The sequence below is a fragment of the Protomyctophum parallelum genome, assembly GCF_964188405.1.
Source record: "Protomyctophum parallelum genome assembly, chromosome: 21".
Lineage (NCBI taxonomy): Eukaryota > Metazoa > Chordata > Actinopteri > Myctophiformes > Myctophidae > Protomyctophum > Protomyctophum parallelum.
Window position 1 is genome coordinate 22,578,637 of NC_139713.1, and position 72,089 is coordinate 22,650,725.

Genomic DNA, 72,089 nt, shown 5'->3' on the forward strand with positions numbered 1-72,089 from the left:
ATTGTACCTTTTGCGTTTCATTCCCAAAAAAAGTCAATCGAATGAAATAAAATTGATTTTAACTAATGGGTAATGGTAGTGACGGGTAAAGAATATCTCTACTATTTATGGCTTGATATAATTTGTTACAATTTCAGTGTACCGGTGTACAATCTATTATAAATCTGACTTTAATCCTTGTCATCATAACATATTACTAGTCCATACCCGTCTGGTGGGGATATGAGCACCCAACGTATTTGGGTTATGCACTGTGCAGAGTATATGAGTGACTGAATGCAACTTTGTTCAGGGTTGTCCTGGTGCTTGCATGTAAGAATTGTCGGAGCACCAGAAGAAATGTAGGAGAACCCAGTAAAATGTAAGGAGCAGCAATATTTAATGTAATAAAAACAATATAACATGAGCAATGGGCTATATGCACACAGAATAACTCTTCCTACTTCCGGGCCGGACCCCTTCCCTACTTCCTTCACTGACATGTAACATAAACACATTCAGAACCAAATGGGCACCCTGACTCTGTTTGACCAGAATGGAACAGAGCCTTCATCAGTATCTGTAACACCTGTGAAGGAAGTAGGGAAGGGGCCCAAGTTCTTTCCAAAATGGCGTGTATGCATAGAGGCCATTGGTGGAAGTAGCCTTGCTGTCAGGGTGTGTTTGGGGAAAAGTCCATTGGACGTGCAATTGTAGATTAATTTGTTGAACCCACGGAGAGCCATGGGGTTGGTTGGTCCATGGGGGCAGTTCAAAAATGGTTGAGAACCACTGCTTTAAGCACTGAATACTTGCTCATGCGTCATGAAATATACAGTTAAATCACCGCTTCTGGTGGTGATTCTGTATTCATAGAACCGTTCATTCGTAGAAACATTCCCCAGTTCTGACGCAGCAGCAGCACAAATGGCAGCATTCACACCGTGGCCATTTTGTGCTTACATCATACTCAGGCAGGGGGGAGGGGGGCCGGGGCCACCCTGCCCCAGCACAAATTATCATATTCACATGCCGGCCATTTTCCTCTTACCTCATATTCGTCGTGGGGACCCCCGCACCCCATACCCATAGTAGAGCTAAGCTATAATATATCTAGAGAACGGATTGAGGAGCGACAGCCCCGCCCCCCACTCACTCAATGGAAGTTGCTCAGTGCTGTTTTGAAGCACCTGGAAGGACGACGAAGTCTTCCGGGAAGTACCCCTCGAGCGTTGATATGATTGGTTGGCTCCTATCATAGTACCCCTCGCGCTGTTCTTGTGGTACCTCTGTGTCACGTCCTACGTCACGATTCATTCATAAGTTTAACCTTGATTGACCGTAACATCTTTATGAATGTCCTGTGTGTTAATTGGGCTATAGAATTGTCTATGCTGAATTGGTTGATAATGTTTGTATTCATGTACAGCCTTTAATCTGATAATGGTATGTTTGGCAATTGTAGAATGCTCAACGGTTTATTTTATTTTAACTTTTTTATCCTTTATTTGTATGACTTGAACATATTCCATGTCTAAGATTTCTACATCTGTCTCATGCTGTCCCCTTTTGTTCTATCCTCTGTGTCTCCTGTAGGGGGAGCTGGTGACGGCCTCCAAGGCCATCATCGAGAAGGAATACCAACCCAGGGTGATCGTCAGCAAGAAAGGTCCCAACCCCTTCACTAAGGTCAATGACCAGGAAATGGAGGACTATTACAAAGAGGTGGAGCAGAAACAGAAAGGGAATGAAGGTAAACGAGACTATTAGTAAAGTCTCACTCGCAAAGTAGAATGCTGTTCTCCAACCGTTGCTTTTGATGTTTAGAATCAGAACAGGACACAGTGGCAGGTTGTCCGGATATGTTGGCTGTTTTACCTTAACCCATTTAGACCTGAGTTCAAAAATAGCTAAATTATAACTGGTTTAAAACACCAAAAGGGGTTCCCGCTCAAAATGGGTTAAACTAGGATTAGAATAGGACATACAATAGAGCTGAAATGGAACATTTATGTAACATTTTAAGAACATATCTACGGTGTATTACTTCCTGCAATACCAAATATGAATACTAACCCCACCCCATCACTGTGATTGGCTGAGACAGGCGCAGCTCCTGCCCACCGTTGTGTTCGGCTTGCTTATATTGTTTCACTCTGAAATAATTCACAGTACGGAAGTTAGACACAAAATAACCATTTCAGCTCGTCTGTCAAAGCCAATTTGGCTATGTATATCTGTAGGAATAAAATAATGTGGATAGTATACTAGTTATTATTATTATTAGTAGTAGTAGTAGTTAGTTACTAGGTCTAGTTAGTGGTAGTAGTTCTTGTTGGGTAATAGCTTAACATTAGTTGGTCATATAACCCTTTTAATAGAATTATACGGTAGGTCTGCCAAAGTGTGTTGCCCCTATGTAAACACAAAGTCCCCCCCTTAGTGCAGAGACAGGACGCTGATCAGAAGGTGGATTCAATCACTAGCGGCGACATGCCGCCTGCCGAGCCAGAGGAGCCCACCAGTAGAAAAGCATCCGTTTCCAATGCCACTGGAAACGCCTCCGTGTCCACCCACACACCTCAACCGCAGCAAGAAGCTTCCGATTCGGAGAAGCCTCCCTTGCCGGTTGCCCCTTCCAGTACCCCGGCCTCTGTGGAGGTCTCCTCTCCCGGGGCTGACGTAGCCCAAGAGAACGTAGTAGACACTCCCCAGAGTCCTGGAGACCAGGGTCAGAGAACGCCAGAGTCCCCCCACAAGGAGTTCCACTGCGCCGTACTGGAAGCTCTCACCAGAAAGCAGTCGGTGGGAGAGGAAGTTGAGGCCTGCCAGGCTTCAGGTACTCCATGTGAAGCGTTAGTCATGTTCAGCTTTGGTCCTCCGCTTCCCTTCCTCCCTGTCCCAGCCCTGGACCTGAACTACCTCCTGCTGCACTGGGATGTCTGGGGATCCCCTGCCTGTTGTATCCTCTCCTTTTTCTTGGGCTTTTGGAGTTTGCTGTCGTTTTGATTTACCACCCGCGGTGCAAACACCCTCCAACCAGCAGTTGAATCTCCAAAGTGTTTGCTTGATTTGCTTCCCCATCGACTCGCTTCGTGTCCTCCTCAAAAAGCATTAAGGGGGAGAGTATTTGAGGCGCATATCTACTCAAATATTCTTCTCCAGTTTGATTGGATGAGGAGAGAGGATAGGGAGAGGTAAAGCAAAAGCAACTACATTTTGAGATTGAAGTCACTCCCTGTTTCCCTTGGATACCCCCTTCACTTAAATATGAAACCTGTTTCTTTTAATAATGGAGCCTTAATTGTGTTTTATAGCAGTCAAAAGATTGCAGAATGTTATGGGTTGATTTGAACAAGTGGTGTCATATTTTTCCTGCTAATCTATCATGGACATGTATTCATTGTCATCCTCTTTGATGTGGTATAGGAGGGGTGGAAATGCTTGTTGGTGTAGTTTCAAATTAACTATTTTCTCTACATGTCCAAATCAAGCCTCGTCTTCTTGGATGCAAAATTACTGACACAAAAACGGATCTGAAAAGCTTGATTCTTGGGTTTCTTTGGGTGTGTTTTGAGATGTTTTGAAAGGTGGACTTAACTCCTGGGCTATACTTTTGTGTGTAAAAAGTTTGTCGCACCCAATTAAGGCTTGCTCCTCCATTTTGTGTTATCTCTCTCCATTTCCTTTTTTTTACCTTGTTGGGATCTAATGAGTGGCAATATGTTTAATACCAGAATTTGTTTGGTTTTAATCCCTCAAACATATTTAGCCTCTGTCAACCCACTTTTCAAATTCTTTTGAAAACATACAATCTACAAGCTCATGCGACGTTTTCGAATACCCAAGTATATAATTGGGCTTAAGAAAGTGTTTAAAAAGCCCATTTGTGTAGTGATTTCTTGTGTTTATTTTTATTTTTATTGTGGGTAGGCAGTTTCTTATCGTTTGTTCTTGTTGACCTCTCAGAACCAGAGCAGCAAGTGGAGCCTGAAGAGGAGGTCAAAGGTCAAAGCCCCACTCGCACACCTCCGAGTACGCCAGTGAGAGCGGAAGAAGAAGAAGAAGGTAGGTTGATCTGAGGACATCTATGGCCTGGTCTGGCTCTTCCTTGATTTCCCAGGTCCTCTGGCATGGTGGTCCATCTGCTTCTTGGTCTGGTTGTTTGTGGTGGTCTGGTCTTTAACAAAACTACTCCAGGTGCTGTGCTGTGTTTTAAGTAATAACAGGCCAAGAGGATTTATTTGTATAAGGAGAGATTGGGAAAAGCACAGGCTTATATATATTCCAATTCTTCACAAATACAGACAAAGCGGACAATAAAAGAAATAAAACAATCCGTCAATACCATCAAGTAAGTAGTTTAGTTTGTTCTGTATAATACATCATAACCAACCATACAAACCATGATGACACAATATTACATATAGCTCAAAGGGTTACAGATCGAACAATCACCTCAATATCGTTATAAGGTATAGTGACTCCAATGAATGCAACAGAATGACAAACCATATTTAAGTCCTCCAGGGTCTTTTTTTTTTTTTAGCTTCCCTTCTTGGTCTTTATTACTATTGGATTACACCTAATGCAATAAATGCATATTATTATATCATTCATGATGATACGACTGTCCCTGAAAGAGCTTGGAGAATAGCTTGATATGGCCTATACATAAATAATAATAATCGTTGATGTCGGGCAGAAACCTAATATCTCCATAAAACGTTTTCTTTTTTTTTGTTATATCCTACTTTATCATACAAGAGTGTGATAAAGTCTATGAGTGCCGCACAAAAGTAGTGAAAATAGCAGATGTACAAGCTCACAATGTGAGCTTGTACACAGTCTTTTCACTATTTAAAAACGTTTTTTTAAATATAAAGTCTTTGGACATACGAGATTTCCACCCCGACAGCAACGTAATGTATTATCTGTGCCACGGAAATGTTTTTGCACTTAACCCTGTATACGTCATCCAAGCTATTAGTCGGTATCAACCAGGTGTAATCTAATAACAGAAACGTTGTTAAAGTTTTGTGTCTGTGTACGGTTTCTTCTCTACCACTTCACTTCCATTCTCCATCTTTTTGGGGGGTGATTTCTTAAGAATGGTACTTTCTATACATTCTTTATTTCTCCTGATCTTTGGTGGTTTGGACTCTATTTCACGTTTTTATAATTTATTTTAATTAATTTTAACACGGTGGCTGTGGTGGTTTGACCTGCATAGACATTTGTTTCTACTTGTGCTTTTTTTCCTTCTTTGTGGCTGCGTTTACAAATCAGGAGATGGAATTACAAAAGAGTACCTGTTGCCATAGTAAGTACGTACTGTTCCACTCTCCTCCTCACCCTCTCACCTCCATGTTTTCTGTTGGACCATTAACCCTTCCCTTGCATGGCTGCTCAGTGCTCTTCACTAACCCCACGGGCTGGGTGGGGGTCCTCGATCCCCCCCCCCAGTCTCTGACTGACTTCTCAATCTGTTTCCTGGTGTTGATGGGGGTTGTTTCAGATCCCCTCCTTTCCCGGCGATCCCCGTATGATGACGTTGCACAATGAAATATCTGATGTACGAGGCCGAGTTCACAGCGTGCCTTAGAGCTGGTAGATCGGGCCATAGTCAGTCAGTGCTTTGCCTTCATTCACTATCACTGTGTGCTGTGAAAATGGCTTCCTCTGTGAATGCAAATTCATAATCAGAAAAGGGAGATGTATTTTCCAAATTACACGACTTGCTTTTACCGCCTATGAAAGTTATAAGTTGGGGATAACTTTTAACGTGAGGCCTAAATCACATCGATTAATGGTGTGCTATACAGTCCCAACCTGGGCAGGAGTGGAGTAATCTGAAACAAATCTCACAACCCAAGCTGTTGTGTAACCTCGCTTTTCTTCCTGGCGTCGACCTGACTGGTCAAATTAAACCCACGCGTATTGTGCATAACACACATCTTTACCGGTCTACATGAAAACCTACAACTCTGTCTCAAAATGTGAAAATGTGTTGATGTTTCCTTTTCAGATGAGGCCTTTAACAGGTACATCAATGCTTTTACTGGCGTGTGGCTTTAGAACCAAACTTGCTCTTTTGGCTTTGCTGAGAAAATGCTGTTGGTTTAGCTTTAATGGTTACGGCAGCGGAGCTTGGCTGTGTGATGTGTAGTTTGGATTTTGTCTGTGTGACATACCTTTTTTTTCTGAGGCACATGCGGCGTTGGGTAATTAAAACAAACTATGCTTTCGTAAGTATTTTAACCACTTATTTCCTTTATACTTAGTAAACTAACTAATACTTAGTTGACCAGGCTCTATAGTTGGTGCGCTTCCCCCCCACCCTACAAAATGTGTCTTTGGCAAAAATAGCTGATCTACAAGCTCTCAACGTGTTGCATTGCGACGCTTTGTGAGCTTGTAGAGCTGCTATTTTTAGAGAATTAACCCCAAATAGAGAGACAATGCTTCAAGTGGTTAACAAGGTGTTTGGCTACATGACGGAGCATGACAGGGAGTTTTGGGCAATCATTTGTCTGCAAGACAAACAATTAACTGAGCGAGTTGTTTTGCAAATGACTTTGCAGTGCGTGCCGTGATTGTATATGTGGTGGTTTGGATGCGTCTCACTAGGTCTTTTGGATGTGTCGAGTTGTATTTTGACAACTTGAAGATCTTTTGCATCTGCTGTGTTTTAATCTGTTGGCTGTGGTGCACTTTAAATATCACATAAAATCCAGATTCATATTAAGTCATTCATTCAGACAACTGTATTATATTATACATGACCACATTTGAAAATCAGAAATTCATTTTAAATACTCATCAATATATTAAAAAACATATTGTATGGAATCATTAATTCAGCTAAATTGATCATATAAATATAGAAAGAAATAGATTACTTTGCATTTATTCATATTATCCAGTGTTCTACCATGGCCACAAAGGATTCACATTTGTAATTGGTGGGAGGGTGTGCATTAATTCCGCTCCCATTTAAAATGTGTAATAACTGTATTAATGGTTATTTGAGCTACCATAGGTATAGTTGCAACACAAATCTAGTAAAGTAGAAGTTGTGTCTATTTATTGCCAAGTGATTTTAGCTAGTGCTATCCATGACTCAGACAGCTTGTACCAGGTTGCTTGTTTGATCTCTTGGCCAGGGCTCACTTGTAAAAGAAATGGCATTATCAGTGTGACTCACCTGGTAATATAATAATGGTAAAATAATAATAAATGGTACAAAGTATGTAAGGTTACTACGTAGGGAACATATTGCCTCAAATAAGAAAAAGAAACGACTTCATATTTTAACCTTTGCACATGGCCATGCTAGTATAAGACGAGGTCATACAAAGATTTTGGGTAACCAGTAACCATTATACTTCTTTTCCTTAAATAGTATACTTTTTATATTAAAGGCACCTTGGTAATCTATTCCAAAATCTATGTCTAGGCTTATGATGCACTCTTTGGCACCGTTTAATATCACCTCTGAAAATGTAAGTTTAGATGCTAGCACATCTAATTGCATTCATGGAATTAAAATTAACATTACTTCCAGATGAAGTGCATTATGTTCTTTGACCTGCATGATTCATGTAGTAATGAGTTTATCTACTCACAGAACATAGATTATCTGGCCTCTAAACTCAAACTTTACTTTAATAATTTGTTTTGTTTGTACACAGGGTGCAAATGAACACGAGAACAGTGCTCATTAAGTTTGCCCTGCATAAGTGAAGGTAAAATAAACCAATGCTGTGTGTGCACCAGCACGCATGATGAATCAGATATATCATGTTATAAAGTCATAAAGAGACATTAATGCAGACTATGGACAAAAGAAAGAAATGTAGCTTATTTTTCATAGGATATTTATTGGTGTGGAATGGCTATTTAAGAGTGTTTGTTTTGTTTATTCTATGTAGTTCTTGTTCTATGTTTTCTTGTTACTTTGGATGTTTGTGCTGAGAATGTGGAATGGCCACACTTGTTAGTTGTTGAAGATTGCATATTAAAGAATAGGTAATGTATGTATATGTGAACATGTTAAGTGCAGTGGGTCTCAAGCTGGGGTCAGGTACCCTCAGGGTTCCTTGTGGAGGGTTCCAAATTGACCCATGCAGGTCTGTCAGACTTATGAGGGTCCTTGAAATGAAGACTTTTGAAAACCGATATATTATGGCTAGTGGTGTTACTACGGAGTCTGCTGTCACAAGTGGAATACTAAAACCAAGACAGATGTTTTGATTTAAAAAGTGACATGAAGTTGTGGAGATAAGTAAGTAAGGGTAAGTGTTTAGTAGCTTCATTGGTAGACCGATAGACAGATAAGTAGTACTAGTCCACCCTCTCCTTTGGCTGCACCAGTGCCATATGCGAGTGCGACTCCAAAAGGATTTGAACTAACTAGCCCTCTGCCATGTCCCTCTACAGAATCCTTGCCGGAGCAGACCTTTAAGGACGAGAGCGACGCAGCCACCCTGAGGCAGACCCTCCCAGACCTGACCCCTGACGACCCCTCCGACGCCCCTGCACTTCCTGCCGAAGACTCCGCCCCCGACACCGTTGCCACGGAAACGGCCGAGGGGGAGGAGGCAGTCGACACCGGCGAACAGGAGGGCGACGAGTCCCCGAGCAAATCGCCCTCCAAGAAGAAGAAGAAATTCCGCACGCCTTCCTTCCTAAAGAAAAACAAAAAGAAAGAATCGTAGAGTGGTCCTCAAGGCCTGGCCTTTTCATCTCTTTAATTAGTTTTATTTCCGTCTGCTCACCATTGTACCCTTTGAGCAAACCACACTCACACATGTTGAAATGTATATGCTTTCTTCTTTTTTTTTTTTTTTTTTTTCTATGGCAGTGGTTCTCAAATGTTTTAATTTCATGGACCCCTGTAACTCTGAGGGTGTTGAGCCACATGGACCCGTAAAGGTCCATTTGTACACTCTGAGTTACAGACCTGCAAGGATCCGTTTTGATGCCCCTCAAGGAAACTTGAGGGTCCCTGGACCCCACTTTGAGAACCACTGGTCTATTATGGCATATTAACTTGTTTTGCGTTTGCCAATTTTATATGCAGTGTAAAAAGGGTCAGTTGCTTCAAGGTTCTAATGAGCAGTGGCTTTTAGTGGTGAGTGAGAGATGCATTCTGTCTTGTCCAGTTTCCACTGCTTTTTATGCATGCCAGCTACTAGGAGCCCATACACTTGATGTGAGATTTAGGTTTTTATTGCCCTCATATTTTTTTTTAATAATATTACTTAAACTGTTGGTAACCACTAGAATGTATCGGGATTGTAAACGCGTAAAAAAGTAAAGTGTCTTTAAAAGTCAAAAAGGAAATGCAAAAAGAAGCTTTTGTCCTGTCATTTAACTGGTGGCAATTTATGATGGTGATGACTACCAAATTACTTATTTTATATCTCATTGGATTAAGTTAATGTGAGCAGATCGATGAATGCTTGTACACATATTTGTTGTTTCATATTTTCCACACTGGTATCTCAGTGACTTGGGTGACCGTAACATCTTTCACCCACGATCAGTAGGTGAAGCCACCCGGGCCGTGGCATAGTTGGAGCTGCAATCTGTCCTAGCCAGGATTCTAAGCCGGGTCCCCCACGTGAGATCCACAATTGTTGTGACCGTCGAGCAATACAACCAGTAATGGTCCTACCCAGCCTACAGGGTCCAAGTGTCTCAATAGAAGAGCAGGTACACCTTGTGTAAATTATATTTATACTTTACCACACAGATTGGTTAAAATTAACAAACATAAAAAATTATTGCAGCTTTAAGTCACATTTATGCTGTGTACATTGCTCTAGTCTAGATGTCAACATCACATGGAAGGTGTTTTACAATTTCAGAGATTCCTTCAAATTGCAGTTATTCTGCCCAGCAGAATAACTGCAATTAGTATTTTCATGCCCAACATTGCAACGTGTGTGAAGTGTGATGATGATTCTAGGTGAAACGGCGTTTATGTTTAAAGTTTTCAGTGCAGTAGCACACAATGCTGTTCAATATGAAGGAATGTGTTCAAGATTCTCTTGAATTAAACATGTCCCCTATTCCTTTGAAGTCCTCTGAGCTTGGTTCAGCATCTCTTGGACCCCACATCCTTCCCCTTGACAACATGCATGTCTCATATTGGGCCTGTACTAACATTTCTTTTGTTTAATTTTGTTGTAGAATATGAAATCTAGCTATATAGCAAACAAGCCATTATGACTTGCTGTGAGAGAGCACTGCGAACCCGGTTTATTTTGAACCCTTTAAAATCCCAATGCTAACAGCTCTGTCAGTACAGTATATCAAAGTTACTAAACACATGTAACTGATTCAATCACTATTCCAATGGTGTATGACAGAACATATTACAACCACTCATTCATTATGGAGTTTCCTGTGAAAATCACTGCAGACAAAATGAACCTCAATAAATTGCACAAAAGACACTACTATGAACGATTTATTTTTCTGCCACGTGCAACCTCTGGCATAAGTGAAAGAGATGAGTGTGCAAAGTTGCTGGGCATTAAAATTGAACGCAGACGTCAACCCCGGATATGCATAAAACATTTTGGGCCCATATGATTTACTTGCCGTCCGTATTTGGGCATATTGTAGGCGAACATTATCAAGATGATGATCTACAAACTCACAACTTCAGTGGTTAAGCCAGCCTCTGCCGATCACGGTCAGTGAATTCCCCTGGGCCACAGTGAATGAAGTCGGTCATAAATCCGGTATTTAGAATCTATTAGGCCTTGTGGGAAGTACCACCTAATAATGGGATGATTGATCAAACCTGGACAATGTTAAGGTGCATGTATACAAACTACATGCAAGCCTGAGAGAGTCTGATTCATCAAGGACCGTATACAGTCCTTGTATATAACAATGCTTTGAGCTTGTATTGTTTATGTATCGATATAAGACGGTAACATACATCCTAATTTTAATTTTGTGCTAATAATACTAAGGTTCCTTATAGTCATGGTTTTCATTTGAGTCATCCAGATTCACAGTTATTGCGGATTATAGTATTCTCTGAAGTGAATCCCATTTAAATGTGTTACATCATTATACCATATATATAGTTAATACCACCACCTCTTCTTTCATGGTTCTGTTTCTTTTTCATTTGTGAATAAACATTACCTTGAAAAGTATGCTTAAACGGAGTGCAGGTACCTTATTTCTACTTATTAGTGGACATTAGTAGTTATCTGAAATGCAATCATTGCATCTTTTGGTTGGTTGATTGAATATATATACCGGTGTATATATATTGTGTGTGTGTGTGTGTGTGTGTGTGTGTGTGTGTTTGTGTGTGTGTGTACATTAAACACTCCAGCCCTATATACATTTTGGCCATTTGAAAATAACAGATCTACAAATTGTGAGCTCACAATGCATTGTGAGCTCACAATTTTTACACATTTGAAAACTTAAATGGGACATTCTGCATAGCGAGTACTTTCTACTCTTGGTACTTAAGGTAGGCCTACATTTTGATGCCAATACCTTTGTACTCTTTTACTCAAGTATACATTTAAAACTGGACATTTACTTCGCAGGAGTTCCCACCCCAAGCACTTTTAAAAGTTAAATATTGGCTAACTTCAGAGGGTAGCAGAGTAATGATGTAAGTAGCTCCTTTGTTTTTATTATTGGCTTTTGTTAGAACAATGTGGAGTATGTTAGTCAATGTCTGTCGATTTATGTATGGGAACCACAGTGGTAATAAGTGACTTCTTTTTTAACCTTCAATTGACTTTAACCTTCTTTGCATGTTGGTTGCAAACAATTACATAAATTAAATCAAATCAAATATAATGGATGAAACGTTAGAGAATATTTTGTAGCCAGCCACTGCTCAGTCAGGACCCTATGATATTATTAGGGACTGATTGCTGGTAAAGACAAAAAGCTCCATATTTGGGCATAGGTCTGGGGACACGTCTCCATAAAAAAAGATGTCTGTGTCCTTGGCCTCCTGTCACTCTACGTCTAAAAGGAAAATAGAGCCCCACCTAAAAAAAATCACACTCGTGTGAAGTGAGGGGCGCCTTTGTTTCATGATCATGTACTGTATGTTGAAGTCACCCATGTAGGTCCATTGACTTTGATCTACAGAAGGCTCTAAGAGATGGTACGTCAAAGTCCAACATCAATGCAAGTTATAGGGTCTGTCAGGGAATCCACCACAGATACTTTATAGATAGACAATCATATACTGTACAGTGTACATCAAAACAAACGGTGTCTGAATGCCTTGCCTTTGTCCCCAAAGAGGGAAATTGTTAGAGAATGTATTGTAGGTCTACTTGTAGAACTCGTGTTCCTGTTCATCCTTCTTGATAACCGCCTTGTAAGCTTTCTCAAAGTCTTTGGCCAGGATGATGTATCTGTTCTCACGCACTGCCAACATGCCGGCCTCCTGGCAGATGGAGTTGATGTCGGCCCCGGAGATCTTGTCTGGCCTGGCCACACTGTCCTCCAGGTCCACCTCTTCAGACAGGTTCATCTTGCTCGTCACGGTGGTGAAGATCAGGCGTTTCTGTCTGCGGTCTGGAAGGGGAAACTCAATCTTCCTGTCCAGACGTCCAGGACGCAGCAGCGCCGGATCCAGCGTGTCTGCCCTGTTGGTGGCCATGATCACCTTGACGTTGACGTTCTGGTCAAAGCCATCCATCTGATTGAGAAGCTCGAGCAGGATTCTCTGGACCTCCCTGTCGGCTCCGGTCTGTGCATCGAAACGCTTCGTGGCGATGGCGTCGATCTCGTCGATGAAGATGATGGCGGGGGCGTTCTCCTTTGCCAGCCTGAAGACGTCGCGCACCATGCGAGGTCCCTCGCCCAGGTACTTCTGGACGAACTCGGAGCCCACGACGCGAATGAAGGCAGCCGTGGTGTGGTGAGCCACGGCCTTGGCCAGCATGGTCTTGCCACAGCCCGGAGGCCCGTACATGAGGACGCCCCTGGGCGGGTCGATGCCGATCTGCTTGTAGAGCTCAAAGTGTGTGAGGGGCAGCTCCACGGCCTCCCTGACCTCCTGCTTCTGTATGTCCATCCCTCCGATGTCGGCGTACATGACGTCGGGCTTCTGGTCGGACGTCAGCATCATGATGCTGCTGTCGGCCTCCGGGGGCAGGACGTCCACCAGGGCGTTGCTGTGCTTGTGCAGGGCCACGGAGGCGTTGGGCTTCAACAGCTCCCGGTCGATGGTGCTCAGGATGCGCACGTAGTAGTTGGAGCCCGCCGTAGAGCTCACGATGGCCGTGTTCTGGTCTATGGCCTCCAGGAACTGGCCGATGACCAGCGGGATGCTCTGTATCCTCTTCACCTCCTCCTGGGCGTGGCGGTACTCCTTCTTCAGGTTCTTCTGTTCGTCCTTGATGTACTCCTCCTGCACCTTCAGGAACTCCAGCTCCTGCTGCAGCTTCTTGAATCTGCTGTAAACATCCTCTAGATCATCGGGATCCGGCGCTAGAATGGACAGATCCTTATGATATCTGATCACTGCGCTTGACATTTCTACAGCAACTAAAACCTACATGTCGGGTTCATGTGTGACCTGCGCCTTATATAAATGTAATTTGTGGTGTCATGTGACACACCAGCATTGCCCAAATATGGTGCCAACCCTGGCAAGGAATGTGATTTGTGCCGGAGATGTTTCTTCTTTATTTTCTGCCCTGTTGGCTCATTATTATCCCCATTGAAGTCAATGGCAAAGTAAATTACTATGACGTCATGTAGTTGATTTACTATGAAAACCTACAGTTCCCGTTCGTTGCGTCACCCTTGCCTCCATATGTTTCATATATATCACACCCCCATATATGGTCACAGCTCGTGACATCATGGAGACCCTTAGATCTCCATATATGGTTGTCAGTCCAACCACTGTGGTTGCCGCGACTCAGACTTGCAAATGAACCAAGTTGGTACAACATATGGATCTCCATATGTGGAGCTGACTATCATCACCTGGATCTCCATAATTATATGAAGATCACGGAACTGACCTGCATAAAATAGTACTACTGCTGGCTAGGGGAGTCATTCTTTTTAGCCACCATTAGAGGCGCTGCAAGATTTTCACTTCAAACTCTCACGACTCAAGTCGCTCTTTAATTTGAACTTTAACCCAGCCAGCAGCTCCATGTCCATGCACGCTGGATTCTTGAAACAGCGTGGAAAGGAGAATAAATGATGGATTTTAAAGGTTAATGTTGGGATATTGTTACTATTAGAACTTTTCTACAATAATCTGGATTGCAATTAGGAAACTTCTCAACAAAACCACAAGGTAGGCACCACAAGCACATTCTGTATTTGGGATTTGTTTTGCTGAGACAGTGCTAAGTTGTCAATGCTACATTTATTTACTAGTTTAACTGTAATCAGTCACGACAGTGATTATTAGTGGTCATTTGCAAATGTTAGCTAATGCTACAGAGACATACTGTAGTAGTAGATATTTGTGACTACTTTTCTGCTTTATTTCAATATTATTACTAGATGGGGAAGCCACAGAAAAAGCCACAGAAAAAGCCCCAGAAAAGCAACGCGAGTCTTGCTGACAAGGTTCGTAAGACCAAGACCTCCACTCAGATCAAGAACAACCCGTTTGAGGTGAAAATCAACAGGAAGAAATTTGACATCTTGGGCAGAAAAACAAAGCATGACGTCGGTTTGCCTGGTGTGTCTCGATCCAAAGCCATCAACAAGGTAAGAAAGTCACTTTAATGGGTGTAGCATTGGATTGATTGATAATTGTATTAATAGTTTGTAGAATGGGTACAGTTCAATGAAAGTACAGGTCAATACAAAATCTGCTAAAAGCATATAACCAGAAGCACAAAAGGGTCTTACATTAAGGGTCATCCATTTTCAATTAATCAGAACAGATGAATGCACTTGAAGTACTATTATACAGAACTTGAGTGGTTAACCAGATTAATTGATTCTGTTCATGTAATGTAGGTTAATAATTATTCGATTAACCTGTGTAAAACACATGCAATTGTTTGTCTATTTTATACTTTGTGTTGTGCGAAAAATAGCCAATGTACAAGTTCCACTGTGATGTAGCTATTTTCTCTTTTCAGTGTTTTTGCTAATAAATAATATTTTATATTTCAATCGCTAATAGGTTGATTAACTGTTAGTTCTCTTTCTTTGTGAGAGGATGAATGACTGTCCCAATGATTATACCAATCACTACCCATCTGACCCCATTCCATGTGTCTGGGGAAAGATTACAACTTGATCGCAATGAGGGTTCTGTCATTCACACTCAAATGTCGTTGCAACATGGGCTTAAGATTTAAAACGAGTAACATACATTTTTCCAGCTTTTTTTTGGTGAGAGATCACAGAATGTTTGTCATAATCCACAGAGAAAGGAGACGCTTCTGAAAGAATACAAATCCAAGAACAAGTCCAACAAATTCGTTGACAAAAGGTTTGGGGAGTATGATTCCAAGATGGAACCAGAGGAGAAGATCCTGCAGAGATTTGCCTTGGAGAGACAGGTGAGTCAAATCTACTGATGCTGAATCTGGATACAATATGTGGAATGTGTGCAATGTGCATTGGCCACTACGTTACACATACAGTAGGTAGGGTGTCTGGCTGGCACGGGGAGACATATGCTGCTCACTACCATGAAGACTAGGGGTTCGAATAAGTCTCGCATAGCCAGCCTTCATCTGCCTATGCCATGCATATCGCCCCAGGCAGATTAAAGGTCATTACACACTGGCGAATTAGCGACGTGATGCGAATAAGCGGGCAAATGCGAAATATTTGCCCGGCGAATTTAGTCGCGTCTGTACACATATAAATGTGACGCGTATTGTGCGACTATATTCGCCACCCCTCCACTCCTCTTCTCCTGCGTTATGTCAGAATTGGTATCCTTTCTTTCATACCCTGAAGAGAAGCGTTGGTCTTTAATAGAAGTTTTTTGTATCGTGATTCGTGACTACGAGCTGTGCAACCTCTCCTTCCTTTACAAGTTTGTCTCCCGTCCCGTGGTCAGCACCTCCTCACTATTGGTGTGCAGCGTGCGCTAATACCTCTTTTGTTTGTATTGGTATATCCTACTATCCTTTCCACCACTTCTTGTCTTCTTCACTACCGTGATGTGGTCCAGAGTCATTTGGGATCGAAAATAAAATTATAAATGGGGTGATGTCAGTCAATTTGGATTTGAATTAAACCCTACATACAGACCAAAGTTTGGCAGAGCCCGTTGCTCGCTGCTGTTAGCACACCCATGTGCCATGTCCACGCACGCACGTGCACACACACACACACACACACACACACTCAACAGAGTTGTAGGAGGGGATGTGTGCAACAGTGTGTGCTGCTGTGCTATCCCGACCTGCTTAGCCGGACCGGCTGCTGCTCTGTTGACAGCTACTGTACGGTACGCCGCTGTTTACACACAGCAACGCAGTTTGGGCTGCATTCTGATTGGTCAGAGGTGTTGCAGTTCGCCTGCGAATGTCTGCAAAGTTCGACACCAGAGCGAACAAATAAAGAGCGAAAACTGTCGCACATTCGCCACTGATGTGGAAGCTTGCATTGACTTCAATTGGTTTAAAAAAAAATGCCAATTATTCGCACGAATAAATGGCGTCGCTAATTCGCCAGTGTGTAATGACCTTAAGTCTGGCCCCTCTCAATTGTGGGAGGACTTCATGGCCACAGTGGTGACGAACCAACCAGATTCGCCTGACAACGGGACATTGCAGGGGGAAAAAAACTAATACTTAGTGGGACGAGACTAATAGCCAGTGCCACACAGTGATATTGGTATCTTTACGCAAGGCTAGGTTTGAATCATCAGTGTAGCCTCCAATGAACACAATTGGCCGTGTCCTTGGTTGAGAAATGGGAAGCCCACATTGTTTTCATGTCGTGTATCTTCCATCTTTCCCTGAGATTTTGAGTCTGTTGAATATATTTTAAGCCCTACCTGCCATTAACCACAGGAACCCTATTGGATTTTCTATGCTTAATTAATTGTCCAATGACTTTCAGCGCACTCATGAGAAGAAGGACATCTACAACCTGAATGAGGAGGAGGAGCTCACTCACTACGGCCAGTCGTTGGCAGAGATGGAGAAGTTCACTCATCTAGGAGACAGTGACGACGAACCAGAGGAGAGGGGCTCCTTGTCAGGTGAGTGAGATGAGCCTCTAGTCTTTCTGGGGTCCTGAATAAAGTAAATATAATACAGATGTACAACAGACCCGTCTGAAGTGATTGGTACTGTACAGTACAGTACTGTATTGTACACGCCCTCCTCCCTGGCCTGTGTGTGTCTGTGTTAGGCTGTGCAACAGTGACACTTGGTGGTGAACAAACGCTATAACGCTATTTTCGTGCCCGGATAGACACAGGGACACGCATAGCTGTCTATAAATAAATTGAACACGTAATGCTTAACTCTTGCATTCCTGATCTAATTATTGACAGGCAGTTACTATTTTGAGAATACCTTACTTTCATGACTGACTATGTTTTAATTTTTACAGTGACTAACCTGCCTCTTTGTGTCCACTAGCTGAGCTGACTGCGTCCCACTTCGGCGGTGGGGGTGGTCTTCTGAGGAAGAAGACCCCAGGAGAGCAGGAGGGGGGAGGAAGAGGAGGAAGTCTGAAGGCCAAATCCAGACAAGAACTAATTGAGGAACTCATCCAGAAGTCTAAACAGGAGAAGGTTAGATGACATGCTCACATCACCTCACTAATAATGCATAGGGTTGATTAATAATATTACATCATTTACTTTGTCGATTAATATTGTTTCCCCTGCATATATATGTACAAAATCTGATTTTCCGGTAACATTAATCCCTATTTATATTTTGTTGACTAACTGTTGTACTCGATCTCTCTGCTTTGTGAGAGGATGAATGACTGTCCCAATGATTATACCAATCACTACCCATCTGACCCCATTCCATGTGTCTGGGGAAAGATTACAACGTGGATCTCAATGAGGGTTCTGTCAGTCACACTCAAATGTTGCTCAAATGTACCAACATGCACGGGGGTGGGGGATGGAATGCTCCCAAACAAATGGTGTTTTCTTGAGCTAAATGAGAAGTTGTTTGAGTTGATAACTTTATATGAACGACTGTGTTAACCGTTCATCGTCTTCCTTCCCTCAGCGGGAGCGTCAGGCTCACAAGGAGGAGACTCACGAGCTGACGGAGAAGTTGGACCAGGAGTGGCAGAGCATCCGCTCTCTGTTGGCACACAAGAACCCCTGCAGAGGAGGAGGCCCCTCTGACCGGCAGGACGACAAACCCAAGGTACTATGACCAGGTCTAGTTCAGGGTCTGAATACTAGGGCTCCCCCCTGAAAAACCCCTCAGTTGGCCCGAGATTCTTTGATTCAAGCACTTGATTTGTTGTGGGGTTTTTTTCTCTTTATTTTCTTCCTGAGTTAGTTTCATACGACTCTGCTGCACTTGACTATGTAACATGTTCTAAATTCAGCATTGCAAAATGCAAATGTACTTTTTGTACATGTACTATTTTGTCTGAATTTTTTTAATCAGTGATGATTTAAGGTTGACTAACTTTTGCGGATAGGATACGACAGGAAGCACGCACATCTCCATCTCTGACTAACTGTTGCATCCTTAGATCTCTGCTTTGTGAGAGGAAGAATGACTGTCCCAATGATTATACCAATCACTACCCATCTGACCCCATTCCATGTGTCTGGGGAAAGATTACAACGTGGATCTCAATGAGGGTTCTGTCATTCACAGTTAGTTTCATATGACTTTGCTGCACTTTATAATGTAACCTGGTCTATAAGGTCTCCTTCACACCAGAATGTTCTACTGCGATTAAAACAAATCCTACTGCGTATTGTCCGAAACGGCGCGTCGTGTGAAGGCTCATTTCGAATTCTGGTGCGGAAAATCGAGGGACATAAATGGGTCACGGAATGGGTGTTTGGGAACCAGTGGCCTAATGTATATTAAACTCGGGGATGGGTCCTTAAAAAATATATTCTTTGAGGATCACTGCTGTACCTACTGTAACCTCTATATAATAATGTATTGTATTGTGTAGCGGCTGGCAGGCTTCACATTGTTGTGGTCTTGTGTCGAGGGCCTGTCACAATTATTGCATAATCGCCTAATTGTAATTATTTGAGACTAGTCCTTACCCGTTCTGAATATATGAACAGCAAATGATGTTCAGTGTGGGTAATGTGTTGTAATAGATCACATTACTGATAGGGGGGAACGGGGAATTGTTTACAGATGGTCTTGGGAAGTTAGGTTGGGCACAAAAGTAGGCTAATTAGTAGGCTACTGTAGTTTCTTTTGCAAGAAAATGCTGCAGTACAATCATAAGTATACCATTGATAGCTTGGTATTGTGGCTGCTTTGGAGAGGTTATCCTTTAAGATGAATAATCAGTTGGATAAATATGATTTGAAGTGGAACGTGTTCCTCAGTCATGTTGCAGGTCCTTTGGTGTGATCCATGGTCAGGCAATGCCCTTTTGCTTGTTTATTGTATTAATATACATAGTCCTTACCCGTTGTATGGACTATTGCCCCCCATAAATATATTTAATTGCTCTTCATTTTAACTTGTATAATATATTTGTGTCTTTTGTGTGAATAGAAACAGCACTATAACATGAAAATATTTGTATAAATGCATGGTAGGGAAATGTTTTCATGGCAAGGACTGTAAAATGTACACTTATTAGCCCACAGACCCCCATTTGAAAAGTATGAAAGACCCCAGTTTGACATGCAGCACAGAAAGTATGGGCTGTCGCACAGGTATTCCCAAATGTACAGTGTGGGTAATGTGATGTAATATATCATATTATTGATATATGTATTTTGAGGAAGAATTGCTTTAATATAGACTTGTTCACTGGAAATGGAAAAACAGTACATCATAGTCATACATAGAACTGAAAGTCTCAAACAGTCATTGTCATGTTAGTAGTGTAGTAATTGCATTTATGGGGAGATGAGTTGTTCAGTACCCCCCTGGTGGCCGCGGGGGGTACTGCGCCCTGGGTTGGATTATAATTTCATATAAATGGGTGATGTAAAAACAATATCTGTACAGTAAATACGACAGTTGCGTCGGTAAAAAGTAGCCTAGCTGGATTGTGGGAGCGTGCAGATTTATTTTGGCATGGAGAGATGTGTGCTAATAGTGTGGCTCGGTCGGAGATAGACCACGGACAAATAAACAGGTTTTTATTCACTAATAAATTCATTATTAATCTTATTGGAAAAATGGCTTCGTTAAGACCTCCATATTATTATGGTCAATGCCTGTGTGAAAAGTGGGAGCGATTGGTGCAGGCAATGAGGAGATAAGTGTTTGTTTCTGACAGACAGACAGACAGACAGACAGACAGACATTCGCTCGTTTATAGTATGATAATTGCAATTACGTTTGCATAATCGTTTCCATGTTGAAAAACGTGCATACATTTTCAAACATTTTTTGAAATTGGCAGAAATAGCAGATCAACTATTTATTTTTAGTAAATCCTTTGGAAAGTAAGAAATTGCAAAAAAAATAAATAGAAATGTGTCAGTGATTTCTTTGCACATTTAATGTATTTGTCATATCTGCCTTGTGCAGTCTGTGATTACGAAGCCTAAAAGGCAAGCGGAAATACAAATGTATTGGTAGCACTAGCATTACTATGTTACAACGCAAAAGACACAATTCTTTGGTGACATGACAGCCCTACTTGTGTCCTCTCCCTGTCCCTCCAGCTGGATGAGTATGACATGCGGGTGAGGGAGCTGGCCTTTGAGATGAAGGCCCAGCCTTCAGAGAAGCTGAAAACCCCGGAGGAAGTGGCCATGGAGACCAAGGAGAGACTGCAGAGACTCGAGGTCTGTCAACACACAACTGGCACGTTGTCTATAGAGAGTTACTAAAGTTATAAATCAGGTCATAAGAATGTTAAAAGTCTGCATCTGCACCCAGAATCACAGTTACTGTACAACAGGGGTATTGTTGTTGCCAACAGTCGATTTGACCATGCAAATAATCGGTAATTGGATATCGGCCAACATTTCAATATTGTGCAACCCATGTACTGTATATTCTGACTGTCCCAATGATTATACCAATCACTACCCATCTGACCCCATTCCGTGGGGAAAGATTATGTCTTGGATCTCAATGAGGGTTCTATTGTCATTCACACTATTTAAGTATGAATATATTTTTTTGTGTCGCAGCTAAAAGTGTTTGTGTACAAATCGGTTTCTACTTGGTCATTCTTCTTAGGCGGACCGTCAGAGGAGGATGCTGGGAGATGTAGTCCAGGACAGCACGCAGACTCGCACCCACATGTCTGCTGATGACCTCAATGATGGCTTCATCCTGGACAAGGACGACAGGAAGACTCTGGCCTATCAGGTAAGTGTTTTGTTGTTAAAAGCCTTAATATGTAACATTTATGAGCCAGCCCAGGATTTGAGGGTCTAGGGGCTAGGGCACGGGAGATAATATTAAGATAAGATTGGATTAAAACATTTGTAGACTCAGCCTCAGCTCTTAATGGGTTTTAAAATCTGATGAAATGGAAAGGTTGACTAACTGTTGCACTCCTAGATCTCTGCTTTGTGAGAGGAAGAATGACTGTCCCAATGATTATACCAATCACTACCCATCTGACCCCATTCCATGTGTCTGGGGAAAGATTACAACGTGGATCTCAATGAGGGTTCTGTCATCCACACTCAAATGGGGTTGCTCAAATGTATCATGTGGGTCAATGAACTTATGAAAACACATAAGCTAAATGAGCTGCGATGCACGCTTGTAGTTGTAGATCTGCTATTTTTTAACACAAATCTTGAAAGTGTGAGAACTGCGGATTTTAGAAGACATTTGTAGAATTGGCCCCTGGCCCCCAGACGCAAATATACGAGTTAAAAACATTTGCTGTGAAAGAATTTATATTCAAAGATTTGCGACACTTTTTCAAGACATTTCAAAAATAGCTGATCAACAACCTTGTATGTAGATCTGCTATTTTTCAACAGCTGAAGTTTAAAATAATGGTTAAAGTGGTTAAACACACTATAGATGCGTTTATTATTATTGATTCTGAATTGAATTTTAATTCACACATTAATCATGTTACCAAGATTGCCTTTTTTCACCTTAGAAATATTGCACGAATCAGAGCCTATCTGTCCTTGGACGATGCAAAAACGCTAATCCATGCCTTTGTTTTTTCTCGGCTTGACTATTGCAATGCACTTTTTTCAGGACTCCCTAAGAAAACGACTGACAGATTACAACTTGTCCAAAATGCAGCAGCTAGAGTCTTAACTAGAACTAAGATGAGAGAACATATTACTCCAGTTTTGGCATCACTGCACTGGCTTCCGGTTGTTTTTAGGATTGACTTTAAAATTCTGTTACTTGTCTATAAAGCTCTCAATGGTCTCGCACCTCCGTACCTCCGTGACTGCCTACCTAGATATGTCCCTAGCCGCCCCCTCAGGTCCTCCAATGCTGGCCTACTTGAAGTGCCTAAAAAGAAGTGCACAAAAAAGTATGGTGAGGCAGCTTTTTGCTTCTATGGCCCAACAGCCTGGAATAAACTTCCATTCGAGCTCAGACACGCACCCTCTGTAGACATTTTTAAATCTCAACTCAAGACTCACCTCTTCACCCTTGCTTTTAGTTGAGTTTTATTTTATTTTTAATTTATTTTCTTTTATGTGTTTTTATTTATTTTATGTTCTTATATTCAGTTTTGTTCTCTGCTATTGTTTTATCATTTTAACTACTTGTGTTTTATTGTATTTTATTTTTGTGTCCTGCCCTGTGAAGCACTTTGAGCTGCATTTATGTATGAAAAGTGCTATACAAATAAAGTTTATTATTATTATTAATGGGTTAAAATCAATTTTGCATTGCAGCTTTAACCCATTAATTCCTGGAACGCATCTATAGTGTGTTTAACCACTTTAACCATTATTTTAAACTTCAGCTGTTGAAAAATAGCAGATCTACATACAAGGTTGTTGATCAGCTATTTTTGAAATGTCTTGAAAAAGTGTCGCAAATCTTTGAATATAAATTCTTTCACAGCAAATGTTTTTAACTCGTATATTTGCGTCTGGGGGTCACTGCAACAATCATTTTGGGGGTCCTCTGACATAGAAACATCAGGATGTAGAAGACATTTTGTAGACTCAACCTCTAAATGGGTTAATGTTAATGGGTTAAAATTTGTCTTGAGTTGCAGCTTTAATCTCTTTATTTCCTTACAAGGACGGAAAGTGGAACATAGAGGAAGAGTCGGGGGACGTGGGAGACGACGAGGAGGAGGAAGAAAATGATGATGGTGAAGACGGAGAATGTGAGGAGGGAGGATCAGAAGAAGAAGATGAAGGAGATGAAGAAGAGGTAGAAGATGATGATGAGGAGGAGGAGGAGTTGGAGGAAGACAGTCACTCAGACCTGGACTCGGAGAAGGAGAGTGGAGGAGAAGAGGAGGAGGAGGAGGAGCCACAGAGTGATGTCACGGCCCAGAGGAGTCTGACTGAAGAAGAGAAGAAGAGCCGACAGGAGGCGGCCATGGCAGAACTACCGTACACCTTCACAGGTACATCATGATCAAACCACCATACACATTATGACATCATGATCAATTATGACATCACATTATGACATCATGATCAAACCACCGTACACATTATGACATCATGATCAATTATGACATCACATTATGACATCATGATCAAACCACCGTACACCTTCACAGGTACATTACATGTTTACATGTCTTTCAGAATAACGTTAAATCTGCCTTTTGTGTGAATAGAAGAAGGGTCAGGTCTTTCTAGGTTCACACATAGTGCTATCTATTGGTTGCTATAACACATTCAAACCGTCATTACGGAGCCGGGCCAATGGTCCATTTTTGTTGTACTTTTTTGCAACTTTTTCTTCAGCTTTAATAATTATTTTTACTGTACAGTACATCATATACATTGTGGGTTTTCAGCAAGCCCACGCAGCTTCTGCAGGAACTGCTTTTCTAGTTATATTTTATACCTTTTTGAAATATTTAACTTACATTTTATAATGGAAGCCAAAGGGCTGAAACCTTACCCACAGTTGGAGTCATAGATGACTGTGTGACGTCACATGAAGTCTGAGATCATCCACCCCATGTGGATACCGAGATGCTTTTTGCAAACATAAATTGCACTTTGAGTTTGCACAAACATAAAATGAGTCCATCTTTTGTAAAAAAAAGGATTCCCTCCTTTGTCTTGACGAGAATTATGCTGCACCCTTCTTCCACTCTCGTCGTCCTCTAGCTCCAGAGAAGTTCAGTGAGTTGAAGGCTTTGCTCCATGGACACTCCCCTGACAACCAGGTCATCATACTGGCCAGGACGCAGAAGTGTAACCACCCCAGTCTGGCTGTGGGCAACAAGCTCAAGCTGCAGGTATACGCACAGCGGTGTCACTAGACGTCTGCACACATCCCTCCCCCGCACGCGAGCACCGTTGAAAACGGAAACGACAGCGGTGGCACAGTCTGTAGTGCTGTCGCCTCACAGCTAGAAGGGCCTGGGTTCGATTCCCGCTGTGGGCATCCTCCGCATCATCGGCGCCCATACCCGAGTTGGCGAAAGTGCCGTTCTGTGTGGAGTTTGCATGTTCTCCCCGTGTCCCCTAGGGTAGGTACCCTCACAAAAACATGCAGTAATCCTGGGCTCTAAACTACCTCCCCCTGGCCAGCCGGGGCGCCTGATGAAGGGGAGAGGAACTGGTTGGAATAACGTGTTCCTTCCACGCGTCAGATGAAAAGTAGCTTGGACTCCTCATGCATAGAAGGAAGCATGGTCAGTCCACTGCCCCCCCCCCAGGTTGGCAGAGGAAGTGTCGCGCCCATGATTACATTAAATAATTGACACTGGGTGAAAAAATGGGTTACAAAATCGTGGGATAAAAAGAAAATGGCATTTGGCTTTTCTTTTAAATACAATTTATTAGGTTCAAGTCACAATACAGCATATATCAGAATCACTCCTGCTCAGACATAACCTAATTTTTGTTACATTTAACAAACAAAACCATACAGAAAAGAAGCACACAAACTAAAACTAAAACAAACATCACATCAAAGGTACAGGACTCAAAACACCTCTTCACATTGACAACAGAGTATTGGACCTGGAGTGGTTGGCAGACCTTTACAAAGCCTTGGTAATTGTTGTGTATGACATTATGAAAGCTTTTCTAAGGGTTTTGGTTTTATAAACAGCGAGGCACTGTACAGTAGTTGTGAACGTACCTGTCGCATCTCAGCGCAGTTGGGTTAGCCCACTACACACTCGCCTATTCTGACTACCTCCACGTTATTGGCCTACTCTACACTCACCAGAGCTGTACATAAACTGCATATTCCACAATAACACTACAAATATACAACATGCCTGACACAAAACAAGCAATAGACATTGGGCGATAAGTAAGTAGCCTTGCCGAGCCATGGCAGGAGCCTATCTCCTGTATCTGTAGCGTGAGGCAGCTTGATGTACAAGTACACCCTACATGTCCAACCCTTGATGCTGAGTGTCAAACAGGGAGGCACTGGGTCCCATTTTTACAGTCTTTGGTATGACCCGGCCGGGGATCGAACCCCCAACCTCCCAGTCTCAGGGCGAACACTCTAACCACAAGGCCACTGAGCTGGTTACACATTGGGGGATAGAAAACTGTAAAAGAGGATGATAATGCATTAATCTTTTCGTATTTATTCGTTTTATTGTAATGATGGGGGAAGTGGATGTAAGCAGTCGTTGTGGAAACGACATGTCTGAACGCTGTTGCATGATTTCCATCTGTGTCCCCATCAGAAACTGGTTGGTTTCTTGTTGGAGTATGTGGGAGAGCTGGCCACCAGGAATCCACCCGAGCTCGCCACCATCGACAAGATCATACCGTGAGTTTCTTTCACTTCAGCCGGCCGATGCCAGATTTTCAGGTGCAATCAATTCTAACCAATGTACGCCTGTAGAATCGGCTGTTTTTGAAAAGGCTTCAAAATGTCCACCCATAATGAGTCTTGACAAGCACAAAATATAGGCACACTGGGTTAAAGGTGGTTAAAGATCTTGACATGTTGGCAGTGTATTTGCCGATGTCAGAAAGAAACTGGAATATTGGCCACAATATGTGTATATCTGTATGTAAAATACTGTATATACTCTCATTCTTTCAACAGTGTTGATGTGTCAGTCTTGCTGGCGCTACTCTCATTCTTTCAACAGTGTTGATGTGTCAGTCTTGCTGGCTCTACTCTCATTCTTTCAACAGTGTTGATGTGTCAGTCTTGCTGGCTCTACTCTCATTCTTTCAACAGTGTTGATGTGTCAGTCTTGCTGGCTCTACTCTCATTCTTTCAACAGTGTTGATGTGTCAGTCTTGCTGGCTCTACTCTCATTCTTTCAACAGTGTTGATGTGTCAGTCTTGCTGGCTCTACTCTCATTCTTTCAACAGTGTTGATGTGTCAGTCTTGCTGGCTCTACTCTCATTCTTTCAACAGTGTATTTATCAAAGTGTGACTCGTCTCTCTTTCCGTGGCCCGTCACGTTAATCTCTGGCTCCTCCCCTCCTCTCACTCCAGTCAGCTGTATGCTCTGAGCCAGATGTTTCCAGATGCTTCCTGCCAGGTCATGCAGGCCATCCTAGCAGGAGGGGCTCGGACAATGGAGGAGGAGCTGACGGTCAAGGGTCACGCTGCCTTCCCATCCCTAGACATGGTAGGAATTCCTTTTCGTGCACTTTGATGAAGTTAATCACACCATTTGTGTTATTCTTTTATGTTGTTGGCTGTGTGAAGTGCTTTTGTCAATCCATTTCTTTAAAAGTGCTATACAAATGAGGTTCATTATTATGAATCCAGAGACTCGTATTGAATGACACTCTTTTATAGATCTGTTTGCTAATATTAATTACACATAGCCTAATTATATCCGTTTGTGAGAATGCATTGGTTAATGTGAGAAGCATTGGTTTGGTTAATTATGTGGGTTTCACCGGCCAGGATGTAAGCTATTAAAAAATAAAATGCTCTTCAGTAGGGCTGTCACGATTCCACATTTTAAGTTGACGATTTATTGCCACACAAATAATTGCGATTGATGATTTAATTGTGTTATTGGAAATGGCTGATCTACACGCTTGTAGATCAGCTATTGAAGTTGCTTTGTTTTTAATGTATGAAAATGTTTCAACATGGAAACGATTATGACAAAACAATTGCGATTATCTCGAATAGTTGTGATTAGAAGATTACATGATTATTGTGACAGGCCTACACTTTAGTTTAAAATCTCGCTATAGTGTCCCACAGTTTTCCCACAAATTGTGTGTGTGTTTGTGTAATTATTAGGTGATCTACGTGAAGGTGACGGCCCTGTTGTTCCCCACCTCAGACTTCAGACACCCGGCCACCACTCCTGCACTGCTGTACACCACTCAGGCTCTCAACAAGGTACGGTCGGACAAATTTGAGCTATTTGTAGTACTTTACTTGTGTATTTCCGACTTCCAGTACTTTCATTTCTACATCACTACATCTCAGAGGCAAATATTGTACTTTTGCTCCACTACATTTATTTGAAAAATTTAGTTACTAGTTACAATGCGCCGCAATGTGACGCATTGTGAGCTTGTAGATCTGCTATTTTCAGTACTTTTGCTTTTGGTACTTTAAGTACATTTTGATGGCACTACGTTTGTACTTTTGCTCAAGTACATTTTTAATTCCGGACCTTTACTTGTAACGGAGTGTTTCTATTTTGCAGTATTGATGCTTTTACTTAACATTTGAGTTATTTTTCCACCACTGGTCATGACCGTGACATTTCACGATTAATTGTCTCACAAATAATTGGATGGTGTGGGAGTCTGCAGTCTCCCTGAGATAACCTTCTCGCGGTCAACGTGCCGTGTTTGTCTCTTTATCTTGAATCAATTAGCGTTTTGTTTTCTAGAACCTATTTAGCCGTAATCATTCAGTCATGTATAGGAAGTCACGTATTAATACAGAGACAATCCATCAGATTTGAGTTTACCCAGTTTTTTTTTATCGTGAGGAATGAACATTTATCTTTTTTTTCAAAATGCCCTTTTAATCTGTGTTCATGCATGGTGCCCCTAGTGTCCAGTGAGGTCACTGCAGGATGTGACTTCAGGCCTGGCACTGTGCTGTTTGGCGGTGGAATACGTGTCCCTCTCCAAGCGCTTCCTGCCCGAGCTCATCAACTTCCTGTGTGGAACGCTGGACCTGGCAGTGCCGGACAGGACCTCTATAGGTAGCTTACACACTAGAGAAGACCTCTATAGGTAGCTTACACACTAGAGATGACCTCTATAGGTAGTTTACACACTAGAGATGACCTCTATAGGTAGCTTACACAATAGAGATGACCTCTAAAGGTAGCTTACACACTAGAGATGACCTCTATAGGTAGTTTACACACTAGAGAAGACCTCTAAAGGTAGTTTACACACTAGAGATGACCTCTATAGGTAGCTTACACACTAGAGATGACCTCTAAAGGTAGCTTACACACTAGAGATGACCTCTATATGTAGCTTACACACTAGAGATGACCTCTATAGGTAGCTTACACACTAGAGATGACCTCTATAGGTAGTTTACACACTAGAGATGACCTCTATAGGTAGCTTACACACTAGAGATGACCTCTATAGGTAGCTTACACACTAGAGATGACCTCTAAAGGTAGCTTACACTAGAGATGACCTCTATAGGTAGCTTACACACTAGAGATGACCTCTAAAGGTAGCTTACACACTAGAGATGACCTCTATAGGTAGCTTACACACTAGAGATGACCTCTATAGGTAGCTTACACACTAGAGATGACCTCTATAGGTAGTTTACACACTAGAGATGACCTCTATAGGTAGCTTACACACTAGAGATGACCTCTAAAGGTAGCTTACACTAGAGATGACCTCTATAGGTAGCTTACACAATAGAGATGACCTCTATAGGTAGCTTACACACTAGAGATGACCTCTAAAGGTAGCTTACACTAGAGATGACCTCTATAGGTAGCTTACACAATAGAGATGACCTCTATAGGTAGCTTACACACTAGAGATGACCTCTATAGGTAGCTTACACACTAGAGATGACCTCTATAGGTAGCTTACACAATAGAGATGACCTCTAAAGGTAGCTTACACACTAGAGATGACCTCTATAGGTAGCTTACACAATAGAGATGACCTCTAAAGGTAGCTTACACACTAGAGATGACCTCTATAGGTAGCTTACACACTAGAGATGACCTCTATAGGTAGCTTACACACTAGAGATGACCTCTATAGGTAGCTTACACAATAGAGATGACCTCTAAAGGTAGCTTACACACTAGAGATGACCTCTATAGGTAGCTTACACACTAGAGAAGACCTCTATAGGTAGTTTACACAATAGAGATGACCTCTAAAGGTAGCTTACACACTAGAGATGACCTCTATAGGTAGCTTACACAATAGAGATGACCTCTAAAGGTAGCTTACACACTAGAGATGACCTCTATAGGTAGCTTACACACTAGAGATGACCTCTATAGGTAGCTTACACACTAGAGATGACCTCTATAGGTAGCTTACACAATAGAGATGACCTCTATAGGTAGTTTACACACTAGAGATGACCTCTAAAGGTAGCTTACACTAGAGATGACCTCTATAGGTAGCTTACACACTAGAGATGACCTCTATAGGTAGTTTACACACTAGAGATGACCTCTATAGGTAGCTTACACACTAGAGATGACCTCTAAAGGTAGCTTACACACTAGAGATGACCTCTAAAGGTAGCTTACACACTAGAGATGACCTCTATAGGTAGCTTACACACTAGAGATGACCTCTATAGGTAGTTTACACACTAGAGATGACCTCTATAGGTAGCTTACACAATAGAGATGACCTCTATAGGTAGTTTACACACTAGAGATGACCTCTAAAGGTAGCTTACACTAGAGATGACCTCTATAGGTAGCTTACACACTAGAGATGACCTCTATAGGTAGCTTACACACTAGAGATGACCTCTATAGGTAGCTTACACAATAGAGATGACCTCTATAGGTAGCTTACACAATAGAGATGACCTCTATAGGTAGTTTACACACTAGAGATGACCTCTAAAGGTAGCTTACACACTAGAGATGACAGGACCTCTATAGGTAGCTTACACACTAGAGATGACAGGACCTCTATAGGTAGCTTACACACTAGAGATGACCTCTATAGGTAGCTTACACACTAGAGATGACCTCTAAAGGTAGCTTACACACTAGAGATGACCTCTATAGGTAGCTTACACACTAGAGATGACCTCTATAGGTAGTTTACACACTAGAGATGACCTCTATAGGTAGCTTACACACTAGAGATGACCTCTATAGGTAGCTTACACACTAGAGATGACCTCTATAGGTAGCTTACACAATAGAGATGACCTCTATAGGTAGCTTACACAATAGAGATGACCTCTATAGGTAGCTTACACAATAGAGATGACCTCTATAGGTAGTTTACACACTAGAGATGACCTCTAAAGGTAGCTTACACACTAGAGATGACAGGACCTCTATAGGTAGCTTACACACTAGAGATGACAGGACCTCTATAGGTAGCTTACACACTAGAGATGACCTCTATAGGTAGCTTACACACTAGAGATGACCTCTAAAGGTAGCTTACACACTAGAGATGACCTCTATAGGTAGCTTACACACTAGAGATGACCTCTATAGGTAGTTTACACACTAGAGATGACCTCTATAGGTAGCTTACACACTAGAGATGACCTCTATAGGTAGCTTACACACTAGAGATGACCTCTATAGGTAGCTTACACTAGAGATGACCTCTATAGGTAGCTTACACACTAGAGATGACCTCTATAGGTAGCTTACACACTAGAGATGACCTCTAAAGGTAGCTTACACACTAGAGATGACCTCTATAGGTAGCTTACACACTAGAGATGACCTCTATAGGTAGTTTACACACTAGAGATGACCTCTATAGGTAGCTTACACACTAGAGATGACCTCTATAGGTAGCTTACACACTAGAGATGACCTCTATAGGTAGTTTACACACTAGAGATGACCTCTAAAGGTAGCTTACACACTAGAGATGACAGGACCTCTATAGGTAGCTTACACACTAGAGATGACAGGACCTCTATAGGTAGCTTACACACTAGAGATGACAGGACCTCTATAGGTAGCTTACACACTAGAGATGACAGGACCTCTATAGGTAGCTTACACACTAGAGATGACCGGCTGAAATGCAAGGTGTTGGTGGTGTTTCAGGTTCTTCGGTGGTGCCACCGTTCAGGCCGTCCCGCTCAGGGAGGTCCAGTGAGCTGCTGGTGTTGTCAGACCCGCTGTCCTGTCACAGCTGGACCAAGAGCCCGATGTCGCTGTCGGCTGTGCAACATCTGGACTTCCAGAACGACTCACACAGAGACCATCACAGGTAACATTTTTGTTGTTTTGGGTGCTGAGGGCGTGTTCTCTTCTCCGGGGCATCAGTGCCTATACCCTGGGTGGGGTTGGCGAAAGGGCCTTTTTGCGTGGAGTAGATTTTGTGTGTAATCTCCGTGTTCCCCTCCCCAGGGTAGACCCTCACAAAAAAACATGCAGTAATCCTGGTCTCTAAACTGCCTCCCCCTGGCCCCCTGTCATGCATTGAAGGAAGCATGAGGGTCAGTCTGTTGCTCTCCCCAGGTTGACAGAGGGAGTGTAGTGCCCAGGATTACATAGACAATTGACACTCGGTGAAAAGAAATGGGTTGCAAAAATTGCGGGATAAAAAATTGCCAGGTCATGCAGGCCATCCTAGCAGGAGGGGCTCGGACAATGGAGGAGGAGCTGACGGTTAAGGGTCATGCTGCCTTCCCATCCCTAGACATGGTAGGAATTCCTTTTTGTGCACTTTGATGAAGTTAATCACACCATTTGTGTTGTTTTTATATGTTGTTGGCTGTGTGAAGTGCTTTTGTCGATCAATTTTTTTTAAAGTGCTATACAAATGAGGTTCATTATTATGAATCCAGAGACTCGTATTGAATGACACTAACTCTTTTATAGATCTGTTTGCTAATATTAATTACACATAGCCTAATTATATCCGTTTGTGAGAATGCATTGGTTTGGTTAATTAAAAATCTAATATCACCAATACATTCATTAAAGTGGGCGGGGAAAGGACAGGGTGCAGTGTGCTACTTCAATGATTGCCACCTCTGTAAATGGATTGAAGACATACTGTAGCTATGCCTTTACTACTGTAAATGGATTGAAGACATATTGTAGCTATGCCTTTACTACTGTCATTCCTTGTACAAGCCAAGTACATTATGTACAAACTAAATGTGTGTGCTGTTGTGACGGAGCAGCCAGCATGCTTTCACACGACAGCTGGCGTGTGGGCACGGTTCTAGCATCACATACACACATGACACAACTCGGGTTATGAACAGGCCTCAGCCCAAATATCACAAAACAAGTCGACTGTGAAGCTGCTGGAAAGGTTTACAGTAAGACAGTCAAAATTCACCATGAATATGAATTGAAAGTAAGGCAAAGGTATAATAAATCGTTGGGTTGTATACAGATTCAACTTTATTGTCACATTACAAGTTTACTCATGTAAAAAGCAAAAGAGGGTGAAATTATTTGTTGTACAAGCTCCCACAATTTGCCTTGTCTCCCTTTCTTGAAATTGCAAACACGTCAAACGTCAGATACTGGTATCTTAACCCATTCTGACCTGAGATCAGATTCATACGAGGTTTCCACTGGACACACGCTGGTCTGACGAACCCATTCTGACCTGAGATCAGATTCTAGAAATGTCCGTCGCTCTTCGATTTTTCAAAAATAGCAGACCTACAAGCTCGTATCGCGCCACTCGGTGGCGCGATATGAGCTTGTAGATCTGCTATTTTTAAATAGCTAAAGCATAACATGATGCTGACACCAAAATGGGTGCCCGGTCAGAATGGGTTAATATGAGCAATGTAAACGTAAGGTACATGGTTAAAAATTAGTCGCTTGTGCATTGTGTGTATACAGTACACAAACATGTATACTGTATATCGTCTGTCGGGTGGAAACCTCATATGTCCAAAACTATTGCTTTTCAGGATTCACATTCAAAAGTAGCAGATCTAGTAGTGTTTTGAGCTTGTGAATCTGTTACTTTTGATAGATTTGTGTGACGCTGTAGTTTGATTAAGTAGTCAGTATGGCAAGAATAATTTACAAAAATAGTAAATATATGGAATTGAGAGGTTTCTGTCGACGATATACACAAAAGAAAAGATCAATTCCAAGGAGGCAACAAATCCTTCCTTTGCGCTCTTGGTATTGAGAAACTGCCACAGTCTGTTTATCTATTCAAGGAAGGGACTTTATTCACCAACTTGCAACAGTGAGTGTTATTACTTGCTCTAGTACTGTGGTCGGCTGAGTATGTATGTAATGGTATGCCGTATGTAGGCCTGTCCTCGGTGGTCCCTAATTGACTGTTGATGGTGACTAATTATTGGTTGTTGATGGTGACGTAGCTAGGGTACGTTTCGTCTTTACTTTTTATATTTTGTATCCTGTGCGTAGGCCATTTACGGCCTACTTGTGTGCATGGCGCAAGTTGGCAGCTCGGATTTCTAGTTAACTCTGTTGTTAATGTTCATGTTCAATAGTGCCCCCACAGGCGCTCCCATCCTTTCCATGGATACCAACTACATCCTGTCTTAACTAGTTGGACGTTTTCTGTCGCCGTACCGACAGAATCATTCAAATGTCTTGATTAGTCACAACTCAAATTGCACAGCCATCACAACTGAAATGACATCATGCTCAACGCACAGGATACAAACATACTTTTTTTTGGTCTCAACATTTCAGGATAACCAAGAGGAACATTGTTGTTTTTTTAATTTAATTTGGGAAATGTCCGATGCTTGAGACGGTAATTAAATCTAAAACGTTATTGCCTCTCTGCAGATTGACTTGTCTCTCCACCTGCCTGGACCTAGTGAAGCGCTCCTGCCTGCTCTACAAAGACCTGCTTTCATTTACACACATCTTCCAGACCATCGGAACTCTACTTTCAAAACATCTTCCTGTCAAAACATACCCGACAGTTTTACAGGTCAGTGCAATAGTCTCAGGAGGAATGACGAGACGGGGCATTCTTAAAAGCTGAAACGACTGTCACCTAATATGGTACTATTTCTGTCTACTCGTTCCGTGTCTCAGAGGAGGGCTGTGTACAGGGGTTATCAATGTGTCCGTACACGGACAAATATGTCCATGTTGGAGTTTTCCAAAATTATTTATGTTCTTATTTTGATCATGAGACCCAATTACTAAATGTCAGTCTCCAGGTTTTCTTCAGAATATGTATGATAGTGATTTGACACTAGGGGCCTGTTTCATCCATGCGCACTGCCGTTCACTTCCTTGTTTACGGCAAGGAAGCTCTGAGAAGGAAGTGAAGTGGTCACGTGACTGGGCTGCGCCATGACACTTTCATGTACACTTTCATGGGAGCCAAACTCACACAGGAAGTGCAATGAATACATGGCAGTGAATGGAGCCGGCTGGACCAGCTCATAACAAACATTATTCATGAACAATTGAGACCTTTTGTAAAGTAATCACTTCTGGAAAATAACAGAAGACATATCACAGGTTGTTTTCTAATCACTTACTTTTCGATGTGCACAGAGTGCACAGTATATAATTTTATCTGAGGATCTAAACAGCAGCAGGTATCGTTTCTGGCTCCGAAGTATCGCGATATTTGGCTGCCAGACAGTAAACGGTGGGAAGTCTCGCGATACTTGGTGCGTTCAGAAATGTACTTTGTACTTTATGGTATCTCTATTTGTATAGAGATACCATACCTCTATAAAAATTACAGTGTACACATCGAATAACAACACAGCAGACAATAATGTGTTACATGTCTTCTGTTATTTTCCAGAAGTGATTAATTTACAAAAGGTCTCAATTGTTCATAAATAATGTTTGTTCATGAGCTGGTCAGTGAGCTCTCATTGACTCAAATGCATTCTGCCAAACTTCCGGGTAGTTTGGCTCCCATGAAAGTGTCCATGAAAGTGTCATGGCGCAGCCCAGTCACGTGACCACTTCACTTCCTTCTCAGAGCTTCCTTGGTTTACGGCTCCAAAAGAATGGCTCTTAACTCCTAATCTAGGGAACTCTCCATGGTTTTGACCAAAAGGACAATGTTCTGTCTTCATTTCTGACTTCAGGAAGCATCTCGTTTGGAATATTAACGCTTCTAGAGAGACTTTAGCGTGACCAGCGTGAGGTAAGAACGGATGATTATGCCATTTAGAGTAAGCCGTATCTGCTGGCACTTGTCTCTAGCGCCTTCATTTTGAAGAATTCCCCAGTAAAAATAGTGTTCGAGGTGCGCTTTCTCTGGTTGCTGCCCTTGGTTAAGCTATAAAGCTATAAATTCAACTTAACTCATAAACCACAAAAGCACTCAAAAATAAATTATGCCATACTGACCCAGATATTTTTTTCTCTTCCCCCAAAAAAAAAAAAAAATCTGCTCTGAGGACGGCTGCTGCCGACGTGCGTTTAAAGCGTTCTCAATCAAAATTATAATATAATTTGCATCTGAGCCAGTCTTGCATCTTTTATATTAGCCATTGTTATTTGTAATACAATAATACACATCTGCCTAGTGCCTACGGATGATGTCCCTGGTAGGCAGATGTCTGAACTGTCCACAGTCCTCTGAGACCGAGTAGACAGAAATGGTACCATCTTGTCATGAGCAGCAACATTAGTGAGGACAAATTCTATGAAGATATGGTTGATATTGGGTGACGTGGTCCTTATGGCTAATTGCAACCACTGCGTGTGAGTGTGCGTTGTTATATTATCACACTACCATACAGATTGGTTCAAATCTATTTTGGAATACATTAATTTAATTCCATTGTACAATGGCGTTGCCATGCAACGCTTTGTGAGCTTGTAGATCGGTTATTCTTGTTGACGATGCTGTTCTTGTGTCCCAGGAGCTTACCCAGGAGATCTTAGAAAGCATCAGTGGAGCTCCCAGCATTCTCAGACCTCTGGTGTTTGAGAAGAAGAAACCCATTCCACTGAAGATGTTCACGCCAAAGCTTGTGGAAATGTAAGCAGACCAGAGTCCTACTTCTGAAGCTCATTGAACTGAACTAGGCCTGTGGTTTCCATCCTTTTCCTGGATCAGGGCCCACTTGAATATCTCCCTAAGGCAGGGATATTCAATTGGCGGCCCGCGGGCCACATGCGGCCCGCGGAGCGCCCCCTTGTGGCCCCTGGAAGAATTTTGAAAAAAAGAAAAAAAAGTTTTTTTTTTTTTGTTTTTGTTTTGAGAATAATAAGAGGGATAATAAAAGTTACAGGTATGGTGTGTGCGATATTAAATGTTTGATTACCATAATGACGGTAATCATTACAGGACCACTTTTCAACCTAACTTCATATAATAGGTCCTCACTAATAATCATGATAAAATGACAAGTTTTTTTCTACTCGGTCTGTGTCACATAGGAGGGCTGTGGGCAGTTCAGAAACCCACCCAACAGTGACATCAATGGAGAATCCAAGCTAATAGAAACTGCAGGCTTTCTAGTCCTGAAAAGTTGCAATGCGAAAATGGAAGCCATCATTCTCACAATAATAAACCCTGTTAGGGTCCATTTGGTTCCATTTGTACACAGTTACAGTTACAGACCCATAAGGGTCCATTTGGTTCCAAACCATCATTTCCCTGGGGACCCCCTGGAACTGCCTCCAGGACCCTGGGGGTCCCCGGACCCCGAACCCCACTTTGGGAATCACTGCTCTATGTAATCTGATCTTTATAGTCTGATAAACTATTCTCACGTAAATAAATCTTGTTTAAAAAACAATCTGCCTAACGATGATGTCACTGGTGGTCGTGGACGGGTTTCTGAACTGCCCACAGCAGAGTGAGTGAGTGAGTGAGTGTGTGTGTGTTTGTGTGTGTGTGTGTGTGTGTGTGTGTGTGTGTGTGTGTGTGTGTGTGTGTGTGTGTGTGTGTGTGTGTGTGTGTGTGTGTGTGTGTGTGTGTGTGTGTGTGTGTGTGTGTGTGTGTGTGTGTGTGTGTGTGTGTGTGTGTGTGTGTGTGTGTGTGTGTGTGTGTGTGTGTGTGTGTGTCCGTCCGTCCAGTCGTTAATGTCAAAGCAATGCTGTTTATGCACTGTCAAATAGGTCTAGGCCTACATCTATTCTAAGGTGGCATATACCTGTATAGACATATTATCCTGCTCATTACTGTGCGGAAATATACATAAATCTTCGTGTTTGAGCACAAAAAGCATTTTGAGAACCCACAAATTTCCGCGCTTCGCGCGCACACTGTGCGGCCCCCCACACACAATAATTCTACAGTTGTGGCCCCCGGCCTAATCTAATTGAATACCCCTGCCCTAAGGGTTCCACGTTAGCCTGGAAACCAGAGATACTCTGGCCATGCTAGGCTAGGGCTGAGTTTATTTTAATGATAATCATTTTCCAGGGGTGGCCATTTAAAAACTCTTCTGCATGTTTTCATCAACAGTTTGGATTACGGGAGGAAGAAAGGCAGCAACCGAGAGGAGAGGGAGCGAGAAAAGCTGAAGCACAAGTACAAGAAAGAGTTCAAGGGAGCTCTGAGAGAGGTCCGGAAGGACTCGCGCTTCCTCGCCCGAGAGAAACTCAGCGAGATCATGACCAGGTGTGAATTAAATTCAATACTGCAATCTGGAAGGAGAGACAAAGATCTTAACACCACTTTCAGCCTGGCGTCCCTATTTTGGGCATGTCATTATTAGTGAAGGCTTTAAAAAGAAAATCAAAAATGGTGACAAGCTCACAACATGGCGTGAAGTGTGTAGAATTTTTTTCTTTGTTTCTGCCCACAAAGCAAAGCGTTTGGTTCTTTGTACAATGTATAAACCATTTCTACACAAACGCGTCTGTGTGTCGCAAGATGTTCTTTTTTTTTACCTATTTAAAATCTTTTTGTTTGGTTTTGTGTCTCAGGGATGCGGAGAGGAAGAGGAAGGTGAAGGAGCTGTTTGGCAGTCTGGCCACTCAGGAGGGAGAGTGGAAAGCTCTGAAGAGGAGGAAGAGAAACGGTCCGTAAAGCTGCTTTACGGACCGTCAGGTTGACGTCCATCAGACTGTGCAGACGTTTTGTTTGCAGATGCAACCGGAGCTGTTGGGTCCTGTTAACCTTTTGTATAGACAGAAGACAAAATACAACTTTCCTGCCTATAACATTCAACGTATCTATGCAGGATTAGTTTTTGTTTTTCTTCTTCCAGTGTGGACATGTTTTTGTGTCTGCAAATAGGAACATGTTAAATTATATTCAACCTGCTTTCAATTGGATGCTTTCTGTCGGCGTTTTGCTTACATGAAAGCCCTTTGCTTACACAGCCGACCAATCTACAAAATGGGGATTAGAGAACAAAAAGTGTTCAACTATAGATAGGTACAGGAGACAAACATTGTATAGCCTAGGTTTGAATTACATTGAAGTACACAAGTTATAGAATTATCTCTGTGATCATGTCAATAAGAAATATAAATTGTATTAACCAAACAATATCAACACCCAAAATCCAAATCTGATACTCTCGGATGGGGATGAACTTTTTTAAACTGTTGGGCCATAGGTGATTAATTGCCTCACGGGTTGGATTTCCGATGCCAATTTATACAGTACATGCAACTTGACATTGTTTTTTTTTTCTTGTCTATATTTTATTCAACATTTAACAAGTCAAAGTAAACTCATGTCACAGCAGTTCTGCATTTAATTTGAATGGTTTGGTTACATCTTCTCTTTTTAAAATTCCATTACATCATCTGTTCTCTCAGCAAACTGATAACATACAAAAAACAAACATGAATACACTAATAACTTCCAGTATATTCAACCTCGAAAACGGACAGTATCCACACAAAAATAGAGTATGTAATTATTTCCATTTCAAGAGATTAGTTTACGCTGTTCGTTTATATAGACACTTAGGTGCTGTTTAGAGGGAATATTGTGGTATACAGTATTTATATATTAATATTTACGTCAAAGCCACAGGGTTGACAGAACACTCACATGCTCACAAATGGAGCGCACGCACATACCCGCACAAACCTGCCTCTCTCCAGGGGTCAATTGGAGGCAGTCTGCGTCAAAGGAGTCTGAAACCTAAAGCTGATTGTAGTTGTCCATTTCAGGTTAAAACATGTCTGACTGCGTAAGGCTGACCTAGTGACTTTATAGTACACCATAATGACCTAGTGACTTTATAGTACACCATACTGACCTAGTGACTTTATAGTACACCATAATGACCTAGTGACTTTATAGTACACCATAATGACCTAGTGACTTTATAGTACACCATAATGACCTAGTGACTTTATAGTACACCATAATGACCTAGTGACTTTATAGTACACCATAATGACCTAGTGACTTTATAGTACACCATAATGACCTAGTGACTTTATAGTACACCATAATGACCTAGTGACTTTATAGTACACCATAATGACCTAGTGACTTTATAGTACAGCATACTGCAAAAGCAACACAGCTGCTTGTCAGCCTGCCATGTTTTAACCCTTCTGTAGCTTTTAACCACTTAAACCCTGTTTTATACTAGTTTATGTAATGTATGCATTACAGTGTTGCGCAAACAAAGTACAAGCCGACAACACATTGCTATGCAATCTGAGCTTGTAGATTGTCTCTTTGCTATTTTCTAACATTGTGCATGTACATGTTGATTTCTTTTTTTTTTAAATTGTTAAACAATAATGATGTGCCCAAAATAGGGATGCCAGGTTGCAAGTGGTTAAACTGTAGTACGGGATAAACAGTTGTCCCAGATTTGCATGCACAATGATGACACTTTGGTAGACATTTGTGGTGTCTAGTTACCTTGCCATGATGCAAGACCAAATATTGGCCTTGCATCATGATATTTTGCTCTGTTGCGCTGTTAATATTCACAAAAGGAATTGTCTCCTCATTGATTTGCGTTGCACTATGAAACTGCTCTCAATGTCACTTAATTGTAACTCACGAAGCAGACTTTTTTCCACATTTTGTGGCGTTATATTGTCAGGAATCTGCTTTGTTTATGTGCTAAAAGAGTGGCTTTGAGACCTGTGTCACTGCAATTTAACTCGATAAGTAGTAGCCTATTTAGTCGTTTTTAATTTAAACAGAGTAAGATAATGATGCCAGTCACATCATGGCAAGGTAACTATGTGTTTTAACAGAGGTGGCAAATTACTTCCATCCCATCTCACAGGTGACGACTTGCAGCTGCACTCGCACACATGAACACACACTTGTACATACATAGGTGTACATCATACATAGGAAAACATACAATAAATGTCCCCACACGTAATGCGTGCACTCATGCACACACACAGTAAACATCCTCGGACAGAGCAGAGAATCCGTACAGGACCATAACGAGGCACAACAGGACTTGGCAGAGTGACATGGAATGTTCGGATCGTTGATTTGTGATGGTGAGTGATGTTCACCATTAGTCCTCAGACTCCTGGTGGTGGGGCGAGGAGATAGAGGGAGGGAGGGGGGAAAGGAATTATTCCATTATAAAACATTGTGGGTAGTCAATAATTTACATACATTTAAATACATAGTTTAAGACATGAGTCTGCTAATGCGATTCTAAAATTGTCTTCCAAATCCTAACGGTTTTCTGAAAAATGTATGTTGCTATATCAGTGGTTCTCAAACTTTCACGTCAAGGACCCCCAAAATTATATGTATTTGGTCGGTGACCCCCATCTCAAAATACTCCTACAGGAGAGTGAGATTGTCTCACACCTGTGAACACGAGGTGGAGTAACCATGTGTATAAGATCATGATGGTATCATTTCTGTAAAACAATCTTAACTCAATGAGGGACCAGAGGGACTGAAACATCAGTGTTTGAATAGATGTTGCTGAGTGAGAGCAGTGTGCAGGAGCTTTCTTCATTTATGGTCATTTGATACTGCCCATCGCACCTGCTTATGAGCTAAGTGGATGCATGGATATTTCCATATATAGCCTATTTTGTTCTTTTTTTGAGTGGTGCAACCACTCCTACAATCAGCAATGTCCGTGGCCACCTATGTGGCCGTGAGCACGAGTATATGACTAGGGTACCAGTAGGGGGCGCCAGAAATGGAGAGATAGTGCTGCAATGTTGCCTGCTAATGAGAGGTGTGGGGGGAGAGCTGCACCACTCAGTTCACACAGGTGTGATTTTTTTTTAACACAGTTGTCCCAGATTATGATGACACTTTGGTAGACATTATTTTGTCTTGCTACCTTGCCATGATGCAAGACCAAATATTGGCCTTGCATCATGATATTTTGCTCTCTTGCGCTGTTAATATTCACAAAAGGAATTGTCTCCTCATTGATTTGCGTTGCACTATGAAATTGCTCTCAATGTCACTTAATTGTAACTCATGAAGCAGACTTTTTCCATACTGGATTTCACCGCGTTATATTGTCAGGAATCTGCTTTGTTTGCGTTTATGTGCTAAAAGAGTGGCTTTGAGACCCGTGTCACTGCAATTTAACTTAATAAGTAGCCTATTTAGTCGTTTTTAATCGACGGAACAACGGAGTAAGATGTGTGTGCAAGTAATCGACAGGATAATCGCTAAGAAAATAATCAATAGTTAGTTGTGGCCCTAATTAGCACTGCAGTTGGTGACCCTTAGTCCTGATTCCCAGTAGCTGCAAGGAACTCTTAGATTTTATTTTTAATATCTGGAATCTAGAGTTGCAATACCAACCCTTGACATGGTATTTATTGACTATTTATTGTACTTTAGCAGTTAGCTCATACCATGTCTACGGTGTAATAAGCCTAAGAGTTGCTTGCGGCTAGGTCCGTCTTCCCAGTGGCCAATATATCAGCCATATTTTATTTATGTTAATTATGCAGCTGAAGTGTAGCCACTTTCAACCTGCCATCACCAAAGTGGGTAATATGTCAGGCTCTACTAGCAATCAGCAGTAACTTGTAGGCTACAGAGGAGGATTTGGGAACCTGTAAGCAGACTTGGAGCAATATCAATTGAAGACTGAGTGTGATACAAAAAGCATCTTTATCCTTCAAAATGACCTCGTTCCATTTTTCACACAGTTGTGTTAATTCTTATTCAAAATGTAATCGTTCTAATTTCACAAGGCGTTTTTTAAGTTTACCAGTAGCATTACTAGGTCTTACCAACATAGCATCAGTGTTGTCAGCATCTACCGGTGACTCCACAGCATTCTGCACAGCTGTAGGGTCCTCATTCTGAAATAACACAACATTGAATGTAAAGAATGCAGAGAATTCACCCTACCTTATTTTAACCTTGTAATCCTTTTTTCTTTGTAAATGAATGCCCTTCGCTATGTGCTTCATCACTTATGTGCTTCGTCACATAAGTAGCAAAAATACCCGTTTTGTGCATGTAGATCGGCCATTTTTTCTACTTTTGAATTTCAAACCTGAAAATATAATTTTTTGACATGAGCTTCCCACCCAACAGCAAGATATAGAATGTGATGAAAACCGTTACTTTTCAGGAAAGGGAACTTCCTTTTTTTTCAGAAATAGTGTATCAGTGAAAGTTGAAATATGGAGATATGACGACCGCGACAATTATATATACTGTATTTTCAAACCACAAAACTACATTTCAGGCTGCTGAGTCACAGCCTTCAAATCAGGTTTCAAGTTGTCTCCATACTATATGGTCATCCACAGATGATAATAGCCGATCTGAGCTTGTAGATCTGCTGTTATCACCACGTTTGTGCAACACTCTGTAGTATGTACAAGGCAATTGACAATGTTCAGATATGGATACATGAGGTTTGTGCCCGACAGCAACGATATAAAGTTGGCACCGGCAGTCTCTTCATAATATCATTATCGTTAAGTAACGTAACATTTTTGCTGAGAAAGATGAGAAATGAAAAGTTAATGAAGGATAGAGTGACGATGTCGCCTCTCCTCTACCAGCCAGCTGAGTGGAGAGGCCTTGATTACTACACCCATGCCATTGGACTGACCTTCCCTAATGAGACACAGGTTGAAAGAGTGTGAGTCGAGCTGACACACACCATCCTCCTGCTGCTCCATTTAACACCACCCGTTGTGCCTCCATCTGTTCACACAGTATAGCCAGAGACATTAGCTCAGGTACAGTTCACTATACAGATGACACACACGCGCGCACACACATATTGTAGACATCATTCTCATGTATCGTTAATAACTGCCTGACCTTTCTGCCACAAAACGTGTTTGTGGTGAAAGTTGTATCAATCAAATCAAAGAGTCAGTCAAAACCGAAATATCGACCATAATCACGTGGCCTGTCACTGCTGAATATGTATGAGCAGTGAGAGTGTTACGCAAGAGAAAAATGGCTACTAATCTCTTAGCAATAATTCACCTACGGTACGTCTACTCTGATAATACATGTCACTTAACCCTGATTTAAAGAAAGATATACGATATGGATCATCCACACAGCACATATAGCACATTGATATTTATATATAACTAGACTTATATTGTTTTAAAAATCGGTCTATGGGAACGGACGGCTGACGTAGACGTCACGTAGGGCCCTACTTTCGCCGGTGCCTTACCCCTTACCTGTTGCCTTTTTTCTCCCCCGATTTTAACCCTATCCAACCCATTTTTTTCATCCTGTGTCAATTATCTAATCTTGTAATCCTGGGCGATACACTCCCTCTGCCAACCTGGGGAGAGCAACGGACTGACCTCATGCTTCCTTCCATGCATTTGATGTGGGAGGAACGACAATAACTGTCTTGTAAGTAACCACATGTATCCATTTGAAATGGATTGCAGATAACATCCAAATTATGTCAAGTCACCACTTGATTTGATTATTAGAAAGAATATTCAAACTTTCACCATAATAACATGCTCAATGTAATGTACATAGGGAACTCCAGGTTGAATGCGGCTAAGCAGCTTCTTCTGAGAAGTTCCTCGTTTCCCCACAGAATGTCTCGGGACTCCCACGAGTCCCACGGCCTCTGCAGCCAGCGGAGCCTCCAGCTGTCATTCTGGATGTTTTCAGACTCTCTCACTGGCTGTTCTGCTCTTTCATCCATCCCTGAACACCGTCTGCTGTCTGCCCGATTGGTTGATGAAAGGACCGCGTGCATGAAATGCAGCTGGGTTGATTGATTTAGCCGAATCAGTGCCAGCAGCATCCAGCTGCAGGTGAGTGAGTGATGCTGTGTGGCCTGTGCATCTGTCTCACAACAAAACAACGTGCATGTCAACCGCCCGGCTTCATTTTCAAATGCCGTCAACATGAACGGCTTGACGTGGCTGAAACACTCGAGACTGCCAGTCAAATTCAAGCTCTCTGCTGCCGTCTATCTATACGTACACGTAGCAGACACTTGTCCAGAGACAACAAGCAAGGTAAAATAGGGATTAAAGTAAATGATCGAGGCTAATCTATTTTAAGTTGTATTTCAACTTGGGGACAGATAATTCATCTAAATGTCACCTAAACTACAAAGCCACTATAGAAGATAAAATGTCCAATTGGATGATGATTAGAAACGCCACTATCCGATTCAAATTAAATCGGATGCTTAGGGAGCTTCGGTAGCAATAAGGTGGGAAAGCATCGGGACACAAAACATGCCGATTGCTTCATTATACAGTAAGCTAGCTAATGTTCAAATATGTTTTGTTAAAATGCCTTTGACTGCCGGCAGCATGAAGGGTGTCCCTGAGGTCCCAAAATCATTTAACGATTTCCTTCAATATTAGTTGTCACAAATCTGTGTGTGTGTGTGTGTGTGTGTGTGTGTGTGTGTGTGTGTGTGTGTGTGTGTGTGTGTGTGTGTGTGTGTGTGTGTGTGTGTGTGTGTGTGTGTGTGTGTGTGTGTGTGTGTGTGTGTGTGTGTGTGTGTGTGTGTGTGTGTGTGTGTGTGTGTGTGTGTGTGTGTGTGTGTGTGTGCACGCACAGATCCCCCAGCGTTCGGTCTCTAATTAAGAAACAGCAGGATGAGAATCATGACTAACACCTTGAGGCTTCATACACACATAAAGGACAAATGTTCTGTGCTCTGCCTGTGTTGATTGCCCCCCTCCCCCCAATCAAACAAGTGCTTGGTCAAACCACGTGACTTCCATTGGAAATGCATCGGGGTGGGCCAGGTGGCCATGAAAAACAGGCAGAGCACAGAACATTTGTTCTTTGTGTGTAAGAAGCCATACAAAACACTAAAGTGTTCCACTCGCCCAGGGACGTGCAGTATTTTATTGGCTTATCTGTCGGGCGGAAACATTGTATTGTAATTAAAAATATAATAACATTTTAAAATGTTATTATATTTTTAATTACAATACAATGTTTCCGATCTAGAAGCTCATACTAGATCAGGTATTTTCACTACTTTTGTGCGATATTCTTATATAATGAAGTAGGGCATTAATTACGATGAAACATGGAGAAACAAGGTTTCTGCCCAATGCTTTTGTACTATTCAAGAGAGGTTATGACAGACAAATTAGCCATAGACATATTAGACATATCATTTAAAAATAAAACTTGAAATGTATCTCATCTAGAAGAAAAAAAAGTTTGTATATCTGTCCCCCCAACAATAGACCAAATGTGCATGATGTCACACAACAGAATCACATGCCACAATAAACAAACACACGCAGAATGAAATGTTAAGGTGAAAGGCAATATGTGTTGGAACTGGGACCATAGTTGAAAATACAGTATAATGCAAGTATGTAAACTCAGCCAATCTCTTAGTTACATTACTTTTTATGGTGCACTTTTGTATTTTATAGCTACTTCAGGAGACAGACCATTATCATACCAGTCAACATGTCCACAAGCTGCTAATGTATCAATGCAGTGCACACAGTTGAGTATCTCTATTCTGAATCTTCACCATACTGTATTGATTATACAGCCCCTCGCTTTAATATGTATATTCAGCCATCCAGTATCCACCTCCTGCCGCACGGAGGGCAGTGGTCAGTCTGGTTTCAGTCTGCTAAAGATTAATGAAAATACATCTAAATGTTAAAGTATTTTTTTTTTTTTTTAATCTGATACCTGGTCTTTTCTAACTGAAAGAGACCGCCAGAAACAGAATGTTAGCAAACAGAAGGATCAAGGGAATTGCACAGGCAGTAAAAAAAACAAAAGGAGAATGATAAACTGAATCTGTGGTAATATGGTAGACTCTGACTGGCAGTGGCCAGCCTGACAGATGAGAAATGTAGCACAGCCAATAACGCGAAAACAGGCTTTTATATGGAAAGGAGAATGGCACATAAGAAATATGAGAGAGAGGAAGCAGAGACTAGACTCAAGGTCAGGGGGCCATTTTGACATGCTGATGTGTGGTGGCTGGCAGTCACTGTCAAAATGGGGGGCTGGAAACTATATCTTCTGTGTTCATGTAACCCAGCGATTCTCAACCTGTGGCCCGGGGCCCACTGGTGGGCCCTGAGGATACTGCAAGTAGGCACACAAATAATTGGCAAAACACTAATGATAATGTAACATTAATGAAAAAAATAAGTAATATCACTTTTTTCCTTTAAAACGTTGAAAGTAGAACATGATCGATTGATTGATCCAGCTGCTTAATCCAGAAAAGGCTGAAACCTCAAATACTTCCGTCATACAGTCTGGAGCACGGAAGCTCTGGTCATGAGCAAGCGATAAAGCGGAAGTGAAGCCTTTTTTACAGTTGCGCAAATTTATCCTAATACAAATCGAAATCATCTAAGCATATTCTCTTCATTCAGACCGCAGCCATCTTGCCAGCAAGGTGACCCCTAGGTGACACTGCCCATAGACAGCCCATTCATCCAAACAGAAAAGTCCTCTCTAATTATATTAAACAACATCAAAATCCCCAACATTGCAGCTGTAGGGAAAGCTTGAATTATCCTCTTTCAATCTGAAGTGTTTGTTTCATAAAAATCCACCGTAGACATTTTATGAGCTACTTCCCGTCAAGAAATTCCTTGCAGATGATTTGCTGGAGTTTGGAAGTGCTCGTTGACTATCACTCAACGGCCCATGCGTACCACCTGTTTTGAATTTGCACATAATGCAGGAGGCAGGAGGAGGTTGCTTTACTGATAACGAGCGCTTCCATACTCTGATACTTGTGATACCGTGGATTTTTATTAAACAAAAACTTTACAGATTGAAAGAGGATAATTCAAACTTTCCCTACAGCTGCAATGTTGGTGATTTTGACAGTGTTTAATATAATTAGAGAGGACGTTTCTGTTTGGATGAATGGGCTCTCTATGGGAAGTGTCACCTAGGTATCACCTTGCTGGCAAGATGGCAGCCGTATGAATATCATCAATTGCTTGCTGCTTAGTAGAAATGAAAAAATAAAGATATTTTAAAATACAAATTTCATGAACCGAAATGGCAGCTTCTTTGCTCGAATTTCAGGAGGTGTAGTTCCAGACTAAAATATTTAGCATTTGGAGATTGTGGAATAGTTATTGTTGTTGCTACGCGAGACTAATAGAACAGGATTTCTCTATACAATTATTGATGTTTGTCTTGTCGTAGTGTTGTAAACGCTACTACCATCAGTGCATTGTGTTTTCCATTTGGGACCTCTCCTCTGTGCTCTCACTTTGGAAAGGCAGAGCGACAGATAAACATAGACGTTTAAGCCCTATGGATACATATTGATACGAGGGGGCTGTATAATCAATGCTGTACGGTGAAGAATAATATGGCAATAACTGTGTGTGTGTGTGTGTGTGTGTGTGTGTGTGTGTGTGTGTGTGTGTGTGTGCGCGCGCGCACTAGTATACAAGGCATCTCACTTGTTTTGCTGGATCTTTCTTGACCAATCCTGTGGCAGCAACAATATTCCCTGCCCCCTCCACAGTCTTCTGGGCCACCGCGGTAACCCCGGTAACCATTGCCCCGCCCACCTGGGACACACCTGATACAGTTTTACCTGCAACTGGAGGAAAAGAGAGGAAAAGAGAGGAGAGCAGCGAAGAGCAGCGAAGGATGAAGATAAGAAATTGATACAATAAGGGGTGGGTTGTCTTACAGAAAATAACGGAATGAATGTACATCAAAGTACTTTCAGTTATGTGTGTTGAATGTAACTACAGCATTGATCACTATATGTCCTACAACTAGGTTCTGTTCCAGAATGGGAGCTGAAGATATCTTTGACGTAAACCTGACTTGATTGAGTCCAATGTGGCATATCCCAACATATTCCCACTCTCAAGTCATGTCATACCATCTTGACGAGTTGGGGAAATATCTGACGATGTGTCAGCTGTTTCACCCGAGTTATGAATTTCAAAACAGACAGTCATCAGTGTGCTTCATTTTTAAAACCCATTGAACAATCTCAACTGCACATGATTACCACCACATAGGCTACATAACAAATCAATATCTTAGCTACAGCATGTAATGGAAATAAAATATACAAACTTGATTTGACAATATGCCGATATACTCCGCAAATGAGTGCTAAAAGAAGCTGTCAACAAAACAAATACGATGCAGAGGGTTTATAATTGTGTGACTGCAAAACGACGAGTGACATATGAGGCTTCAGGATGTTATTGAGATCGTTCGCCTTGAACAAACATTAGCCGCACTCTTGAAATTACTCCCGTTTGTAGGCTGAAATGTAAAGCCTACATCCACATTATATTATTATATTATATTAACTGGATTCTCAGACATACCACGATCAGATCAAGGTACAATGTGATGAATCAAGATGGTATTTTTAGGTCAAGTTAACCTATAGCTGATTGTAACCTAACATTTTAACTTTAGTTTAATATGCTAATAATGCTTCTTTGTGGAACAGAATGCCATCAATGCATTGAAAGGGACACAATCACATTTGATCAGAGCATTAACTGCTCCAGTTTGTACCAATGCTCTTTAATGGATGAGTTAAGTGAAATATACAAACCAAAATAATGATATACAACCTGTGGACATTGCTTTCTTTTGCATGCGTACAACTACAAGCCTTAGGTGCATCAGTGGGTTTTGTTGACTATTGTTGAAATATTTGGAGTCGACAAAATAGCTAGATGCCTTTTAAAAATGCTAATACACTGGAAATGTTATCGTGGTGAATTTCCGTTAGTGGGATAATCATGAATATCGGCACCATGAAAAAGCTGTAGACCTGACCTACTTCACTAACAATGTTCCTTCTGAGACGGTCTACTCTAGGGCCAGTAGGATCATTCTTACACCTCTGCCAGCACAACTAAAGATGAAAAATCACACCAGTGTGAACCAAGTGGTGCAACTCCCGTGCGTCCAGCAGGTGGCAGCCATGTCACATACTTCTCTCGTTCCATGCTCACACACACAGACACACACACAAACACGTACAGGGCATTGTAAGCTGGATGTAGAAGTGGTTTGCACCACTTAATAAGCTGGATGTAGAAGTGGTTTGCACCACTTAAAAAGTGAACATTCTGACATTTTTGTCACTTCAATCTATCTTGAACAGGAACAAGGCTTTGTCGTGTCGCACTCTCTCAGTCACAAGGGTAGCAGTACTGTTTGATGACAGAAAAGTGACAGTGTTGTTGCCATTAAAAGAACACCACAAATTAGTAGTTTTCTTCAGCCACGGTGCCAGTTGTATATATTTTTTTTTAAAGAGCATGAATCACACAATGTTGCTACTTTTATCCCTTTATTTATCCAGAGACCTTATGATTTATTACTCACTTATTTAAGAAGAATGTATTATGATTTCATGTTTGGTTTTTGCACGTGTGCTGTATGATCTGAAAATAAAACTAGTCATTAATTTACAACACGACTAAATTAAATATGTGAAAGCTTGGAATCAGGTTGAAAGGTAGATTTTTTGAAGAAAGTAGTCCGCATGCACACAGGCTTTCTCCAGTAGTGTTTTATTGTACTAAAACACCATTAGTAAATACACGACGTTTCGGCCGTGAACGGCCTTCATCGGACTGTGTGCGGACTACTTTCTTCACTGTATGTATCTACCTTAGTCCAGCACCAGCCAGGAACTGGATGTGAGCAAGCCATCTGCTTTTTTAAACTAGATACATTTTTTACTAATGTATTTTGTTTCTCACATTGTGATTAGTCTGAATCTATATTTGTTTGCTTTTCACTAAAACAGATTTCACAAAATGTGTCCTGTGATACAAAAAAAGTCAAAATATTAATCAGTTCTATATTGTGATGTTTAAGCATATTTTGATGATTATCTGAATTGTATCGTGAATCGCAATTATTTTGGCCAGGATAACCATTATATAACATTTTCATTTTAATACAGACAAGTTGCGCTGTTGATCGCCACTTTCTATTAATGAATGGCCTGAGACTTAATTTGTTCAGTCTTATGCCCATATTTGGACTCATACATCACAGAGATGGAGATTGAAGCTGTGTCGATCCTGAGATCCACATGCTTCTATTTTTGAGGGGCGCTAGTCCCTCTATGCCCAGCTTTGAGTGTTTGTGTGTACCCCATAGTGATGATTTGTTTGGCTGAGCACAGAATGTGATGTATGATGATGATGTATGATGATGAGAGCGCCCCTCACTTCACACGAGTGTGATTTCTTTCTCTCTGATTGTCATGTGTCATATGGTTCCCACCCACAGAAGGAAGTAGGAGGCGGATAGGAAGGGACATAGTGAAATAGGGCCCTATTTCACTATTACATTCCCTCTAACCACTTTACAGATCTCAATCAAAACTTTTATTTTAACATTCAATCTGACTATTTATTATGTAGTCTATATGACACAGCATTCCAGTAGACATCTGTAGAAAGCTCAGATGTTGAATGTTCTATATATAACCACTGTCTTGCTTATAGTACAAGGGGCAATAGATATTTAGGCCTAGTTTCACATAATTAGTATACTGTCTAGACTTTCAAAAAATATATTAATTCTTACCTGTAGTGACTCCATCCTTTGTTTTGGTGCCTGTCGAAAGATGCAAATGAAGCATATATTAACCAAATTGAAAGCCCACAGACAATCTACAACGATCACTTCAGCCTAAATGTAAATTTTTGGAACCGAATGGACCCTCAAGCCCCAGATAGGCTACCCACCGACAAAGATGACCCCATCTTTGGTCATCCCGGCGGCTCCAGTCACCCCCTGCTTGGTCTTCTCTGCCACTAAACAGACCCCGTCCTTGGCTTTGGAGAAACCCTTCATTAACGCGTCCATGGCACTGCTGGCAGGTCTTCTCTTGACTCCCAAATGATATGGTCACAGTCACAGAACAGTCAGTCAGAGCACACAGGCACAGCTGGTTGGATAAGAAAGAAAGAAATTTAAAAACACAGACACTAGTAGTTATTCTTCGGGCTTCTGAAGCACCGCCGTCTCTCTCTCTTTATTTGTTGAAACGTGTGACAATACGAGACGAGACGCTTCTTCTTCTTTTCCTTTGCTGCCACCGCCCTATTATATTTCCAGTCTGACAGGTAGAGCGAGAAGAAAGAATCAAATATTTTTGTCTAGTATTTCCTGCTGCTGGCTGACCGAAATTCCACCTGTAAGAATTCATTGTGGCTGAATTCCAGCCTTCGTGGACGGTACAGAAACTCATTAAACAATAGCTAATTAGGCTGGATAGACAACCACTTTGGCGAAACGAGAATTTGTGTGACGGCCTACATCATGAGCGTTAATAGGCAATTAGGCTAATTCGAGTCCGGTGTGTGTGTGTGTGTGTGTGTGTGTGTGTGTGTGTGTGTGTGTGTCGCTGTCAAAATTAACGTCAGACCATGAATACCCTCGACAGGAGAGGGAGAGAGAGTCTGAGAGAGAGAGGTGGAGGGACCTTAACACAACACGAAGGATAATCTTTCACGCACCTGTTTGATCCTGTTGACTTGAACGTGATTTCTATCTTCAGAGGATTGAGGATGTGGATACAAAAAGGGGGGAGATTCTTTCAGCCCGTCGAAGTCTACAACTCTACACAACACACACGCACAACCGAAGAGGAAGACTAGACTCTACAGGTTGAAACCATAGAGTTGAGATATACTCTAAGGTTGAAACCGACACGACACGTACGCACGCGCCTCCTAGATCGAGCGCGTAAAGTGCGTGCGCGCGCGGTGGTCCTGATGCTGAGGAGGAGCTGCGTGACAGACTAGATGAGATGAGATGCTGGCTGCCTGCTCCCCCCGCCTCCTCCTCCTCTCGTCTGTCCGCTGTCCAGTAAGATTCACACGACTGACGACAGCATTAGGCTACGTCGCTCTAACAATGTTGTATCAGTGAAGCAGGGATTGCAGTCATGAATGGATGGGGCTGTATATGGTCCAATCGACAGCATGCATATTATAGTCTATACTGGCAGGGATTATTATTGACATTGGTTGATAGACATGTTGTGTGTGTGTGTGTGTGTGTGTGTGTGTGTGTGTGTGTGTGTGTGTGTGTGTGTGTGTGTGTGTGTGTGTGTGTGTGTGTGTGTGTGTGTGTGTGTGTGTGTGTGTGTGTGTGTGCAGTATAGTGTTGAGTGCTATTAGGTTGCAAGCTACATAAATGGTCAAGGCCTATATGAGGGGAAAAAGCTGCTATAGTTTCACAATCTATACGCTCTATATGATTTCGTAATAATAACATTTTAATGAAAATACACACAGAATGTCTTCTATAAATACTTTTCTGTTTTGTTCTTGGAGTCTAATCGTAATGCATAACATATTCCATTTAGCTCAAGGAATTCACACCACATTCATTCAAATTACGACTTGTGTGATAAACATGTGGCTATCATACAGATTTATGATGTTCCATACAGATTGGCCACAATTGCTTTCCAAGGTTGGTGGGATCGAGGGGCATGTTTTACAACAAATCGTGAAAGCAGCTGATAGACTCTAAATTTGAATCACACATTGAGAGGCTCTATAGTCTACACAATGCAGTTTTTTTTCACTTAGACCCATAGGAAGAAGCACAATAATATGATAAATGTCACTGATTCATTTTTCTTTCAGTCATGTGACACCAAATGGACACACATGGAGAGAGGGGGAGAGACACCGTAAGTATAAAGTAAGTATTATCACTGGTACTTGATCATGCTGTGAAGAATAACATTAAGCAACATTGTTAATTTGTTACAGTACATATCATTTCTGCCATTCAATGCTGCTATGTCAAACGGTTGCATTTATTCAACCACGCTGTAGATCTTTGTGCTCTGTTAGCCTACTCAAACAATGCTGCTATCATATAGACCAGTATAATATATAAAGCTGTCAAATGATTATGGTGGAGTAAAATCTGCAATATTTAATAAGTGTCACAGTCAGAGTGACAAGACCAAGGAGTTATTTCTCCAAAATGCTTTATAAATTGACATTTCTAAGACATATGGAGAAATGCAAAAACAAAATTCCACGATCTTGAGGGTCGCACCCTTCACGTGTTAAGTATTAAAGATATAGAAATATAAAGTAAAAGTAAAATTGTGCTTAATATAGTACTTGAGTAAATGTACTTAGTAACTTAGTTTCCACTATACTGCCTCAGACACAACAGGTCACCCTGGATCTCACCCTGAACAAGGTGTACAGCATGGGATTCAGGCAGCAGTGGAGGTATGCCAAAGTCTTTTGCCCGGCTTGGGAAAACCCACAGGTCTGCACTGAGAACGTGGTCTGCACTGAGAACGTGTTGAGGGCGTCAACCAACAGAGAGATGTTGTACGGAAAGTGACAGGCGACAAACACCAACACCACTACCAGCAACACCCAAACCTCCTTGTGTCTTTGGAAACTCTTGGTTCTGAGCAGGGTGACGGTGACCTTGGAATAACAAAACACCACTATCAGCCAAGGAAGGTAGAGCCCCACGAAGATCTGGGTGCCGGGGACCAGGACCGCCATCTGCCGAGCCATGGCGTTGTTCTCGAAACGAAACCTGCACACCGCGTTCCCCACGCCGGCGTGCAAGGATGCCGATGTGTCTGTTATATTAATCTCCACCGTTGAACCAGCGGTCGCTGCGTCATAGTCTTCATATCCCTCGTAGTCCGCGGTCAGGTGTGTCGGCCGGTATGTGTCGTAGAAGTAGAAGGTGGGGAAGGAGAGGCCGAGGGCCAGCAGCCAGGCCACACAGCAGTTGATCCGTTTGTAGAAAGGAGAGCACAGTCGGACGCTCCGGCGCGCCTGAACAAAGGCGACGTAGTGGTCGGTGCGAATGCAGGCCAGTAGCAGCATCCCGCTGTACAGGTTGACGCTGTATGCGCCTCGGAGCAGCTTGCAGGCCAGCGGGCCCATCGTCCAGTCCCATGCCTCGTTGAGGATGATGACATGCAGTGCAGGATGATAACACAAAAAGCCCTGTGTCACAGTGCCTGTTGATGGTGCCATGAGATTGGTGGGCAGGAGAAATCATGATGTTAATGAGATTCACCTGGTATAGCTGTTTCAACGACTGACTAGTTTCAGGTTGGAAGGAATTGTGTGAGAGATACGTTTTGGCATGGGAACTCACTCAGTGAGGCACTACACTGGAGAGCGGCATCCGAGCGAGGGAATACTTTATGAGGAAACCCTGCATGGACAACTTTGAGGAACCATGTTCCCCCTAACCACAGCAGATTAGCATTAGTTTAGTTTATTCCACATGCTCAAACCATGAACAAACAAAGACCAGAGCTGGTCAAAGGAAAGGACTCCAGGCTATAACAGAGTGTCATGGCAGCAGAACACTATCCTGAAGCAGAGAGACCAATAAAGCCATCAGAAGTTGGTATGGTGCTCACTAAAGCTTTATATCTGTTTGGAAATGCGATGTGGGCAGTTATGTTATTTCGGAATAACGGACGACTGTTCTTTCTGCTTGTTTATGTTGCTTTGGTTGCCGTTCTGCCGTACAAATGTTTTCTGCTTTCTGTTTTTGGAAAAGGGCTGAATAGTTCAGCATGTCAAATGTTTACTCAAATAGGCTCCAAAAACAAATAATGCAGGTGTATTTAGAAAATATATTACAGTAGACAGTCACAATGTTCCCTCAGACCTAGGTTCACTCAATTTAGGGTTATAGAGGTTAGGGTTGAGGTAGCCATGATTTGCAACTCTAGATTTTTTGAAATACCCTCCATTGACTCCCCCTTCATCCAATTTGCGTTTGCGATCTGCTTGTATTAAACTCACCAACATTGCAGCTCTAGGCCAAGCTTGAATTATCCTCTTTCAATCTGTCGAGCTTTTGTTTCATAAAAATTCACCATAGACATATTATGAGCTACTTTCTGTCAAGAAATTCTGTGCAGGTGTTTCTTTTTCCAAGTGTTGGAGTTTGGAAGCACTCGTTTTTATTAACGGGTCGTGCTGCTGCCTCCTGCATTATGTGCAAATTCTAAAAAGAATCACGTGCACAGAATTTCTTGACAGAAAGTAGCTCATAATCTGGAGTTGGAGTTTATGAAACAAAAGCTTGGCAGATTGAAAGAGGATAATTCAAGCTTGGCCTAGAGCTGCAATGTTGGCGAGTTTAACGTTGTTTATACAAGCAAATCGCAAACGCAAATTGGATGAATGGGGAGTCAATGGAGGGTATTGCAACTCTAGATTCATCCCATTATAAAAAGATCTAGAGTTGCAAATTACTGCTAGGGTTAAGGTATTTTCAGATGGCCATTGATAAACCACTGATTTCCAAAGAGGAATTGGATCAGTATGTTTTGACATACTATTATGTCATACTAATTTCATAATGGACAAACTAAACAAAGAGGCATTCATCAGGACAGCTAATTATTGTGTTTCACAGCTGGAGTTTCTATGACAACCACTGACACGTTCGGAAGGCGGCCGGCAGTTACGGGTCATTCCAGGTCAGGCTTATTTCTCACACGTTTCATATGGGCTCATGTCGGACTCATGCTTTTCTAGTGTCAGTGGAGTAGCCTGTGTGGCATTCTCTTAATCACACCCACCCTACAAGGTGGAACAATGTCTAAATAATGTTAGGAATGTTTCTGCCTGACTTCCTAGACTTTTGTTTAAAACCAAAAATAAAACATACCTGGAGTTTATAGAATTGCAAGCAAAGCGAGACCAGGTGAATCACCTGAAACTCTTAACTCCATTTGTAATTAAATTCTCTATTTTTGCAATAGTAATAAGGAGACTCAAAACAATCCAACTGCAACCAATGTTGTACTCTGATTAAATAGGTTTGTATGATTTTATTGTGTTGTAGGGTCTCTAATTCAGTGGTCAAGGACCCCCAAAACAAGAAAGCATGAGGTCAGTCTGTTGCTCTCCCCAGGCTGGCAGAGGAGGTGTAGTGCCCATGATTACATTAGATCATTTACACTGGGTGAAAAAACTAATGGGTTGCAAAATCATGGGATAGAAAAAAAGAATAGAAAAAGTCCACCAAAACAAACATGTATTTGGCCATGGACCATTTAGATATTACCTTGTGTAGGGACTCCACTCCCATAAGGGAAGATGGTAGTTATTTGTTGAAGATGCGAGCGAGATCTAAATATTTTCTTCAAAGATAAAGCCATACACTTTTACACAAAGATCATGACAATAAAATTTAATTATGGAATTATTCAGAAGCCAGGACTTAACCAGCAGGAAGTAAAATACAACACGTCTTAAATTCTCTCTTCAACCTTCCCTTCTTCCAAGTAAAGACATAAATGAAAATGAAAGAAGGAAGAAAGTGTGTGTGTGTGTGTGTGTGTGTGTGTGTGTGTGTGTGTGTGTGTGTGTGTGTGTGTGTGTGTGTGTGTGTGTGTGTGTGTGTGTGTGTGTGTGTGTGTGTGTGTGTGTGTGTGTGTGTGTGTGTGTGTGTGTGTGTGTGTGTGTGTGTGTGTGTGTGTGTGTGTGTGTGTGTGTGTGTGTCCTTTTTATTTGACACCTGTGCATTCATCAGGACAGCTAATTATTATCTTCTTGTGTTTCACAGCTGGAGTTTCTATGACAACCACTGACACGTTCGGAAGGCGGCCGGCAGTTACGGGTCATTCCAGGTCAGGCTTATTTCTCACACGTTTCATATGGGCTCATGTCGGACTCATGCTTTTCTAGTGTCAGTGGAGTAGCCTGTGTGGCATTCTCTTAATCACACCCACCCTACAAGGTGGAACAATGTCTAAATAATGTTAGGAATGTTTCTGCCTGACTTCCTAGACTTTTGTTTAAAACCAAAAATAAAACATACCTGGAGTTTATAGAATTGCAAGCAAAGCGAGACCAGGTGAATCACCTGAAACTCTTAACTCCATTTGTAATTAAATTCTCTATTTTTGTAATAGTAATAAGGAGACTCAAAACAATCCAACTGCAACCAATGTTGTACTCTGATTAAATAGGTTTGTATGATTTTATTGTGTTGTAGGGTCTCTAATTCAGTGGTCAAGGACCCCCAAAACAAGAAAGCATGAGGTCAGTCTGTTGCTCTCCCCAGGCTGGCAGAGGAGGTGTAGTGCCCATGATTACATTAGATAATTTACACTGGGTGAAAAAACGAATGGGTTGCAAAATATGTATTTGGCCATGGACCATTTAGAAAATACCTTGTGTAGGGACTCCACTCCCATAAGGGAAAATGTAGTTATTTGTTGAGAGATGCGAGCGAGATCTAAATATTTTCTTCAAAGATAAAGCCATACACTTTTACACAAAGATCATGACAATAAAATTATGGAATTATTCAGAGGCCAGGACTTACCAGCAGAAAGTAAAATACAACACGTCAACACGTGTGTCCTTTTTATTTGACACCCGTGAAAAGAGCAAAGTCTGCGATAATATTGATGCTATCAGTTGGCTTTTGTTACGTTTTCTGAATCTACACAGAATACACAACACAGTCATGAATCCACCGTGGTGCATCCGGCATTGTCGAGCATCTTTAATATGAACACAATTGGATTCAAAGGAAAAGAGAGCGTTCTGTTTTTCCTTTATTTTTTGCAGATGTGTTCTCAGACTCTACAAGGTTAATCACAGGTGACCCATATACCACCGTTGCACGTTATACACTAGAGATGGGTGGCCCTTTCTCTCTCCATGAGACGAGACCATCATTGGTACACTTACATTTATAGAGATTATTTATTTAGATGTCCTTTATTATTGTTTTCATACTCTCACACTGTTGCCTTTTGTAATGTCGGCGTCATTGAACATGAGGGCTCTGTCCTCAATGCATTTCTGAGAAAATAAATAATCGTTGAATGAATGAACGACAGCAGTGACAACACAACGACAAAAATGTGTGGGTGTATAAAGCAAAAAAAACATCTTTGGGCCCACTGTTATATGATCATATTTAAATTATACATGTATTGCAATACTGTAAGATAATTCATTTTTCTGTTGAACTGTCGTCCTTGGACTGTGCAATTTGTAAAAAGACACAGTTTCCCATGTTTTTGCCCAGAAACATGTGGATTTGCTGCTCCAGTAGCTCTCAACCTTTCTGGATCAGGGACCCGCACTTGAAAATCTCAAAAACGCTTGCGGCCCACACATCTGACCACTTAACTTGAGGACACCCCGGGCCCTCGAAAACGAGTTGCTGCAAGTCAAGCAGCTTATATCCTCTAGTGACATTTGAGAATAAAATTTAACAACACGCCAGCCATGCATTTTCAGAGCATGTTTATATTTATGATCTATCGATTGCATTCCGGCTTCGGTCAATGAAACGAACATACCGGTAATACGCTAAAGTTATAGCTAGGCAGTAGTATCCCAATGAAAATCACTTTGCACGGTTTTCTAAGAAAGAAATACCTTGGGGTTCCTCTTATATGAATGTTAGTAAGTGTAAGTGTTTTGCCAATTATTTGCGGGCCCACAGTATCCTCACGGCCCACAGGTTGAGACTGCACAGCTCCATCATGTCTGTCAGCAGTGGTGTAAACTAAGTAACTAAGTACATTTACTGTACAATTTTGATGTATTTGTAATTTACTTTACTTTACTATTTTCAATTTCCATCAATTTTGAATTCCGGACTTTTACTTGTAACGGAGTATTTCTATATTGCAGTATTGATTCTTAAGTAAAACATGTGAGTACTTTCTCCACCACTGTGCCAGTGAGATACAAACTAGACGGTAGAGAGCAGAGTCATTATACTCCAGTGCAGCGTCACTTCACACGGATGTGATGTTTTTATTTTTTTTATTTTTTATTTTAAATAGTGTGGTTTCAGTCTGCTAACCTAGGCCTATAGCTGATATTCTGGACATCTCACATATTGGCGCTGTCAGGCAGAAACCTTGTATCTCCAAATTTCATTTCATCATGTGTCAAGCTAAATCGTTCCCATCTTGCATTGTTCCCAGAGTAGGCTGGTGGCCAATGGGCCGCTGTCTAGTGATATGAGTGATACTGTCTGCTCAATATTGACATTCACATTGGCAGTATATGTTCAATTTAAAATGCAGACCCAGTGCCTTTCTTTCTTTCTTTCTTTCTTTCTTTCTTTCTTTCTTTCTTTCTTTCTTTCTTTCTTTCTTTCTTTCTTTCTTTCTTTCTTTCTTTCTTTCTTTCTTTCTTTCTTTCTTTCTTTCTTTCTCACACACTGCCCACTGTACTGGTAATACAATGCCTACCAATTACCGTATGTTTATTTTTAAGGGTATTGCCTCATGCCACACATTTTCAGATATTTTGTCAAACTAGCCACAAGTGGGCCTGCTGAGCATAATCATCCTTTGGTATTAACAGAAGTTTATGTAGGCCTAAATAATATGTATGATATAGTATAACTCTTTGACTTATGGGTCACCCATAACAAAACAAAGAATACAAACTGATGATAATATTATGTCAACAGTTTTAAAGCAATTGCTTTAAGACTATTTTCTTTCCTTTTCATTGTTGGTCGACTATATATATATATAGACAGTATAATGCAATTAATATGGAAGCTGCCTAAACAGATGTCTCATGTAGCCACTAGATGGCGCACCAAGACCCCCAAATGTCTTACCATCCAACTTGTTTGAATAAAGCCATTTCCCTATACAAATACTTCTGACCTGTCCCTCCACAAAATGTGTGCATTACGAAAGAATATTGTCAACCATTTCATACAGGCACTGAACTCAGTTGTAGCACTTTAAAGAGCAAAAGAAAACACAAGCAAGATGTGTTTGCAAGGCCCAGTACATACAGTGAAAATGAACCTATTATGATGTACACATCTCGCTGTGTACATCAAAAGTAAATAAAGAGAATAGTTTTCATGTTATGCTGGGAGATAGCTTGACATAGGCCTATACATCTAGATCTTCATTCTGGGTGGGGAAAACTTGAGGAATGAGCTTCCAGATATTGGCAATTAGTCTACTCTTTACTACAATGTCAAAAAGTCAAATCTTGGCCCAGGCGGTGGCGTAACCGTCTGGGCAGCCGACTGGTAATCCAGTCGCAGTGTGCCGCGGGTTCGACTCCCGAGCCCGACACGGCCTTTACTGCATGTCTTCCCCCATCTCTCTCCCGTTTCCTGTCAGCCTACTGTCTGTCCCTTCAAAAAACCAATAAAAGGCGTAAGCCGCAAAATATATATATATATATATATATATAAATAAATAAAAAGGTCAAATCTTTCAATGTGGCCCAACCCAGATAATTCTTAGAATGTGTTAGTCAAACAATACAATTTAGAAATGATTACGAACTGTAAGAAATCAATTGAAAGGGATACGAGCAGATCTGGAAATGGAGATGAAGATTGCTGGACCAGATTCAACTCAGTAAGGCCATCATCATTCATCCTCTATTTTCAAGAACAAAACCCTTGCAAAAACGCCTTTCCCCACTGCTTGTTGTCGCTAACCTCAACTTCTTCTGCTGTCACTTTGAAGCACATTGTCTTACACACACCCTGTAATAGACAGCACGCGTTCATCCCTCCCTACTGCTTGTCTCAGTCAGAGACGGGGGAGCAAAAATAGAACGGTTCTAGTTTTATTCACAGAAACATTGTCTCAGACAAAATAGAGTGCCACAAGACCGGATGTGATTGGTTGGCATTTACTGTAAAAGACCATAGTACACAAACTGCCTTTTTATTCCTGTTCTTCACTGCACTGACTTAGTGACTTGTAAACCTACTTAGTGTTTCTAAACTGTATCCATGGTGTGGAGAGTCCTCTTAAACTAGATTATTTTATAAGAATATATAAGCATTACCAGCACATAATCACCAGTAAGAAGCTACCTCACCCTAAAGGGCGAGCGCTGGCACTTTGGCATGGTGGGTAAGATCTTAATTTTCGGGCCTGTTAAGAACTTTATAGTTTGCACTAGTAACGGCTGCACTAGTAACTTTGGGGCAGGCCCGTCTAGAGTTTAAATGGACAGGTATCAGTCAAAACGGAGACATCGAAGAGGAAGGATGGATGGGGAAGGATCAACATATGGAATATCAGAACAGGTCAGCTCCATATATGGAGATCTAAGGGTTTGAGGTCAGGTGATTAGTTGCTGGCCATTGATGACATCAGGGATCTCCATATATGGGCTTAAAATGTACAGTATGACATCATGAGGGATATCCATCCCTGATGATGTCACGTGCTCCATCCCTGAGGATGTCACGTGCTCTCTCACCCCGACCAACCAACCAACCAACACACACTGACAGGAAATGCACAATTCCAAAATGTTCAACTTTTTTCAAAATTGTCAAAAAACATTGTACAAACATATTTGAAAAAAATATTAAAAAAACATATATCTACAAGCTCTGTGTGTTATTATTTTACCTACTTTTATAGCACAACCAAGTATAAAATGGGGCTTAATGAACCCTAGCATCCCTGTGTTCTGGTAACAGGAAAACATTCTGCCAAAGTATCAGATCCAAATGGATCTTTGCCATCTTTGAGCTGTGTCTAACTGATGTCCGTTGAATATATTCTTCTTTCCAGGCACCTACAGCATGTGACTGAGTGATCAATCATTCCACCACTGTTCCTGGACAACTGACCAATGGCACCGGCCCTAATGAATTCATTTCATCATGAGGTAATGTCCTATCAACCTTCTTATTCCTCTGTTACTCTGAACACTCTGTTATACTTAGTGCTGCTGACACTATAGACTCACCTGATGTGACTCCAGCGGCTTCTTCTTGGCATCTGACGCTCTGTGGTTCAGCCTCATAGAGGATCAGATCTGTCTTTAAAAATGCTGAGAGGGAAGGCAGGCAAAATGCAACAAAAATGAGATACTGGCCGTAACATATAGCTGTACATGATTAAACAACTACCTTTTCTGAATCAGGGACGGGGCTCACTTGATGCATTCACGGCCCACCCATCACCCGGCCAGACGGGTGGGCTGCTTGCATTTTCAGAGCATGTTTATTTTTATGATCAATCAAATGATTGCGTTCCGGCTTGGATCAGTGGTACTACTAATATTTATCGGTGTCACAATGAAAACAACATTTTCAAGGTTTAAATCAAATAATACCATGACAGCATGATTAGCTTTGTGTTATTTTATCGATACAATCTTAGCGTTGGGAACCACTGCATTAAGGAAAGATCAAGACAAGAAAGATCAAGTTCTGTGTCCTATATATATATACAGTATGTATATTATGTTCCCAAGCCTTCGCGATGGCCGAGCCCAGACTCTGGAACACCCTGCCACAGTAGTGCCACTCCACATTCACTCTGCTCAGTCATTGGCGGTTTTCAAATCCTCACTAAAGACAATTCTCTCGCTCGCTTTCAATGCTGTTGCTGACTGTGCAATTACTCTGGCCCTCATGGCTTACCTTTGACATGCTGCATATATTGCATATAATTGATATGTTTTATTTTCCGCGTTTCTTTGTCTTTGTCTACTTTTGTCTTAATTTCTTTGGATCGACCTTGGTCGTCGGAAATGTGCTATACAAAAAAGTTTGATTTGAGTTGATATTGGCTACACTCCTACAGTATGTGATCTCATTCCTCATCATCTGCCTTCTCAAGGAGAAAGTAGAGGATTTCAAAGAGAAGGTATAGAGTGTTCGATAGTGAGGAGCCTCTAATTAATAATCAACATACTGTACTTGTCATCAATGATGAGGTTGCACATGTAAACAATTGTATGCTTAATTATTTTAGTGAGTGTGTTGCATCGTGACTGTTTGAGATTTTAGGCTGTTTTTGAAATAGGGCTTGAAGGGTTAACTTTATTTTTGTTGCCAGTACCGACTAGTTTTATTTCTGAGATGACGCCTCTAATCAAAACCAACTAAGACCTGACCTGGCTTCTTTTTGTAAACGTCAGCGTTCTGCTTCCTTTGTTGAGCTCACTATATGTCACATGACAGGAAACAGCTTAGATCACGGTTTCCAACACGTGGCTCGGACCGATTATTGTGGGTCGTGAGTAAATATACCCCCGCCCCTGCATTTGGGATGCAGAGGGGCACAAATTCATTGGCACACCACATCTACAGTAGATAAAAAGTAAAAAAACACAGAAAATCCACTCAATGTTCAAACACCAAAGGATATTCATGCTCTACTGTAGGTACACACTCAACATTCCTGTCAGTGCCTTTGAGCAAGGTACTTCACAATACAACTGCAGTAGTTACCCGAGCGCTGCACAAGTGGCTGCTCACTGCTCCCCAAGTAGATAATGCAGAGAACGCATTTCCCCAAGGCGTGAAAATGTTCTTTCTGTTTTGTTTGACCTACAAAGTCTAGGTGTAAGTAAGGTATTCAAATTAGTAAAGGTTACGCTTTTGTGTAGTACGGTCGGGCGGGCGGGTGGGTGAGTAATACGAGATGCTCACGTGAAAGGTGAAACTGTAGACTTTGAGTTATGCTTCTCTCCCATGGACAGAAAGGAAATTGTGACTCATAAATGGTATAAAGATTTTCAAGAGCCTTAAATAGCCCACTGAGATTAAGGTCAGTGGGTGTGATGCTGTGTAGATGGTATCATGAAAACAGCTTTGAACCCAATGCACGCACATGAACTTTAACACATGTGAGAGTGAGCAGGGTTGATGGAGATGTACTACCATGTTCTATTGACAGCAAAGATGTTCATCCATCTGATAAAGGTTTATGATGGGGGAGCGGGTACGGGTAGCAGAAAGTATAGCCCGATACCGGTTTTGGGGCCATTGCAGATCCTGATTTTGGAGGGCCCTATAGCCCTACCTAGCCCACCGATTACCAACGTTTTGACCAATTTGTTGTCAAAAACTGTGAAATCAGTTCTAATCAATTCTAAAAACTTAGATTTAACGAAAGTTTCACAGAAATATCAAATTCTAAAATAGCTGATCTACAAGCTCACGGTGGTTGTGAGCTTGTAAATCTGCAAGTTTTGAATATTTCGGAAAACTTCAGAAATCAGGATGCATCGGCTGCATAATTGCCGATATGTCGGTCTGGCTCTGGCAGAACTACTGTATCTTCACACATCTGATAAGACCAGGTAGCAGAAATATCTTCATCCATCTGATAAGATGTATGGAAGAGCAGGTAGCGACATGTCTTTGTGTCAACGTTGTTGTTCAAAGAAACCGTTACGGTTACCGACAAGCTAGCATGACTCGTATCACTGCACTTGCAAAAACAAATTTAAAAAAATGGGATTCTCATATTCAAATGTGGAATTGACTTCCCACAATTGTAGGGATTGTATCCTTGCTGCTGGACAATTCCCTCTCTCTCCTGCTACGAAAGCTGCTGAATTGCATTCGTGTATGGTGATATATTGTGTATACAAACAACTTACAGGCCCCCTGTGGGAGGGGTGTACGTTACAGTAAATCACAGTTCTCTGAAAAGCAGTTTGAAAAGTCAAACCTCCCTATTTCAATGCAAGTACAGTATATTGCTACATGTACAGAGGATGTATGGATAAGTGCACGTCTTCTTTAGCCAAAACGTCACTAATATGCATGTGTTAAAGCCTTGAAAACATCTGACATACAATATGAAACGGTTAGAGTCAACTACCTTATCTGAAAACCTTGTAGTGTCCTCCACTTTTAGACTGATTCAGTCACCCCTCGAATGTCAAAGTCACCAGAGCTAGTACAATGTGATACAATACCACCTTATTAGTACACGAGCGGAATTAAAATCTTACCTGTCCTGCTGCTCGACGCTCTAGGTACAAGATTGATATAATAGGTACGGGACAGGGACTTTGACTGTGACATCTTTATTGATAATAATCATATGTAAAATACATACATTGTCACACAAACGCAAGCATGATTTGAGAAACACAATGGCCTGTTAAGGGGTCACCCCTTTGTATGTTCCTACTCTATGTGACCTATAGGGTCCTATGTTCCCTCGGTTCAATTAGGGTCGGGGCTCAGCGTTAACATGGGCCCTGAGCATTGTCATGCTCCTACTTGTTATTGTGTAGGGACCACTTAAAAATGTAGGCAAAAGAATCATAATAATAAATGAAAGTGTTAGAAGACAAGTGTCAGAGAGATGTTGTCCAGGCGGGCTGTGGTCCACACAGGCCAACAGGCGTGTAGTGTTCTGCCCCAGGGAATACACAACAGCTCATTTCTGAAATGTATTCTCACCACATACATAAAATGCAAAGCAGATCGCCATGTGAACATTCCATTGACTTTACTGTGAAGGTTGTACTGCAGGGATAAATCTATGTTCTCTGCACATTTTGACAAACAGAATTGCTCGCTATAGGCTGCCAAGCACTCGGTGCGGCCCAGTCCCAACTCTTTACGTGAAAAACATCAGAAGTGCATTAAGCGTCATGGCAACCTGTTGCAGGTCATTCGTCTTTGTGGGTGAATTCCATGCTATGAAGCTGACAAGACAATAAGACATGCCAAATACAATTTAAACCAATTGAACTCTTTTGGAGACCAGCATGAGTTAATGGGGTGGTATGTAGCATGCACGCATGGCTGCACGCACGCACGGACGCATGCACACACGCACGCACAGTGATGGAAGAAGTACTTATTTTTTACATAAGTAAAAGTACCAATACCACAATGTAGAAATACTTCTGTTACTAGAAAAAGTCCAGTATTAAACATTTACTTGAGTAAAAATACAAAAGTATTGGCGTCAAAATATACTTAAAATAGGCCTACCAAAAGTAAAAGTAGTCATTATGCAATAATGTACCATTTCACATACAGGTTTTCAAAATGTTTAAAAATCTTTAGAAGCAATTGCATTGCAGCTTTGTGAGCTTGTAGATCAGCTATTTTCAAATGGCCAAAGCATATCGGGCTGAAGTGGTTAATGTATGTTTTGTAATAATAATCTAAATCTACAAATTAACGGGTTTGCGAGGCGTTGTATTGCTTGTAGATCAGCTTTTTTATTATTATTATTATTTAGACGACGGCATAGATTATAATTATGCTATATATTTTTTGAGTGTTGCAACCACTCCTACAACCAGCAATGTCTGTGTACCTGTTTGTTTGTCTGTATGTCCGTGTACGTGTTTGTTTGTCTGTATGAGCAGTATGTGACTTATTTATACCAGTAGGGGGCGCCAGAAACAGAGAGAGGGGTAGTGCTGTGTCTCTAATGCGAGAGAGAGAGAGAGAGAGGGGGGGGGGGGGGGGGGAATTGCACCACTCAGTTCACACGTGTGTGATTTGTTTTCTACAGCAGGTTTCCTTGCATCGACGGCATCGATTATAATTATGCTAAAAATGTTGGACAGCAACAATTCCATTTCATGTGTTTTAGCTTTTCCCCGCAAAGCAAAACCCTTCCAGAGTTGTTTGTTGCTGAAGCATGAGGACTATGAACGCACATAACTCTGTCTTCTTGGCTCCGGATCTTATTGTTACATTGACACTGAAACACGCAGTGCTTCAGCCTGCTTACACCCAGTTTCATGATATCACGGCCCAGGCTTGTGTGTGTGTGTGTGTGTGTGTGTGGGGGGGGGGGGGGGGGGGGTATTGGGGTTGGAAGGGATCCAGGAGTGCAGATGGCGCTGGTTTGTGTTTTCGCTGAACGGCTGCGAGCCTCACGCCTCCCAAGTGACCATGACATAACGTTCGCACACACACACACACAGCACCATGCAGGCTGACTTTTCCAAGGGTCAGGTCTGAAAACTCCCCACTGTCCACAGAGATTTGAAGGGTTGTGGTTTCACTAAGTAGCTATGTGCTGCTTTGACGCTTGCAGTCTGCTGCAGAAACCTCCCCTTTGCTCTTAGACACACACACCCGCGCTTGCGTGCGTGCGTGCGGGTTGTTTTGGTTTTTAAGTGCATTGACGTTTATGTCTATCATGTAGACACATGCTTTTAAGTCACATCAATCAATTAACAGTTTCAAAGTTCTGGCATGATCCACTGTGTGCAATTACTATTTTAGATAATGCTTTAATATCGATCAGAGTTATGAGCTGCACATGCCCTCCAGCAAAAAAAACAACATCACAACATAGTGATAACTTCCTTCAGGAGCTCCCACATAAAGATAACGTTCCCTTTCTCCAGAATAATTGTCAGTTCACCTGTACGTCTCTGTATCAGTCAAGCTACAAGCCTACAACAGACAGCATGACTATTACACGAACAAGGAAAGGTCCAGGACAATGACCTCTCCCTATTCTGCGGCCACAAATTGGGCCTCTCTGCCCATTGGTTACGGCTGCCCCGGCCTGTAACCATTTAGTTTGCAGCCCTGGGGAACCCCGGTCAACTCCCACTTAAGATTACTGTATAGGGGTCCTTGGGGTGGCTCCAGCCAGGGGATCCCCACATCATGTTCATACAGCTTCACAATCATTTTGACCACTTTATCCGTTTATATATTGGCTATAGCAGATATACAAGCTCACGGCGTGTTACTTAAGTGCCACACTGCAAGCTTGTACATCTGCTATTTTTTTTAACACATTCGGAAAATTCCAATGCATTGACACAACGGTTTGAGAACTACTGGGGTTTAAATGGTTAAAGAGAGGCCGCTGCACCAGAGGCTTTCACCTGCACGTGGTGCACGGGGTCCCCATGTCTGCAATCACTACTATAGCAACAGCACAGCAACAGCAGGCCATGCAGGCAAGCCCTGGGAGAGTCCTCTTCCTGGGAGATTCTCTGTTGATGTTGTCAGGAGCGTTGCCCGGGGCGACCAGAGGCCTTGGCGAGGGAGGGAAGCCCCTTATCTGCTGACGTTGGAAGTTCAACTGTTGTCACGGTGCAAAGGCTGCTTTCGTAGAGGTAGGGAGGTGGAGGAAGAAAAAAAAAAGGAAAACACAAACACACACCTTAAAGGTTGGGCTATATGTGTGTGTGTGTGTGTGTGTGTGTGTGTGTGTGTGTGTGTGTGTGTGTGTGTGTGTGTGTGTGTGTGTGTGTCATCACCATGGTGATAAACACACACACACACACACACACACACACACACATTCACACGTGTTTGGGTGTAGGATGTGCCTCACAGGGCATGAATGGGTTGTAAAGGAGGGAGGGAGGGACAGGCAGAGAGACACAGAGAGACACAGAGAGAGAGAGAGACGAAAAACAGGGGCCGTCCCTTGGCCTTGAGACAGTAGACTTGCACTTTCACTCAAAAGGCCTAGATTCATGAATGAGCTGCCAGCCTTAAGTTTGTTTACCTTTGGGAGGGTTGGATCTGAAACCTCAATCAAGGTGTGGAATTGTGCGATTGTGAAACAAAGGTTTCTCTCAGACTGCTGTCAGCGCCCTCGCATTGTTTAGCCCTGAGTCAAATCTCACCGAAGCATTTAACTATCAGGAATTCAAACCACAGTAAATACAGTGCAGTGGACATGGAGCTTTATTGGCTTACGTGTGACACACTTAATAATGTTTAAACTGAAGTTATCAAGGAATGATGCACTTATTGAATTTGACTAGGCACGCACAGACGTGTGCATGCACCCGAAGTGGAACATGAATATGTTTTAAACTAAGAAAATATTTGTGTGTGGTCCAATTTATTAGATTAAATATACAGTACGTGTGAATTGTGGGTACATTTTTGCGGTTTTAGAGTCGGCTATTGTGGGGCATAATTATATCATGTGGCATTGTACAGTACATCCCCTCCAGACACAATGAAGGGTCTGAGTGTTATATCTGTATATTTGTGCCATAACCAAAACACGAGAGAAGCAAAAAGCAAGGAGTTGAAGGTGATCTGCCAAGCTAATTATATTTCTAGACCATGTCCCATTGTGCACTATTGAGTATAATGCACGTACTGGAAGTGGTTCCATTTGCATTCCCAATGTGTGAAACGATTCCAGTCTTGAGTGCATGATTATTTATTATGCATGCTCCTTTGTCTTTGTCTAGTTTTTCTGTATTTGCTCTATTTCCTGTATTTGCTCTGTTCTCTCATTATCTACAGTATCAGTGAAAAACTAATTTGACCACAGATGACTCATCACAGGTTTGGAGTGCTGGCCATAAACCACTAACTGGGGCGTGTCGGTAGATAACTGGGTTGTGCGTCAAGTGCCGTCAACCACATAATGTCAGCTTCGCTGGTTGGTTGGGTTCTAGCTGAGACATGTTGCATGGCTTCTCCCCTCTCTGCCATCAGTTTCCTGTCTACCATCCTGTCAAAATAAAGCAGTAAAGAATACTGTACTGTAAAGACAGTAATAATAATAATAGTATTATCAAAATTGTTATTGAGCCCACTATGTTATTTCCACTCTTTATTCCTGCCCGTTATTCATTGGCTACTGGGCTGTGACTAACCTGACTCCGCCAGATTGAAGAACATTGCTTCACACTCGTTTGTCGTTTCACAAACTACAATAGCAAAGGGAGTCAGAAACCTGCTGTGAAATTGATGCATTTCACATCCTTGACCTTGGAGCTCTTCCCAACATGTCATGTCCTGTTTCTCTACAATGCATCAAACTCTAAAACACAACCAAATAACCAAATAACATTTTAACAGCGATGTGATACGATTCAATGATTTAAAATCGATACAATAACTATTTAGAAAAGACATGAAATCTGTGTGAAAAATGTGGATAGAGCAGGTTTTTTAAGGGAAACATTTACCTCTGACAAATACATGGTCATTATATTTGAACACATTATGAACAAACCTATACACACATTTATCGATAGACCAAGTGTAGCTATATGGAATGGAAAAATAATTAAACCTCTCTTTTACCTTTTTCTTCTTAAAATTGCTAAATACAGCACACGTAGTGCTTCGTATTGATACAATTGATTATTTGCAATTCAAAATGATACGATACGATACAAAGTCAAACGATACGGTATTTGGAGTTTCGATATACTTCGATTCTTGATTTTTCGATGCAGTTACTATAGTATATTGTTACACCCCTACTAGAAACTGAAAGGAGCTACTGTAACACAGATAGTGGAGGGAATACTGTACTATAACCTACACTACAGTATGGCACATTAATATGTAACTAGGGGAGGCTGTGGCTCAAGCAGTAGAGCATTCACTGTGTTCTCTGTTCAATTCCCTGTCTCTCCTTCAGTGCTTTAGTTTAGATAATGGTGCCATAAAGTAAGTGCACCATTTATTTACTAATTCCTTACTGTACGTTTGGCATCCGTTTGTGGGTGTTCTTTGTGTGGCATTTGTGTGGCAAAGTTTCTCATAAACATTGAGAGCATATTCTGTAAAAGGGTGAATGCATTCCGTTCCATAATGATTAATTAATTAATCATTAATATGATTAATTATAAATCACTGATAATTTCCTAAACCATTGATCAATATTACACCATGTCTTCCACAGAAAGACAGCCTGTTGAACAGCTAATTACATAAAGTGACCTTTGCTTTGATAAACAACATTTTAGGATGCCAGTGCACTACTAAATCACTTTGGATAATGTTAATAGATGCGTTGAAATATTGATTAGGATAATCTGCCTCCTATAAAGAGTAGCTCGTTAAAAAACATAATCCCCTGAGCATCCAGCTAGCTGACAAAGACCAGATGGGGGTGTTTGACCTGTTGAATTAAAGATCAACAAAAATCAAAAGTACCCTTAAAACTGCATTAAAGATGTATGGATAAGTCGCGCATTGAAATAAAACATATAGCTATTTTAGTACGTAGTATGCATATATATTGATGCACAATTGCATCATCTGTCTGTGGACCGCTTGCAACTGGTCCATAACATAATGATCCTGCCAGAGTGTAGCCTCAGTCCCAGGCTTGCTTATCTGCGAAAAGAAAAGCCTGGTCACAACGTAAGGCAGAGAAGCTATCGGTGGATGTATCGTTCGGAACATCCGTCAGATGTATTTCCCCCGGATACGATATTTTCCCGACCAATCACAACACTTGTTTCATTCGCGGAGAATGTAAACTGATTTGTAAAGCATCAACGTAATTTCCTTGGGGCTTGGGCGATACTTCCGCTAAAATCCTGACAATCCTGTCTGAGTGTGAGTGTGAGTGTGTGGATTGGGCTGGATTATAGTCAGGATGTCAGAGGGGGTCCGGGGTTGTGATGTGTTCGACCATAAGTCACATTTACTCTGAGAACCTGCATCTCCTGTCCGTTAGTTAGTTAGTTAGTCACCCACGCCTATATACGGTCACGCCTTGTGACAACACAACTCCATATACGGTCATGCCTCATGACATCTTGTGACATCACGTGACATCATGGAGACCTATAGATCTGCATATTATGGAGCCAACCAGCAACTCTACATCTGACCTCAAACCCTTAGATCTCCATATATGGAGCTGACCTGTTCTGACATGTGTTA

At 41.7% G+C, this 72,089-nt stretch overlaps 4 protein-coding genes across 20 annotated transcripts in view; 2 read left to right on the forward strand and 2 right to left on the reverse strand.

Moving 5' to 3' along the window:
- Positions 1–11,170, forward strand: part of add1 (adducin 1 (alpha)) — a 39,846-nt gene extending 28,676 nt beyond the window's left edge. Inside the window, exons 13-18 of one of the 17 annotated variants that reach the window (XM_083794428.1) lie at positions 1,576–1,732; positions 2,423–2,818; positions 3,949–4,047; positions 6,008–6,023; positions 7,674–7,727; positions 8,422–8,560. In XM_083794428.1, the coding sequence (XP_083650554.1) occupies positions 1,576–1,732; positions 2,423–2,818; positions 3,949–4,047; positions 6,008–6,023; positions 7,674–7,725 (720 nt within the window). In that variant the 3' untranslated portion in view covers positions 7,726–7,727; positions 8,422–8,560. Of the gene's footprint in view, positions 1–1,575; positions 1,733–2,422; positions 2,819–3,948; positions 4,048–5,268; positions 5,307–6,005; positions 6,024–7,673; positions 7,728–8,419 lie in introns of all 17 variants that reach the window. The other 16 variants (XM_083794429.1, XM_083794430.1, XM_083794431.1 and 13 more) reach the window with 16 other exon arrangements.
- Positions 11,171–12,316: 1,146 nt separating this feature from the next.
- On the reverse strand, positions 12,317–13,528 carry LOC310878881 (26S proteasome regulatory subunit 6B-like; the record flags this gene model as incomplete). Its single annotated transcript, XM_083793297.1, has 1 exon — positions 12,317–13,528. One exon carries the CDS (start codon positions 13,526–13,528, stop codon positions 12,317–12,319), a length of 1,212 nt encoding a protein of 403 aa, XP_083649423.1.
- A 642-nt stretch (positions 13,529–14,170) lies between these two features.
- Positions 14,171–38,999, forward strand: nop14 (NOP14 nucleolar protein homolog (yeast)). Its single transcript, XM_083794417.1, has 19 exons — positions 14,171–14,308; positions 14,521–14,730; positions 15,402–15,536; positions 17,056–17,197; positions 17,583–17,737; positions 18,192–18,335; positions 20,801–20,923; positions 21,324–21,455; positions 23,328–23,661; positions 24,383–24,513; positions 25,930–26,015; positions 26,701–26,836; positions 27,469–27,570; positions 28,240–28,393; positions 31,454–31,619; positions 34,154–34,301; positions 36,214–36,332; positions 37,767–37,922; positions 38,231–38,999. The coding sequence occupies exons 2-19, from the start codon at positions 14,521–14,523 to the stop codon at positions 38,331–38,333; spliced, it is 2,676 nt and encodes an 891-aa protein (XP_083650543.1). The 5' UTR covers positions 14,171–14,308; the 3' UTR covers positions 38,334–38,999.
- A 732-nt stretch (positions 39,000–39,731) lies between these two features.
- On the reverse strand, positions 39,732–51,779 carry LOC310879654 (uncharacterized protein). Its single transcript, XM_083794450.1, has 5 exons — positions 51,419–51,779; positions 51,258–51,287; positions 48,128–48,270; positions 42,473–42,544; positions 39,732–40,779 (listed from the first exon to the last, which is right to left on the reverse strand). Exons 1-5 carry the CDS (start codon positions 51,537–51,539, stop codon positions 40,765–40,767), a joined length of 381 nt encoding a protein of 126 aa, XP_083650576.1. The 5' UTR covers positions 51,540–51,779; the 3' UTR covers positions 39,732–40,764.
- Between the last annotated feature and the right edge of the window lie 20,310 nt (positions 51,780–72,089).

Bases quoted from the DNA above. Each gene is read 5' to 3' on its own strand.
- nop14 (XM_083794417.1), top strand. From the start codon at position 14,521: ATGGGGAAGCCACAGAAAAAGCCACAGAAAAAGCCCCAGAAAAGCAAC. The intron at 17,198-17,582 runs GTGAGTGAGATG...TGTGTCCACTAG, and splicing joins GGAGAGGGGCTCCTTGTCAG to CTGAGCTGACTGCGTCCCAC. The intron at 27,571-28,239 runs GTACGGTCGGAC...TGGTGCCCCTAG, and splicing joins CCACTCAGGCTCTCAACAAG to TGTCCAGTGAGGTCACTGCA.
- LOC310879654 (XM_083794450.1), bottom strand. From the start codon at position 51,539: ATGGACGCGTTAATGAAGGGTTTCTCCAAAGCCAAGGACGGGGTCTGT. The intron at 48,271-51,257 runs GTAAGAATTAAT...CTTTTCCTCCAG, and splicing joins AAAGGATGGAGTCACTACAG to TTGCAGGTAAAACTGTATCA. The intron at 42,545-48,127 runs GTGAGATGCCTT...GTGTTATTTCAG, and splicing joins AGAAAGATCCAGCAAAACAA to AATGAGGACCCTACAGCTGT.